The sequence below is a fragment of the Hippopotamus amphibius genome, chromosome 8 (genome assembly GCF_030028045.1).
Source record: "Hippopotamus amphibius kiboko isolate mHipAmp2 chromosome 8, mHipAmp2.hap2, whole genome shotgun sequence".
Taxonomy (NCBI): Eukaryota; Metazoa; Chordata; class Mammalia; order Artiodactyla; family Hippopotamidae; genus Hippopotamus; species Hippopotamus amphibius.
The window spans coordinates 30,269,629-30,337,791 of NC_080193.1; positions in this window are offsets into that span (position 1 = coordinate 30,269,629).

Consider the following 68,163-nt stretch of genomic DNA (forward strand, 5'->3'; position numbering starts at 1 on the left):
TTCTGCTTGAGGCAGAGAGAGCTGAGCTGGGCGATCCCTGGCTGAAGGCAAAGCAGAGAGTTTTTCGGTGGAGCGATGCCTCCATCTGCTGGCCAACCAGCGTGGAAGCAGAAGCCTGGCTCCCACTGAGCTCCTGAGCAGGCTTCCAAGCTGGAGACCCTCTGGCTCTACAAGCTCGAGAGTCCTGCCTAGGACTTGCCTCTGGCAACAGAGTGGGTGCCAAGGGCCTGTGGGTTGCAGGCTGCTCGGAAGCCGCAGGGGAGGCTTTGGGTCCCCAGTGCTCTGTGATGGAAAACGCTGCAGGCCTGAGCCTCCAGGAACTCCTGCAAGGCTTGGGAGTGGGAAAGCTGTCCTTAGCAGAAGGCTCCCTGCCAAGGGCTGCAGGCCTTTGTGGATGGCTAAGCAGCAGCTTCCTTGCAGGCTGCTGGTCCAGGGGCATGTGTGCCCTGGTCCAGAGTGCTGTAAGGAGGAGGTCCTAGCAAGGGGAGAGCAAGCACCTTGTTTCTTGGCCTCGACTGGCCTGTGCCCCCAGAGGCCTGCCGGCAGTGCAGACAGCACAGGCAGCCAGGGTGTGTGGCAGGCAGCTACGAGGCAGCAGGAGTCCTGCTTGAAAGTTGGCTTATGACTGTTTGGACCTCAGGCCCCAACGGCAACCTGCACACACAGCCTCTGAACCTGCAGCTTCCGAGCAGTGCAAGAGACACACGGGTACCTCCCTGGGGCCTTCTCGAATGAACTGTGCTCCATCGAGGTCCTGCTGGCTGGCAGTGGCCTAGGCCAGCACAGGCCTTAGGGAGGCCTGGCTGAGCCTGGGGTGGGCTCCGAGCTAGCCGTGCCCAGTTCAAGCCTGGGACTTGAGGCCAGGCTGCAGCCTCATTGCAGGCTGGGCCTGGTGCTGAGAGCCTTGAAGCGAGGCCTTCCAGGGGCAAGGCTCAGTGCAGTGGCTTTCCCCTGCAATCCTCGTTCCTCACTCGGGCCGCCCTGCCTGTCAGGCCCACACTCCCTAGAAATGTGTTCCTGAGGCAGTTGCACAGTTGGGGAAGTGGAGGCTCTCCCAGCATGGGAGGCCTGCCTAGCACATTGCTCTGGGTGCAAAGAGGAGTCCCTGCACCTCGGGCACCGGGGCTACATTTTCTGCACACAGGAGACACTTGGCACACACAGTGTTTCCCCATGGAAAGCGGTGTGCCAAAGGAGCACCCGCCTGGGATGTATGGCACTCTCCCATAGAAGCCCTCCATGCAGCAGGCTGTCATGGATTCGGCTGCAGGCCTCTGTGGCTGGAGAGACAGCAGCTCCTCTGGAGGCTCTGGGTCAATGTGCACTCCCGTTCGAGGAAACGAGGCCTGTGGGATGAGGTCCTTGCAAAGAATGGCAAGCAGCCTGCTCCTTTCGATGAGACGCACGTGTGGTGAGAGAGGCTTGGCAGCAGAGAAGAAGCAAGAGGGGCATCCAGGGAGGGGGATTGGCATGCAGCTCGGAGGCCCCAGATCTCCTGCTTCCCAAGCAGGGAAGGCCGGCTATGCCCATCAGGCCCCATTCCCAAGTGCACACCCAGCTTCTGGATCTGCCCTTTCCCAGCCATGGAAACACACATAGGCCGTCCCCTGAGCCCTGCCGAGGGGCACCTTTGCTCCCCGGGTGGGCTGAATGGCATGACTGTGTGAGGGGAGAGGAGGCCCCAGGAAGCCTTCAGGGAGCTGCCCCAGCATAGCAGTGCTCAGGCAAAGGCACTCTTCTTCCTGCAGGCTGGATGCACCCTCGAGTTTCTGCTTGAGGCAGAGAGAGCTGAGCTGGGCGATCCCTGGCTGAAGGCAAAGCAGAGAGTTTTTCGGTGGAGCGATGCCTCCATCTGCTGGCCAACCAGCGTGGAAGCAGAAGCCTGGCTCCCACTGAGCTCCTGAGCAGGCTTCCAAGCTGGAGACCCTCTGGCTCTACAAGCTCGAGAGTCCTGCCTAGGACTTGCCTCTGGCAACAGAGTGGGTGCCAAGGGCCTGTGGGTTGCAGGCTGCTCGGAAGCCGCAGGGGAGGCTTTGGGTCCCCAGTGCTCTGTGATGGAAAACGCTGCAGGCCTGAGCCTCCAGGAACTCCTGCAAGGCTTGGGAGTGGGAAAGCTGTCCTTAGCAGAAGGCTCCCTGCCAAGGGCTGCAGGCCTTTGTGGATGGCTAAGCAGCAGCTTCCTTGCAGGCTGCTGGTCCAGGGGCATGTGTGCCCTGGTCCAGAGTGCTGTAAGGAGGAGGTCCTAGCAAGGGGAGAGCAAGCACCTTGTTTCTTGGCCTCGACTGGCCTGTGCCCCCAGAGGCCTGCCGGCAGTGCAGACAGCACAGGCAGCCAGGGTGTGTGGCAGGCAGCTACGAGGCAGCAGGAGTCCCGCTTGAAAGTTGGCTTATGACTGTTTGGACCTCAGGCCCCAACGGCAACCTGCACACACAGCCTCTGAACCTGCAGCTTCCGAGCAGTGCAAGAGACACACGGGTACCTCCCTGGGGCCTTCTCGAATGAACTGTGCTCCATCGAGGTCCTGCTGGCTGGCAGTGGCCTAGGCCAGCACAGGCCTTAGGGAGGCCTGGCTGAGCCTGGGGTGGGCTCCGAGCTAGCCGTGCCCAGTTCAAGCCTGGGACTTGAGGCCAGGCTGCAGCCTCATTGCAGGCTGGGCCTGGTGCTGAGAGCCTTGAAGCGAGGCCTTCCAGGGGCAAGGCTCAGTGCAGTGGCTTTCCCCTGCAATCCTCGTTCCTCACTCGGGCCGCCCTGCCTGTCAGGCCCACACTCCCTAGAAATGTGTTCCTGAGGCAGTTGCACAGTTGGGGAAGTGGAGGCTCTCCCAGCATGGGAGGCCTGCCTAGCACATTGCTCTGGGTGCAAAGAGGAGTCCCTGCACCTCGGGCACCGGGGCTACATTTTCTGCACACAGGAGACACTTGGCACACACAGTGTTTCCCCATGGAAAGCGGTGTGCCAAAGGAGCACCCGCCTGGGATGTATGGCACTCTCCCATAGAAGCCCTCCATGCAGCAGGCTGTCATGGATTCGGCTGCAGGCCTCTGTGGCTGGAGAGACAGCAGCTCCTCTGGAGGCTCTGGGTCAATGTGCACTCCCGTTCGAGGAAACGAGGCCTGTGGGATGAGGTCCTTGCAAAGAATGGCAAGCAGCCTGCTCCTTTCGATGAGACGCACGTGTGGTGAGAGAGGCTTGGCAGCAGAGAAGAAGCAAGAGGGGCATCCAGGGAGGGGGATTGGCATGCAGCTCGGAGGCCCCAGATCTCCTGCTTCCCAAGCAGGGAAGGCCGGCTATGCCCATCAGGCCCCATTCCCAAGTGCACACCCAGCTTCTGGATCTGCCCTTTCCCAGCCATGGAAACACACATAGGCCGTCCCCTGAGCCCTGCCGAGGGGCACCTTTGCTCCCCGGGTGGGCTGAATGGCATGACTGTGTGAGGGGAGAGGAGGCCCCAGGAAGCCTTCAGGGAGCTGCCCCAGCATAGCAGTGCTCAGGCAAAGGCACTCTTCTTCCTGCAGGCTGGATGCACCCTCGAGTTTCTGCTTGAGGCAGAGAGAGCTGAGCTGGGCGATCCCTGGCTGAAGGCAAAGCAGAGAGTTTTTCGGTGGAGCGATGCCTCCATCTGCTGGCCAACCAGCGTGGAAGCAGAAGCCTGGCTCCCACTGAGCTCCTGAGCAGGCTTCCAAGCTGGAGACCCTCTGGCTCTACAAGCTCGAGAGTCCTGCCTAGGACTTGCCTCTGGCAACAGAGTGGGTGCCAAGGGCCTGTGGGTTGCAGGCTGCTCGGAAGCCGCAGGGGAGGCTTTGGGTCCCCAGTGCTCTGTGATGGAAAACGCTGCAGGCCTGAGCCTCCAGGAACTCCTGCAAGGCTTGGGAGTGGGAAAGCTGTCCTTAGCAGAAGGCTCCCTGCCAAGGGCTGCAGGCCTTTGTGGATGGCTAAGCAGCAGCTTCCTTGCAGGCTGCTGGTCCAGGGGCATGTGTGCCCTGGTCCAGAGTGCTGTAAGGAGGAGGTCCTAGCAAGGGGAGAGCAAGCACCTTGTTTCTTGGCCTCGACTGGCCTGTGCCCCCAGAGGCCTGCCGGCAGTGCAGACAGCACAGGCAGCCAGGGTGTGTGGCAGGCAGCTACGAGGCAGCAGGAGTCCCGCTTGAAAGTTGGCTTATGACTGTTTGGACCTCAGGCCCCAACGGCAACCTGCACACACAGCCTCTGAACCTGCAGCTTCCGAGCAGTGCAAGAGACACACGGGTACCTCCCTGGGGCCTTCTCGAATGAACTGTGCTCCATCGAGGTCCTGCTGGCTGGCAGTGGCCTAGGCCAGCACAGGCCTTAGGGAGGCCTGGCTGAGCCTGGGGTGGGCTCCGAGCTAGCTGTGCCCAGTTCAAGCCTGGGACTTGAGGCCAGGCTGCAGCCTCATTGCAGGCTGGGCCTGGTGCTGAGAGCCTTGAAGCGAGGCCTTCCAGGGGCAAGGCTCAGTGCAGTGGCTTTCCCCTGCAATCCTCGTTCCTCACTCGGGCCGCCCTGCCTGTCAGGCCCACACTCCCTAGAAATGTGTTCCTGAGGCAGTTGCACAGTTGGGGAAGTGGAGGCTCTCCCAGCATGGGAGGCCTGCCTAGCACATTGCTCTGGGTGCAAAGAGGAGTCCCTGCACCTCGGGCACCGGGGCTACATTTTCTGCACACAGGAGACACTTGGCACACACAGTGTTTCCCCATGGAAAGCGGTGTGCCAAAGGAGCACCCGCCTGGGATGTATGGCACTCTCCCATAGAAGCCCTCCATGCAGCAGGCTGCCATGGAGTCGGCTGCAGGCCTTTGTGGCTGGAGAGACAGCAGCTCCTCTGGAGGCTCTGGGTCAATGTGCACTCCCGTTCGAGGAAACGAGGCCTGTGGGGTGAGGTCCTTGCAAAGAATGGCAAGCAGCCTGCTCCTTTCGATGAGACGCACGTGTGGTGAGAGAGGCTTGGCAGCAGAGAAGAAGCAAGAGGGGCATCCAGGGAGGGGGATTGGCATGCAGCTCGGAGGCCCCAGATCTCCTGCTTCCCAAGCAGGGAAGGCCGGCTATGCCCATCAGGCCCCATTCCCAAGTGCACACCCAGCTTCTGGATCTGCCCTTTCCCAGCCATGGAAACACACATAGGCCGTCCCCTGAGCCCTGCCGAGGGGCACCTTTGCTCCCCGGGTGGGCTGAATGGCATGACTGTGTGAGGGGAGAGGAGGCCCCAGGAAGCCTTCAGGGAGCTGCCCCAGCATAGCAGTGCTCAGGCAAAGGCACTCTTCTTCCTGCAGGCTGGATGCACCCTCGAGTTTCTGCTTGAGGCAGAGAGAGCTGAGCTGGGCGATCCCTGGCTGAAGGCAAAGCAGAGAGTTTTTCGGTGGAGCGATGCCTCCATCTGCTGGCCAACCAGCGTGGAAGCAGAAGCCTGGCTCCCACTGAGCTCCTGAGCAGGCTTCCAAGCTGGAGACCCTCTGGCTCTACAAGCTCGAGAGTCCTGCCTAGGACTTGCCTCTGGCAACAGAGTGGGTGCCAAGGGCCTGTGGGTTGCAGGCTGCTCGGAAGCCGCAGGGGAGGCTTTGGGTCCCCAGTGCTCTGTGATGGAAAACGCTGCAGGCCTGAGCCTCCAGGAACTCCTGCAAGGCTTGGGAGTGGGAAAGCTGTCCTTAGCAGAAGGCTCCCTGCCAAGGGCTGCAGGCCTTTGTGGATGGCTAAGCAGCAGCTTCCTTGCAGGCTGCTGGTCCAGGGGCATGTGTGCCCTGGTCCAGAGTGCTGTAAGGAGGAGGTCCTAGCAAGGGGAGAGCAAGCACCTTGTTTCTTGGCCTCGACTGGCCTGTGCCCCCAGAGGCCTGCCGGCAGTGCAGACAGCACAGGCAGCCAGGGTGTGTGGCAGGCAGCTACGAGGCAGCAGGAGTCCCGCTTGAAAGTTGGCTTATGACTGTTTGGACCTCAGGCCCCAACGGCAACCTGCACACACAGCCTCTGAACCTGCAGCTTCCGAGCAGTGCAAGAGACACACGGGTACCTCCCTGGGGCCTTCTCGAATGAACTGTGCTCCATCGAGGTCCTGCTGGCTGGCAGTGGCCTAGGCCAGCACAGGCCTTAGGGAGGCCTGGCTGAGCCTGGGGTGGGCTCCGAGCTAGCCGTGCCCAGTTCAAGCCTGGGACTTGAGGCCAGGCTGCAGCCTCATTGCAGGCTGGGCCTGGTGCTGAGAGCCTTGAAGCGAGGCCTTCCAGGGGCAAGGCTCAGTGCAGTGGCTTTCCCCTGCAATCCTCGTTCCTCACTCGGGCCGCCCTGCCTGTCAGGCCCACACTCCCTAGAAATGTGTTCCTGAGGCAGTTGCACAGTTGGGGAAGTGGAGGCTCTCCCAGCATGGGAGGCCTGCCTAGCACATTGCTCTGGGTGCAAAGAGGAGTCCCTGCACCTCGGGCACCGGGGCTACATTTTCTGCACACAGGAGACACTTGGCACACACAGTGTTTCCCCATGGAAAGCGGTGTGCCAAAGGAGCACCCGCCTGGGATGTATGGCACTCTCCCATAGAAGCCCTCCATGCAGCAGGCTGTCATGGATTCGGCTGCAGGCCTCTGTGGCTGGAGAGACAGCAGCTCCTCTGGAGGCTCTGGGTCAATGTGCACTCCCGTTCGAGGAAACGAGGCCTGTGGGATGAGGTCCTTGCAAAGAATGGCAAGCAGCCTGCTCCTTTCGATGAGACGCACGTGTGGTGAGAGAGGCTTGGCAGCAGAGAAGAAGCAAGAGGGGCATCCAGGGAGGGGGATTGGCATGCAGCTCGGAGGCCCCAGATCTCCTGCTTCCCAAGCAGGGAAGGCCGGCTATGCCCATCAGGCCCCATTCCCAAGTGCACACCCAGCTTCTGGATCTGCCCTTTCCCAGCCATGGAAACACACATAGGCCGTCCCCTGAGCCCTGCCGAGGGGCACCTTTGCTCCCCGGGTGGGCTGAATGGCATGACTGTGTGAGGGGAGAGGAGGCCCCAGGAATCCTTCAGGGAGCTGCCCCAGCATAGCAGTGCTCAGGCAAAGGCACTCTTCTTCCTGCAGGCTGGATGCACCCTCGAGTTTCTGCTTGAGGCAGAGAGAGCTGAGCTGGGCGATCCCTGGCTGAAGGCAAAGCAGAGAGTTTTTCGGTGGAGCGATGCCTCCATCTGCTGGCCAACCAGCGTGGAAGCAGAAGCCTGGCTCCCACTGAGCTCCTGAGCAGGCTTCCAAGCTGGAGACCCTCTGGCTCTACAAGCTCGAGAGTCCTGCCTAGGACTTGCCTCTGGCAACAGAGTGGGTGCCAAGGGCCTGTGGGTTGCAGGCTGCTCGGAAGCCGCAGGGGAGGCTTTGGGTCCCCAGTGCTCTGTGATGGAAAACGCTGCAGGCCTGAGCCTCCAGGAACTCCTGCAAGGCTTGGGAGTGGGAAAGCTGTCCTTAGCAGAAGGCTCCCTGCCAAGGGCTGCAGGCCTTTGTGGATGGCTAAGCAGCAGCTTCCTTGCAGGCTGCTGGTCCAGGGGCATGTGTGCCCTGGTCCAGAGTGCTGTAAGGAGGAGGTCCTAGCAAGGGGAGAGCAAGCACCTTGTTTCTTGGCCTCGACTGGCCTGTGCCCCCAGAGGCCTGCCGGCAGTGCAGACAGCACAGGCAGCCAGGGTGTGTGGCAGGCAGCTACGAGGCAGCAGGAGTCCCGCTTGAAAGTTGGCTTATGACTGTTTGGACCTCAGGCCCCAACGGCAACCTGCACACACAGCCTCTGAACCTGCAGCTTCCGAGCAGTGCAAGAGACACACGGGTACCTCCCTGGGGCCTTCTCGAATGAACTGTGCTCCATCGAGGTCCTGCTGGCTGGCAGTGGCCTAGGCCAGCACAGGCCTTAGGGAGGCCTGGCTGAGCCTGGGGTGGGCTCCGAGCTAGCTGTGCCCAGTTCAAGCCTGGGACTTGAGGCCAGGCTGCAGCCTCATTGCAGGCTGGGCCTGGTGCTGAGAGCCTTGAAGCGAGGCCTTCCAGGGGCAAGGCTCAGTGCAGTGGCTTTCCCCTGCAATCCTCGTTCCTCACTCGGGCCGCCCTGCCTGTCAGGCCCACACTCCCTAGAAATGTGTTCCTGAGGCAGTTGCACAGTTGGGGAAGTGGAGGCTCTCCCAGCATGGGAGGCCTGCCTAGCACATTGCTCTGGGTGCAAAGAGGAGTCCCTGCACCTCGGGCACCGGGGCTACATTTTCTGCACACAGGAGACACTTGGCACACACAGTGTTTCCCCATGGAAAGCGGTGTGCCAAAGGAGCACCCGCCTGGGATGTATGGCACTCTCCCATAGAAGCCCTCCATGCAGCAGGCTGCCATGGAGTCGGCTGCAGGCCTTTGTGGCTGGAGAGACAGCAGCTCCTCTGGAGGCTCTGGGTCAATGTGCACTCCCGTTCGAGGAAACGAGGCCTGTGGGATGAGGTCCTTGCAAAGAATGGCAAGCAGCCTGCTCCTTTCGATGAGACGCACGTGTGGTGAGAGAGGCTTGGCAGCAGAGAAGAAGCAAGAGGGGCATCCAGGGAGGGGGATTTGCATGCAGCTCGGAGGCCCCAGATCTCCTGCTTCCCAAGCAGGGAAGGCCGGCTATGCCCATCAGGCCCCATTCCCAAGTGCACACCCAGCTTCTGGATCTGCCCTTTCCCAGCCATGGAAACACACATAGGCCGTCCCCTGAGCCCTGCCGAGGGGCACCTTTGCTCCCCGGGTGGGCTGAATGGCATGACTGTGTGAGGGGAGAGGAGGCCCCAGGAAGCCTTCAGGGAGCTGCCCCAGCATAGCAGTGCTCAGGCAAAGGCACTCTTCTTCCTGCAGGCTGGATGCACCCTCGAGTTTCTGCTTGAGGCAGAGAGAGCTGAGCTGGGCGATCCCTGGCTGAAGGCAAAGCAGAGAGTTTTTCGGTGGAGCGATGCCTCCATCTGCTGGCCAACCAGCGTGGAAGCAGAAGCCTGGCTCCCACTGAGCTCCTGAGCAGGCTTCCAAGCTGGAGACCCTCTGGCTCTACAAGCTCGAGAGTCCTGCCTAGGACTTGCCTCTGGCAACAGAGTGGGTGCCAAGGGCCTGTGGGTTGCAGGCTGCTCGGAAGCCGCAGGGGAGGCTTTGGGTCCCCAGTGCTCTGTGATGGAAAACGCTGCAGGCCTGAGCCTCCAGGAACTCCTGCAAGGCTTGGGAGTGGGAAAGCTGTCCTTAGCAGAAGGCTCCCTGCCAAGGGCTGCAGGCCTTTGTGGATGGCTAAGCAGCAGCTTCCTTGCAGGCTGCTGGTCCAGGGGCATGTGTGCCCTGGTGCAGAGTGCTGTAAGGAGGAGGTCCTAGCAAGGGGAGAGCAAGCACCTTGTTTCTTGGCCTCGACTGGCCTGTGCCCCCAGAGGCCTGCCGGCAGTGCAGACAGCACAGGCAGCCAGGGTGTGTGGCAGGCAGCTACGAGGCAGCAGGAGTCCCGCTTGAAAGTTGGCTTATGACTGTTTGGACCTCAGGCCCCAACGGCAACCTGTACACACAGCCTCTGAACCTGCAGCTTCCAAGCAGTGCAAGAGACACACGGGTACCTCCCTGGGGCCTTCTCGAATGAACTGTGCTCCATCGAGGTCCTGCTGGCTGGCAGTGGCCTAGGCCAGCACAGGCCTTAGGGAGGCCTGGCTGAGCCTGGGGTGGGCTCCGAGCTAGCCGTGCCCAGTTCAAGCCTGGGACTTGAGGCCAGGCTGCAGCCTCATTGCAGGCTGGGCCTGGTGCTGAGAGCCTTGAAGCGAGGCCTTCCAGGGGCAAGGCTCAGTGCAGTGGCTTTCCCCTGCAATCCTCGTTCCTCACTCGGGCCGCCCTGCCTGTCAGGCCCACACTCCCTAGAAATGTGTTCCTGAGGCAGTTGCACAGTTGGGGAAGTGGAGGCTCTCCCAGCATGGGAGGCCTGCCTAGCACATTGCTCTGGGTGCAAAGAGGAGTCCCTGCACCTCGGGCACCGGGGCTACATTTTCTGCACACAGGAGACACTTGGCACACACAGTGTTTCCCCATGGAAAGCGGTGTGCCAAAGGAGCACCCGCCTGGGATGTATGGCACTCTCCCATAGAAGCCCTCCATGCAGCAGGCTGTCATGGATTCGGCTGCAGGCCTCTGTGGCTGGAGAGACAGCAGCTCCTCTGGAGGCTCTGGGTCAATGTGCACTCCCGTTCGAGGAAACGAGGCCTGTGGGATGAGGTCCTTGCAAAGAATGGCAAGCAGCCTGCTCCTTTCGATGAGACGCACGTGTGGTGAGAGAGGCTTGGCAGCAGAGAAGAAGCAAGAGGGGCATCCAGGGAGGGGGATTTGCATGCAGCTCGGAGGCCCCAGATCTCCTGCTTCCCAAGCAGGGAAGGCCGGCTATGCCCATCAGGCCCCATTCCCAAGTGCACACCCAGCTTCTGGATCTGCCCTTTCCCAGCCATGGAAACACACATAGGCCGTCCCCTGAGCCCTGCCGAGGGGCACCTTTGCTCCCCGGGTGGGCTGAATGGCATGACTGTGTGAGGGGAGAGGAGGCCCCAGGAAGCCTTCAGGGAGCTGCCCCAGCATAGCAGTGCTCAGGCAAAGGCACTCTTCTTCCTGCAGGCTGGATGCACCCTCGAGTTTCTGCTTGAGGCAGAGAGAGCTGAGCTGGGCGATCCCTGGCTGAAGGCAAAGCAGAGAGTTTTTCGGTGGAGCGATGCCTCCATCTGCTGGCCAACCAGCGTGGAAGCAGAAGCCTGGCTCCCACTGAGCTCCTGAGCAGGCTTCCAAGCTGGAGACCCTCTGGCTCTACAAGCTCGAGAGTCCTGCCTAGGACTTGCCTCTGGCAACAGAGTGGGTGCCAAGGGCCTGTGGGTTGCAGGCTGCTCGGAAGCCGCAGGGGAGGCTTTGGGTCCCCAGTGCTCTGTGATGGAAAACGCTGCAGGCCTGAGCCTCCAGGAACTCCTGCAAGGCTTGGGAGTGGGAAAGCTGTCCTTAGCAGAAGGCTCCCTGCCAAGGGCTGCAGGCCTTTGTGGATGGCTAAGCAGCAGCTTCCTTGCAGGCTGCTGGTCCAGGGGCATGTGTGCCCTGGTCCAGAGTGCTGTAAGGAGGAGGTCCTAGCAAGGGGAGAGCAAGCACCTTGTTTCTTGGCCTCGACTGGCCTGTGCCCCCAGAGGCCTGCCGGCAGTGCAGACAGCACAGGCAGCCAGGGTGTGTGGCAGGCAGCTACGAGGCAGCAGGAGTCCCGCTTGAAAGTTGGCTTATGACTGTTTGGACCTCAGGCCCCAACGGCAACCTGCACACACAGCCTCTGAACCTGCAGCTTCCGAGCAGTGCAAGAGACACACGGGTACCTCCCTGGGGCCTTCTCGAATGAACTGTGCTCCATCGAGGTCCTGCTGGCTGGCAGTGGCCTAGGCCAGCACAGGCCTTAGGGAGGCCTGGCTGAGCCTGGGGTGGGCTCCGAGCTAGCTGTGCCCAGTTCAAGCCTGGGACTTGAGGCCAGGCTGCAGCCTCATTGCAGGCTGGGCCTGGTGCTGAGAGCCTTGAAGCGAGGCCTTCCAGGGGCAAGGCTCAGTGCAGTGGCTTTCCCCTGCAATCCTCGTTCCTCACTCGGGCCGCCCTGCCTGTCAGGCCCACACTCCCTAGAAATGTGTTCCTGAGGCAGTTGCACAGTTGGGGAAGTGGAGGCTCTCCCAGCATGGGAGGCCTGCCTAGCACATTGCTCTGGGTGCAAAGAGGAGTCCCTGCACCTCGGGCACCGGGGCTACATTTTCTGCACACAGGAGACACTTGGCACACACAGTGTTTCCCCATGGAAAGCGGTGTGCCAAAGGAGCACCCGCCTGGGATGTATGGCACTCTCCCATAGAAGCCCTCCATGCAGCAGGCTGCCATGGAGTCGGCTGCAGGCCTTTGTGGCTGGAGAGACAGCAGCTCCTCTGGAGGCTCTGGGTCAATGTGCACTCCCGTTCGAGGAAACGAGGCCTGTGGGGTGAGGTCCTTGCAAAGAATGGCAAGCAGCCTGCTCCTTTCGATGAGACGCACGTGTGGTGAGAGAGGCTTGGCAGCAGAGAAGAAGCAAGAGGGGCATCCAGGGAGGGGGATTTGCATGCAGCTCGGAGGCCCCAGATCTCCTGCTTCCCAAGCAGGGAAGGCCGGCTATGCCCATCAGGCCCCATTCCCAAGTGCACACCCAGCTTCTGGATCTGCCCTTTCCCAGCCATGGAAACACACATAGGCCGTCCCCTGAGCCCTGCCGAGGGGCACCTTTGCTCCCCGGGTGGGCTGAATGGCATGACTGTGTGAGGGGAGAGGAGGCCCCAGGAAGCCTTCAGGGAGCTGCCCCAGCATAGCAGTGCTCAGGCAAAGGCACTCTTCTTCCTGCAGGCTGGATGCACCCTCGAGTTTCTGCTTGAGGCAGAGAGAGCTGAGCTGGGCGATCCCTGGCTGAAGGCAAAGCAGAGAGTTTTTCGGTGGAGCGATGCCTCCATCTGCTGGCCAACCAGCGTGGAAGCAGAAGCCTGGCTCCCACTGAGCTCCTGAGCAGGCTTCCAAGCTGGAGACCCTCTGGCTCTACAAGCTCGAGAGTCCTGCCTAGGACTTGCCTCTGGCAACAGAGTGGGTGCCAAGGGCCTGTGGGTTGCAGGCTGCTCGGAAGCCGCAGGGGAGGCTTTGGGTCCCCAGTGCTCTGTGATGGAAAACGCTGCAGGCCTGAGCCTCCAGGAACTCCTGCAAGGCTTGGGAGTGGGAAAGCTGTCCTTAGCAGAAGGCTCCCTGCCAAGGGCTGCAGGCCTTTGTGGATGGCTAAGCAGCAGCTTCCTTGCAGGCTGCTGGTCCAGGGGCATGTGTGCCCTGGTCCAGAGTGCTGTAAGGAGGAGGTCCTAGCAAGGGGAGAGCAAGCACCTTGTTTCTTGGCCTCGACTGGCCTGTGCCCCCAGAGGCCTGCCGGCAGTGCAGACAGCACAGGCAGCCAGGGTGTGTGGCAGGCAGCTACGAGGCAGCAGGAGTCCCGCTTGAAAGTTGGCTTATGACTGTTTGGACCTCAGGCCCCAACGGCAACCTGCACACACAGCCTCTGAACCTGCAGCTTCCGAGCAGTGCAAGAGACACACGGGTACCTCCCTGGGGCCTTCTCGAATGAACTGTGCTCCATCGAGGTCCTGCTGGCTGGCAGTGGCCTAGGCCAGCACAGGCCTTAGGGAGGCCTGGCTGAGCCTGGGGTGGGCTCCGAGCTAGCCGTGCCCAGTTCAAGCCTGGGACTTGAGGCCAGGCTGCAGCCTCATTGCAGGCTGGGCCTGGTGCTGAGAGCCTTGAAGCGAGGCCTTCCAGGGGCAAGGCTCAGTGCAGTGGCTTTCCCCTGCAATCCTCGTTCCTCACTCGGGCCGCCCTGCCTGTCAGGCCCACACTCCCTAGAAATGTGTTCCTGAGGCAGTTGCACAGTTGGGGAAGTGGAGGCTCTCCCAGCATGGGAGGCCTGCCTAGCACATTGCTCTGGGTGCAAAGAGGAGTCCCTGCACCTCGGGCACCGGGGCTACATTTTCTGCACACAGGAGACACTTGGCACACACAGTGTTTCCCCATGGAAAGCGGTGTGCCAAAGGAGCACCCGCCTGGGATGTATGGCACTCTCCCATAGAAGCCCTCCATGCAGCAGGCTGTCATGGATTCGGCTGCAGGCCTCTGTGGCTGGAGAGACAGCAGCTCCTCTGGAGGCTCTGGGTCAATGTGCACTCCCGTTCGAGGAAACGAGGCCTGTGGGATGAGGTCCTTGCAAAGAATGGCAAGCAGCCTGCTCCTTTCGATGAGACGCACGTGTGGTGAGAGAGGCTTGGCAGCAGAGAAGAAGCAAGAGGGGCATCCAGGGAGGGGGATTGGCATGCAGCTCGGAGGCCCCAGATCTCCTGCTTCCCAAGCAGGGAAGGCCGGCTATGCCCATCAGGCCCCATTCCCAAGTGCACACCCAGCTTCTGGATCTGCCCTTTCCCAGCCATGGAAACACACATAGGCCGTCCCCTGAGCCCTGCCGAGGGGCACCTTTGCTCCCCGGGTGGGCTGAATGGCATGACTGTGTGAGGGGAGAGGAGGCCCCAGGAAGCCTTCAGGGAGCTGCCCCAGCATAGCAGTGCTCAGGCAAAGGCACTCTTCTTCCTGCAGGCTGGATGCACCCTCGAGTTTCTGCTTGAGGCAGAGAGAGCTGAGCTGGGCGATCCCTGGCTGAAGGCAAAGCAGAGAGTTTTTCGGTGGAGCGATGCCTCCATCTGCTGGCCAACCAGCGTGGAAGCAGAAGCCTGGCTCCCACTGAGCTCCTGAGCAGGCTTCCAAGCTGGAGACCCTCTGGCTCTACAAGCTCGAGAGTCCTGCCTAGGACTTGCCTCTGGCAACAGAGTGGGTGCCAAGGGCCTGTGGGTTGCAGGCTGCTCGGAAGCCGCAGGGGAGGCTTTGGGTCCCCAGTGCTCTGTGATGGAAAACGCTGCAGGCCTGAGCCTCCAGGAACTCCTGCAAGGCTTGGGAGTGGGAAAGCTGTCCTTAGCAGAAGGCTCCCTGCCAAGGGCTGCAGGCCTTTGTGGATGGCTAAGCAGCAGCTTCCTTGCAGGCTGCTGGTCCAGGGGCATGTGTGCCCTGGTCCAGAGTGCTGTAAGGAGGAGGTCCTAGCAAGGGGAGAGCAAGCACCTTGTTTCTTGGCCTCGACTGGCCTGTGCCCCCAGAGGCCTGCCGGCAGTGCAGACAGCACAGGCAGCCAGGGTGTGTGGCAGGCAGCTACGAGGCAGCAGGAGTCCCGCTTGAAAGTTGGCTTATGACTGTTTGGACCTCAGGCCCCAACGGCAACCTGCACACACAGCCTCTGAACCTGCAGCTTCCGAGCAGTGCAAGAGACACACGGGTACCTCCCTGGGGCCTTCTCGAATGAACTGTGCTCCATCGAGGTCCTGCTGGCTGGCAGTGGCCTAGGCCAGCACAGGCCTTAGGGAGGCCTGGCTGAGCCTGGGGTGGGCTCCGAGCTAGCCGTGCCCAGTTCAAGCCTGGGACTTGAGGCCAGGCTGCAGCCTCATTGCAGGCTGGGCCTGGTGCTGAGAGCCTTGAAGCGAGGCCTTCCAGGGGCAAGGCTCAGTGCAGTGGCTTTCCCCTGCAATCCTCGTTCCTCACTCGGGCCGCCCTGCCTGTCAGGCCCACACTCCCTAGAAATGTGTTCCTGAGGCAGTTGCACAGTTGGGGAAGTGGAGGCTCTCCCAGCATGGGAGGCCTGCCTAGCACATTGCTCTGGGTGCAAAGAGGAGTCCCTGCACCTCGGGCACCGGGGCTACATTTTCTGCACACAGGAGACACTTGGCACACACAGTGTTTCCCCATGGAAAGCGGTGTGCCAAAGGAGCACCCGCCTGGGATGTATGGCACTCTCCCATAGAAGCCCTCCATGCAGCAGGCTGTCATGGATTCGGCTGCAGGCCTCTGTGGCTGGAGAGACAGCAGCTCCTCTGGAGGCTCTGGGTCAATGTGCACTCCCGTTCGAGGAAACGAGGCCTGTGGGATGAGGTCCTTGCAAAGAATGGCAAGCAGCCTGCTCCTTTCGATGAGACGCACGTGTGGTGAGAGAGGCTTGGCAGCAGAGAAGAAGCAAGAGGGGCATCCAGGGAGGGGGATTGGCATGCAGCTCGGAGGCCCCAGATCTCCTGCTTCCCAAGCAGGGAAGGCCGGCTATGCCCATCAGGCCCCATTCCCAAGTGCACACCCAGCTTCTGGATCTGCCCTTTCCCAGCCATGGAAACACACATAGGCCGTCCCCTGAGCCCTGCCGAGGGGCACCTTTGCTCCCCGGGTGGGCTGAATGGCATGACTGTGTGAGGGGAGAGGAGGCCCCAGGAAGCCTTCAGGGAGCTGCCCCAGCATAGCAGTGCTCAGGCAAAGGCACTCTTCTTCCTGCAGGCTGGATGCACCCTCGAGTTTCTGCTTGAGGCAGAGAGAGCTGAGCTGGGCGATCCCTGGCTGAAGGCAAAGCAGAGAGTTTTTCGGTGGAGCGATGCCTCCATCTGCTGGCCAACCAGCGTGGAAGCAGAAGCCTGGCTCCCACTGAGCTCCTGAGCAGGCTTCCAAGCTGGAGACCCTCTGGCTCTACAAGCTCGAGAGTCCTGCCTAGGACTTGCCTCTGGCAACAGAGTGGGTGCCAAGGGCCTGTGGGTTGCAGGCTGCTCGGAAGCCGCAGGGGAGGCTTTGGGTCCCCAGTGCTCTGTGATGGAAAACGCTGCAGGCCTGAGCCTCCAGGAACTCCTGCAAGGCTTGGGAGTGGGAAAGCTGTCCTTAGCAGAAGGCTCCCTGCCAAGGGCTGCAGGCCTTTGTGGATGGCTAAGCAGCAGCTTCCTTGCAGGCTGCTGGTCCAGGGGCATGTGTGCCCTGGTCCAGAGTGCTGTAAGGAGGAGGTCCTAGCAAGGGGAGAGCAAGCACCTTGTTTCTTGGCCTCGACTGGCCTGTGCCCCCAGAGGCCTGCCGGCAGTGCAGACAGCACAGGCAGCCAGGGTGTGTGGCAGGCAGCTACGAGGCAGCAGGAGTCCCGCTTGAAAGTTGGCTTATGACTGTTTGGACCTCAGGCCCCAACGGCAACCTGCACACACAGCCTCTGAACCTGCAGCTTCCGAGCAGTGCAAGAGACACACGGGTACCTCCCTGGGGCCTTCTCGAATGAACTGTGCTCCATCGAGGTCCTGCTGGCTGGCAGTGGCCTAGGCCAGCACAGGCCTTAGGGAGGCCTGGCTGAGCCTGGGGTGGGCTCCGAGCTAGCTGTGCCCAGTTCAAGCCTGGGACTTGAGGCCAGGCTGCAGCCTCATTGCAGGCTGGGCCTGGTGCTGAGAGCCTTGAAGCGAGGCCTTCCAGGGGCAAGGCTCAGTGCAGTGGCTTTCCCCTGCAATCCTCGTTCCTCACTCGGGCCGCCCTGCCTGTCAGGCCCACACTCCCTAGAAATGTGTTCCTGAGGCAGTTGCACAGTTGGGGAAGTGGAGGCTCTCCCAGCATGGGAGGCCTGCCTAGCACATTGCTCTGGGTGCAAAGAGGAGTCCCTGCACCTCGGGCACCGGGGCTACATTTTCTGCACACAGGAGACACTTGGCACACACAGTGTTTCCCCATGGAAAGCGGTGTGCCAAAGGAGCACCCGCCTGGGATGTATGGCACTCTCCCATAGAAGCCCTCCATGCAGCAGGCTGCCATGGAGTCGGCTGCAGGCCTTTGTGGCTGGAGAGACAGCAGCTCCTCTGGAGGCTCTGGGTCAATGTGCACTCCCGTTCGAGGAAACGAGGCCTGTGGGGTGAGGTCCTTGCAAAGAATGGCAAGCAGCCTGCTCCTTTCGATGAGACGCACGTGTGGTGAGAGAGGCTTGGCAGCAGAGAAGAAGCAAGAGGGGCATCCAGGGAGGGGGATTTGCATGCAGCTCGGAGGCCCCAGATCTCCTGCTTCCCAAGCAGGGAAGGCCGGCTATGCCCATCAGGCCCCATTCCCAAGTGCACACCCAGCTTCTGGATCTGCCCTTTCCCAGCCATGGAAACACACATAGGCCGTCCCCTGAGCCCTGCCGAGGGGCACCTTTGCTCCCCGGGTGGGCTGAATGGCATGACTGTGTGAGGGGAGAGGAGGCCCCAGGAAGCCTTCAGGGAGCTGCCCCAGCATAGCAGTGCTCAGGCAAAGGCACTCTTCTTCCTGCAGGCTGGATGCACCCTCGAGTTTCTGCTTGAGGCAGAGAGAGCTGAGCTGGGCGATCCCTGGCTGAAGGCAAAGCAGAGAGTTTTTCGGTGGAGCGATGCCTCCATCTGCTGGCCAACCAGCGTGGAAGCAGAAGCCTGGCTCCCACTGAGCTCCTGAGCAGGCTTCCAAGCTGGAGACCCTCTGGCTCTACAAGCTCGAGAGTCCTGCCTAGGACTTGCCTCTGGCAACAGAGTGGGTGCCAAGGGCCTGTGGGTTGCAGGCTGCTCGGAAGCCGCAGGGGAGGCTTTGGGTCCCCAGTGCTCTGTGATGGAAAACGCTGCAGGCCTGAGCCTCCAGGAACTCCTGCAAGGCTTGGGAGTGGGAAAGCTGTCCTTAGCAGAAGGCTCCCTGCCAAGGGCTGCAGGCCTTTGTGGATGGCTAAGCAGCAGCTTCCTTGCAGGCTGCTGGTCCAGGGGCATGTGTGCCCTGGTCCAGAGTGCTGTAAGGAGGAGGTCCTAGCAAGGGGAGAGCAAGCACCTTGTTTCTTGGCCTCGACTGGCCTGTGCCCCCAGAGGCCTGCCGGCAGTGCAGACAGCACAGGCAGCCAGGGTGTGTGGCAGGCAGCTACGAGGCAGCAGGAGTCCCGCTTGAAAGTTGGCTTATGACTGTTTGGACCTCAGGCCCCAACGGCAACCTGCACACACAGCCTCTGAACCTGCAGCTTCCGAGCAGTGCAAGAGACACACGGGTACCTCCCTGGGGCCTTCTCGAATGAACTGTGCTCCATCGAGGTCCTGCTGGCTGGCAGTGGCCTAGGCCAGCACAGGCCTTAGGGAGGCCTGGCTGAGCCTGGGGTGGGCTCCGAGCTAGCCGTGCCCAGTTCAAGCCTGGGACTTGAGGCCAGGCTGCAGCCTCATTGCAGGCTGGGCCTGGTGCTGAGAGCCTTGAAGCGAGGCCTTCCAGGGGCAAGGCTCAGTGCAGTGGCTTTCCCCTGCAATCCTCGTTCCTCACTCGGGCCGCCCTGCCTGTCAGGCCCACACTCCCTAGAAATGTGTTCCTGAGGCAGTTGCACAGTTGGGGAAGTGGAGGCTCTCCCAGCATGGGAGGCCTGCCTAGCACATTGCTCTGGGTGCAAAGAGGAGTCCCTGCACCTCGGGCACCGGGGCTACATTTTCTGCACACAGGAGACACTTGGCACACACAGTGTTTCCCCATGGAAAGCGGTGTGCCAAAGGAGCACCCGCCTGGGATGTATGGCACTCTCCCATAGAAGCCCTCCATGCAGCAGGCTGCCATGGAGTCGGCTGCAGGCCTTTGTGGCTGGAGAGACAGCAGCTCCTCTGGAGGCTCTGGGTCAATGTGCACTCCCGTTCGAGGAAACGAGGCCTGTGGGGTGAGGTCCTTGCAAAGAATGGCAAGCAGCCTGCTCCTTTCGATGAGACGCACGTGTGGTGAGAGAGGCTTGGCAGCAGAGAAGAAGCAAGAGGGGCATCCAGGGAGGGGGATTTGCATGCAGCTCGGAGGCCCCAGATCTCCTGCTTCCCAAGCAGGGAAGGCCGGCTATGCCCATCAGGCCCCATTCCCAAGTGCACACCCAGCTTCTGGATCTGCCCTTTCCCAGCCATGGAAACACACATAGGCCGTCCCCTGAGCCCTGCCGAGGGGCACCTTTGCTCCCCGGGTGGGCTGAATGGCATGACTGTGTGAGGGGAGAGGAGGCCCCAGGAAGCCTTCAGGGAGCTGCCCCAGCATAGCAGTGCTCAGGCAAAGGCACTCTTCTTCCTGCAGGCTGGATGCACCCTCGAGTTTCTGCTTGAGGCAGAGAGAGCTGAGCTGGGCGATCCCTGGCTGAAGGCAAAGCAGAGAGTTTTTCGGTGGAGCGATGCCTCCATCTGCTGGCCAACCAGCGTGGAAGCAGAAGCCTGGCTCCCACTGAGCTCCTGAGCAGGCTTCCAAGCTGGAGACCCTCTGGCTCTACAAGCTCGAGAGTCCTGCCTAGGACTTGCCTCTGGCAACAGAGTGGGTGCCAAGGGCCTGTGGGTTGCAGGCTGCTCGGAAGCCGCAGGGGAGGCTTTGGGTCCCCAGTGCTCTGTGATGGAAAACGCTGCAGGCCTGAGCCTCCAGGAACTCCTGCAAGGCTTGGGAGTGGGAAAGCTGTCCTTAGCAGAAGGCTCCCTGCCAAGGGCTGCAGGCCTTTGTGGATGGCTAAGCAGCAGCTTCCTTGCAGGCTGCTGGTCCAGGGGCATGTGTGCCCTGGTCCAGAGTGCTGTAAGGAGGAGGTCCTAGCAAGGGGAGAGCAAGCACCTTGTTTCTTGGCCTCGACTGGCCTGTGCCCCCAGAGGCCTGCCGGCAGTGCAGACAGCACAGGCAGCCAGGGTGTGTGGCAGGCAGCTACGAGGCAGCAGGAGTCCCGCTTGAAAGTTGGCTTATGACTGTTTGGACCTCAGGCCCCAACGGCAACCTGCACACACAGCCTCTGAACCTGCAGCTTCCGAGCAGTGCAAGAGACACACGGGTACCTCCCTGGGGCCTTCTCGAATGAACTGTGCTCCATCGAGGTCCTGCTGGCTGGCAGTGGCCTAGGCCAGCACAGGCCTTAGGGAGGCCTGGCTGAGCCTGGGGTGGGCTCCGAGCTAGCCGTGCCCAGTTCAAGCCTGGGACTTGAGGCCAGGCTGCAGCCTCATTGCAGGCTGGGCCTGGTGCTGAGAGCCTTGAAGCGAGGCCTTCCAGGGGCAAGGCTCAGTGCAGTGGCTTTCCCCTGCAATCCTCGTTCCTCACTCGGGCCGCCCTGCCTGTCAGGCCCACACTCCCTAGAAATGTGTTCCTGAGGCAGTTGCACAGTTGGGGAAGTGGAGGCTCTCCCAGCATGGGAGGCCTGCCTAGCACATTGCTCTGGGTGCAAAGAGGAGTCCCTGCACCTCGGGCACCGGGGCTACATTTTCTGCACACAGGAGACACTTGGCACACACAGTGTTTCCCCATGGAAAGCGGTGTGCCAAAGGAGCACCCGCCTGGGATGTATGGCACTCTCCCATAGAAGCCCTCCATGCAGCAGGCTGTCATGGATTCGGCTGCAGGCCTCTGTGGCTGGAGAGACAGCAGCTCCTCTGGAGGCTCTGGGTCAATGTGCACTCCCGTTCGAGGAAACGAGGCCTGTGGGATGAGGTCCTTGCAAAGAATGGCAAGCAGCCTGCTCCTTTCGATGAGACGCACGTGTGGTGAGAGAGGCTTGGCAGCAGAGAAGAAGCAAGAGGGGCATCCAGGGAGGGGGATTGGCATGCAGCTCGGAGGCCCCAGATCTCCTGCTTCCCAAGCAGGGAAGGCCGGCTATGCCCATCAGGCCCCATTCCCAAGTGCACACCCAGCTTCTGGATCTGCCCTTTCCCAGCCATGGAAACACACATAGGCCGTCCCCTGAGCCCTGCCGAGGGGCACCTTTGCTCCCCGGGTGGGCTGAATGGCATGACTGTGTGAGGGGAGAGGAGGCCCCAGGAAGCCTTCAGGGAGCTGCCCCAGCATAGCAGTGCTCAGGCAAAGGCACTCTTCTTCCTGCAGGCTGGATGCACCCTCGAGTTTCTGCTTGAGGCAGAGAGAGCTGAGCTGGGCGATCCCTGGCTGAAGGCAAAGCAGAGAGTTTTTCGGTGGAGCGATGCCTCCATCTGCTGGCCAACCAGCGTGGAAGCAGAAGCCTGGCTCCCACTGAGCTCCTGAGCAGGCTTCCAAGCTGGAGACCCTCTGGCTCTACAAGCTCGAGAGTCCTGCCTAGGACTTGCCTCTGGCAACAGAGTGGGTGCCAAGGGCCTGTGGGTTGCAGGCTGCTCGGAAGCCGCAGGGGAGGCTTTGGGTCCCCAGTGCTCTGTGATGGAAAACGCTGCAGGCCTGAGCCTCCAGGAACTCCTGCAAGGCTTGGGAGTGGGAAAGCTGTCCTTAGCAGAAGGCTCCCTGCCAAGGGCTGCAGGCCTTTGTGGATGGCTAAGCAGCAGCTTCCTTGCAGGCTGCTGGTCCAGGGGCATGTGTGCCCTGGTCCAGAGTGCTGTAAGGAGGAGGTCCTAGCAAGGGGAGAGCAAGCACCTTGTTTCTTGGCCTCGACTGGCCTGTGCCCCCAGAGGCCTGCCGGCAGTGCAGACAGCACAGGCAGCCAGGGTGTGTGGCAGGCAGCTACGAGGCAGCAGGAGTCCCGCTTGAAAGTTGGCTTATGACTGTTTGGACCTCAGGCCCCAACGGCAACCTGCACACACAGCCTCTGAACCTGCAGCTTCCGAGCAGTGCAAGAGACACACGGGTACCTCCCTGGGGCCTTCTCGAATGAACTGTGCTCCATCGAGGTCCTGCTGGCTGGCAGTGGCCTAGGCCAGCACAGGCCTTAGGGAGGCCTGGCTGAGCCTGGGGTGGGCTCCGAGCTAGCTGTGCCCAGTTCAAGCCTGGGACTTGAGGCCAGGCTGCAGCCTCATTGCAGGCTGGGCCTGGTGCTGAGAGCCTTGAAGCGAGGCCTTCCAGGGGCAAGGCTCAGTGCAGTGGCTTTCCCCTGCAATCCTCGTTCCTCACTCGGGCCGCCCTGCCTGTCAGGCCCACACTCCCTAGAAATGTGTTCCTGAGGCAGTTGCACAGTTGGGGAAGTGGAGGCTCTCCCAGCATGGGAGGCCTGCCTAGCACATTGCTCTGGGTGCAAAGAGGAGTCCCTGCACCTCGGGCACCGGGGCTACATTTTCTGCACACAGGAGACACTTGGCACACACAGTGTTTCCCCATGGAAAGCGGTGTGCCAAAGGAGCACCCGCCTGGGATGTATGGCACTCTCCCATAGAAGCCCTCCATGCAGCAGGCTGCCATGGAGTCGGCTGCAGGCCTTTGTGGCTGGAGAGACAGCAGCTCCTCTGGAGGCTCTGGGTCAATGTGCACTCCCGTTCGAGGAAACGAGGCCTGTGGGGTGAGGTCCTTGCAAAGAATGGCAAGCAGCCTGCTCCTTTCGATGAGACGCACGTGTGGTGAGAGAGGCTTGGCAGCAGAGAAGAAGCAAGAGGGGCATCCAGGGAGGGGGATTTGCATGCAGCTCGGAGGCCCCAGATCTCCTGCTTCCCAAGCAGGGAAGGCCGGCTATGCCCATCAGGCCCCATTCCCAAGTGCACACCCAGCTTCTGGATCTGCCCTTTCCCAGCCATGGAAACACACATAGGCCGTCCCCTGAGCCCTGCCGAGGGGCACCTTTGCTCCCCGGGTGGGCTGAATGGCATGACTGTGTGAGGGGAGAGGAGGCCCCAGGAAGCCTTCAGGGAGCTGCCCCAGCATAGCAGTGCTCAGGCAAAGGCACTCTTCTTCCTGCAGGCTGGATGCACCCTCGAGTTTCTGCTTGAGGCAGAGAGAGCTGAGCTGGGCGATCCCTGGCTGAAGGCAAAGCAGAGAGTTTTTCGGTGGAGCGATGCCTCCATCTGCTGGCCAACCAGCGTGGAAGCAGAAGCCTGGCTCCCACTGAGCTCCTGAGCAGGCTTCCAAGCTGGAGACCCTCTGGCTCTACAAGCTCGAGAGTCCTGCCTAGGACTTGCCTCTGGCAACAGAGTGGGTGCCAAGGGCCTGTGGGTTGCAGGCTGCTCGGAAGCCGCAGGGGAGGCTTTGGGTCCCCAGTGCTCTGTGATGGAAAACGCTGCAGGCCTGAGCCTCCAGGAACTCCTGCAAGGCTTGGGAGTGGGAAAGCTGTCCTTAGCAGAAGGCTCCCTGCCAAGGGCTGCAGGCCTTTGTGGATGGCTAAGCAGCAGCTTCCTTGCAGGCTGCTGGTCCAGGGGCATGTGTGCCCTGGTCCAGAGTGCTGTAAGGAGGAGGTCCTAGCAAGGGGAGAGCAAGCACCTTGTTTCTTGGCCTCGACTGGCCTGTGCCCCCAGAGGCCTGCCGGCAGTGCAGACAGCACAGGCAGCCAGGGTGTGTGGCAGGCAGCTACGAGGCAGCAGGAGTCCCGCTTGAAAGTTGGCTTATGACTGTTTGGACCTCAGGCCCCAACGGCAACCTGCACACACAGCCTCTGAACCTGCAGCTTCCGAGCAGTGCAAGAGACACACGGGTACCTCCCTGGGGCCTTCTCGAATGAACTGTGCTCCATCGAGGTCCTGCTGGCTGGCAGTGGCCTAGGCCAGCACAGGCCTTAGGGAGGCCTGGCTGAGCCTGGGGTGGGCTCCGAGCTAGCCGTGCCCAGTTCAAGCCTGGGACTTGAGGCCAGGCTGCAGCCTCATTGCAGGCTGGGCCTGGTGCTGAGAGCCTTGAAGCGAGGCCTTCCAGGGGCAAGGCTCAGTGCAGTGGCTTTCCCCTGCAATCCTCGTTCCTCACTCGGGCCGCCCTGCCTGTCAGGCCCACACTCCCTAGAAATGTGTTCCTGAGGCAGTTGCACAGTTGGGGAAGTGGAGGCTCTCCCAGCATGGGAGGCCTGCCTAGCACATTGCTCTGGGTGCAAAGAGGAGTCCCTGCACCTCGGGCACCGGGGCTACATTTTCTGCACACAGGAGACACTTGGCACACACAGTGTTTCCCCATGGAAAGCGGTGTGCCAAAGGAGCACCCGCCTGGGATGTATGGCACTCTCCCATAGAAGCCCTCCATGCAGCAGGCTGTCATGGATTCGGCTGCAGGCCTCTGTGGCTGGAGAGACAGCAGCTCCTCTGGAGGCTCTGGGTCAATGTGCACTCCCGTTCGAGGAAACGAGGCCTGTGGGATGAGGTCCTTGCAAAGAATGGCAAGCAGCCTGCTCCTTTCGATGAGACGCACGTGTGGTGAGAGAGGCTTGGCAGCAGAGAAGAAGCAAGAGGGGCATCCAGGGAGGGGGATTGGCATGCAGCTCGGAGGCCCCAGATCTCCTGCTTCCCAAGCAGGGAAGGCCGGCTATGCCCATCAGGCCCCATTCCCAAGTGCACACCCAGCTTCTGGATCTGCCCTTTCCCAGCCATGGAAACACACATAGGCCGTCCCCTGAGCCCTGCCGAGGGGCACCTTTGCTCCCCGGGTGGGCTGAATGGCATGACTGTGTGAGGGGAGAGGAGGCCCCAGGAAGCCTTCAGGGAGCTGCCCCAGCATAGCAGTGCTCAGGCAAAGGCACTCTTCTTCCTGCAGGCTGGATGCACCCTCGAGTTTCTGCTTGAGGCAGAGAGAGCTGAGCTGGGCGATCCCTGGCTGAAGGCAAAGCAGAGAGTTTTTCGGTGGAGCGATGCCTCCATCTGCTGGCCAACCAGCGTGGAAGCAGAAGCCTGGCTCCCACTGAGCTCCTGAGCAGGCTTCCAAGCTGGAGACCCTCTGGCTCTACAAGCTCGAGAGTCCTGCCTAGGACTTGCCTCTGGCAACAGAGTGGGTGCCAAGGGCCTGTGGGTTGCAGGCTGCTCGGAAGCCGCAGGGGAGGCTTTGGGTCCCCAGTGCTCTGTGATGGAAAACGCTGCAGGCCTGAGCCTCCAGGAACTCCTGCAAGGCTTGGGAGTGGGAAAGCTGTCCTTAGCAGAAGGCTCCCTGCCAAGGGCTGCAGGCCTTTGTGGATGGCTAAGCAGCAGCTTCCTTGCAGGCTGCTGGTCCAGGGGCATGTGTGCCCTGGTCCAGAGTGCTGTAAGGAGGAGGTCCTAGCAAGGGGAGAGCAAGCACCTTGTTTCTTGGCCTCGACTGGCCTGTGCCCCCAGAGGCCTGCCGGCAGTGCAGACAGCACAGGCAGCCAGGGTGTGTGGCAGGCAGCTACGAGGCAGCAGGAGTCCCGCTTGAAAGTTGGCTTATGACTGTTTGGACCTCAGGCCCCAACGGCAACCTGCACACACAGCCTCTGAACCTGCAGCTTCCGAGCAGTGCAAGAGACACACGGGTACCTCCCTGGGGCCTTCTCGAATGAACTGTGCTCCATCGAGGTCCTGCTGGCTGGCAGTGGCCTAGGCCAGCACAGGCCTTAGGGAGGCCTGGCTGAGCCTGGGGTGGGCTCCGAGCTAGCCGTGCCCAGTTCAAGCCTGGGACTTGAGGCCAGGCTGCAGCCTCATTGCAGGCTGGGCCTGGTGCTGAGAGCCTTGAAGCGAGGCCTTCCAGGGGCAAGGCTCAGTGCAGTGGCTTTCCCCTGCAATCCTCGTTCCTCACTCGGGCCGCCCTGCCTGTCAGGCCCACACTCCCTAGAAATGTGTTCCTGAGGCAGTTGCACAGTTGGGGAAGTGGAGGCTCTCCCAGCATGGGAGGCCTGCCTAGCACATTGCTCTGGGTGCAAAGAGGAGTCCCTGCACCTCGGGCACCGGGGCTACATTTTCTGCACACAGGAGACACTTGGCACACACAGTGTTTCCCCATGGAAAGCGGTGTGCCAAAGGAGCACCCGCCTGGGATGTATGGCACTCTCCCATAGAAGCCCTCCATGCAGCAGGCTGTCATGGATTCGGCTGCAGGCCTCTGTGGCTGGAGAGACAGCAGCTCCTCTGGAGGCTCTGGGTCAATGTGCACTCCCGTTCGAGGAAACGAGGCCTGTGGGATGAGGTCCTTGCAAAGAATGGCAAGCAGCCTGCTCCTTTCGATGAGACGCACGTGTGGTGAGAGAGGCTTGGCAGCAGAGAAGAAGCAAGAGGGGCATCCAGGGAGGGGGATTGGCATGCAGCTCGGAGGCCCCAGATCTCCTGCTTCCCAAGCAGGGAAGGCCGGCTATGCCCATCAGGCCCCATTCCCAAGTGCACACCCAGCTTCTGGATCTGCCCTTTCCCAGCCATGGAAACACACATAGGCCGTCCCCTGAGCCCTGCCGAGGGGCACCTTTGCTCCCCGGGTGGGCTGAATGGCATGACTGTGTGAGGGGAGAGGAGGCCCCAGGAAGCCTTCAGGGAGCTGCCCCAGCATAGCAGTGCTCAGGCAAAGGCACTCTTCTTCCTGCAGGCTGGATGCACCCTCGAGTTTCTGCTTGAGGCAGAGAGAGCTGAGCTGGGCGATCCCTGGCTGAAGGCAAAGCAGAGAGTTTTTCGGTGGAGCGATGCCTCCATCTGCTGGCCAACCAGCGTGGAAGCAGAAGCCTGGCTCCCACTGAGCTCCTGAGCAGGCTTCCAAGCTGGAGACCCTCTGGCTCTACAAGCTCGAGAGTCCTGCCTAGGACTTGCCTCTGGCAACAGAGTGGGTGCCAAGGGCCTGTGGGTTGCAGGCTGCTCGGAAGCCGCAGGGGAGGCTTTGGGTCCCCAGTGCTCTGTGATGGAAAACGCTGCAGGCCTGAGCCTCCAGGAACTCCTGCAAGGCTTGGGAGTGGGAAAGCTGTCCTTAGCAGAAGGCTCCCTGCCAAGGGCTGCAGGCCTTTGTGGATGGCTAAGCAGCAGCTTCCTTGCAGGCTGCTGGTCCAGGGGCATGTGTGCCCTGGTCCAGAGTGCTGTAAGGAGGAGGTCCTAGCAAGGGGAGAGCAAGCACCTTGTTTCTTGGCCTCGACTGGCCTGTGCCCCCAGAGGCCTGCCGGCAGTGCAGACAGCACAGGCAGCCAGGGTGTGTGGCAGGCAGCTACGAGGCAGCAGGAGTCCCGCTTGAAAGTTGGCTTATGACTGTTTGGACCTCAGGCCCCAACGGCAACCTGCACACACAGCCTCTGAACCTGCAGCTTCCGAGCAGTGCAAGAGACACACGGGTACCTCCCTGGGGCCTTCTCGAATGAACTGTGCTCCATCGAGGTCCTGCTGGCTGGCAGTGGCCTAGGCCAGCACAGGCCTTAGGGAGGCCTGGCTGAGCCTGGGGTGGGCTCCGAGCTAGCCGTGCCCAGTTCAAGCCTGGGACTTGAGGCCAGGCTGCAGCCTCATTGCAGGCTGGGCCTGGTGCTGAGAGCCTTGAAGCGAGGCCTTCCAGGGGCAAGGCTCAGTGCAGTGGCTTTCCCCTGCAATCCTCGTTCCTCACTCGGGCCGCCCTGCCTGTCAGGCCCACACTCCCTAGAAATGTGTTCCTGAGGCAGTTGCACAGTTGGGGAAGTGGAGGCTCTCCCAGCATGGGAGGCCTGCCTAGCACATTGCTCTGGGTGCAAAGAGGAGTCCCTGCACCTCGGGCACCGGGGCTACATTTTCTGCACACAGGAGACACTTGGCACACACAGTGTTTCCCCATGGAAAGCGGTGTGCCAAAGGAGCACCCGCCTGGGATGTATGGCACTCTCCCATAGAAGCCCTCCATGCAGCAGGCTGTCATGGATTCGGCTGCAGGCCTCTGTGGCTGGAGAGACAGCAGCTCCTCTGGAGGCTCTGGGTCAATGTGCACTCCCGTTCGAGGAAACGAGGCCTGTGGGATGAGGTCCTTGCAAAGAATGGCAAGCAGCCTGCTCCTTTCGATGAGACGCACGTGTGGTGAGAGAGGCTTGGCAGCAGAGAAGAAGCAAGAGGGGCATCCAGGGAGGGGGATTGGCATGCAGCTCGGAGGCCCCAGATCTCCTGCTTCCCAAGCAGGGAAGGCCGGCTATGCCCATCAGGCCCCATTCCCAAGTGCACACCCAGCTTCTGGATCTGCCCTTTCCCAGCCATGGAAACACACATAGGCCGTCCCCTGAGCCCTGCCGAGGGGCACCTTTGCTCCCCGGGTGGGCTGAATGGCATGACTGTGTGAGGGGAGAGGAGGCCCCAGGAAGCCTTCAGGGAGCTGCCCCAGCATAGCAGTGCTCAGGCAAAGGCACTCTTCTTCCTGCAGGCTGGATGCACCCTCGAGTTTCTGCTTGAGGCAGAGAGAGCTGAGCTGGGCGATCCCTGGCTGAAGGCAAAGCAGAGAGTTTTTCGGTGGAGCGATGCCTCCATCTGCTGGCCAACCAGCGTGGAAGCAGAAGCCTGGCTCCCACTGAGCTCCTGAGCAGGCTTCCAAGCTGGAGACCCTCTGGCTCTACAAGCTCGAGAGTCCTGCCTAGGACTTGCCTCTGGCAACAGAGTGGGTGCCAAGGGCCTGTGGGTTGCAGGCTGCTCGGAAGCCGCAGGGGAGGCTTTGGGTCCCCAGTGCTCTGTGATGGAAAACGCTGCAGGCCTGAGCCTCCAGGAACTCCTGCAAGGCTTGGGAGTGGGAAAGCTGTCCTTAGCAGAAGGCTCCCTGCCAAGGGCTGTAGGCCTTTGTGGATGGCTAAGCAGCAGCTTCCTTGCAGGCTGCTGGTCCAGGGGCATGTGTGCCCTGGTCCAGAGTGCTGTAAGGAGGAGGTCCTAGCAAGGGGAGAGCAAGCACCTTGTTTCTTGGCCTCGACTGGCCTGTGCCCCCAGAGGCCTGCCGGCAGTGCAGACAGCACAGGCAGCCAGGGTGTGTGGCAGGCAGCTACGAGGCAGCAGGAGTCCCGCTTGAAAGTTGGCTTATGACTGTTTGGACCTCAGGCCCCAACGGCAACCTGCACACACAGCCTCTGAACCTGCAGCTTCCGAGCAGTGCAAGAGACACACGGGTACCTCCCTGGGGCCTTCTCGAATGAACTGTGCTCCATCGAGGTCCTGCTGGCTGGCAGTGGCCTAGGCCAGCACAGGCCTTAGGGAGGCCTGGCTGAGCCTGGGGTGGGCTCCGAGCTAGCCGTGCCCAGTTCAAGCCTGGGACTTGAGGCCAGGCTGCAGCCTCATTGCAGGCTGGGCCTGGTGCTGAGAGCCTTGAAGCGAGGCCTTCCAGGGGCAAGGCTCAGTGCAGTGGCTTTCCCCTGCAATCCTCGTTCCTCACTCGGGCCGCCCTGCCTGTCAGGCCCACACTCCCTAGAAATGTGTTCCTGAGGCAGTTGCACAGTTGGGGAAGTGGAGGCTCTCCCAGCATGGGAGGCCTGCCTAGCACATTGCTCTGGGTGCAAAGAGGAGTCCCTGCACCTCGGGCACTGGGGCTACATTTTCTGCACACAGGAGACACTTGGCACACACAGTGTTTCCCCATGGAAAGCGGTGTGCCAAAGGAGCACCCGCCTGGGATGTATGGCACTCTCCCATAGAAGCCCTCCATGCAGCAGGCTGTCATGGATTCGGCTGCAGGCCTCTGTGGCTGGAGAGACAGCAGCTCCTCTGGAGGCTCTGGGTCAATGTGCACTCCCGTTCGAGGAAACGAGGCCTGTGGGATGAGGTCCTTGCAAAGAATGGCAAGCAGCCTGCTCCTTTCGATGAGACGCACGTGTGGTGAGAGAGGCTTGGCAGCAGAGAAGAAGCAAGAGGGGCATCCAGGGAGGGGGATTGGCATGCAGCTCGGAGGCCCCAGATCTCCTGCTTCCCAAGCAGGGAAGGCCGGCTATGCCCATCAGGCCCCATTCCCAAGTGCACACCCAGCTTCTGGATCTGCCCTTTCCCAGCCATGGAAACACACATAGGCCGTCCCCTGAGCCCTGCCGAGGGGCACCTTTGCTCCCCGGGTGGGCTGAATGGCATGACTGTGTGAGGGGAGAGGAGGCCCCAGGAAGCCTTCAGGGAGCTGCCCCAGCATAGCAGTGCTCAGGCAAAGGCACTCTTCTTCCTGCAGGCTGGATGCACCCTCGAGTTTCTGCTTGAGGCAGAGAGAGCTGAGCTGGGCGATCCCTGGCTGAAGGCAAAGCAGAGAGTTTTTCGGTGGAGCGATGCCTCCATCTGCTGGCCAACCAGCGTGGAAGCAGAAGCCTGGCTCCCACTGAGCTCCTGAGCAGGCTTCCAAGCTGGAGACCCTCTGGCTCTACAAGCTCGAGAGTCCTGCCTAGGACTTGCCTCTGGCAACAGAGTGGGTGCCAAGGGCCTGTGGGTTGCAGGCTGCTCGGAAGCCGCAGGGGAGGCTTTGGGTCCCCAGTGCTCTGTGATGGAAAACGCTGCAGGCCTGAGCCTCCAGGAACTCCTGCAAGGCTTGGGAGTGGGAAAGCTGTCCTTAGCAGAAGGCTCCCTGCCAAGGGCTGCAGGCCTTTGTGGATGGCTAAGCAGCAGCTTCCTTGCAGGCTGCTGGTCCAGGGGCATGTGTGCCCTGGTCCAGAGTGCTGTAAGGAGGAGGTCCTAGCAAGGGGAGAGCAAGCACCTTGTTTCTTGGCCTCGACTGGCCTGTGCCCCCAGAGGCCTGCCAGCAGTGCAGACAGCACAGGCAGCCAGGGTGTGTGGCAGGCAGCTACGAGGCAGCAGGAGTCCTGCTTGAAAGTTGGCTTATGACTGTTTGGACCTCAGGCCCCAACGGCAACCTGCACACACAGCCTCTGAACCTGCAGCTTCCGAGCAGTGCAAGAGACACACGGGTACCTCCCTGGGGCCTTCTCGAATGAACTGTGCTCCATCGAGGTCCTGCTGGCTGGCAGTGGCCTAGGCCAGCACAGGCCTTAGGGAGGCCTGGCTGAGCCTGGGGTGGGCTCCGAGCTAGCCGTGCCCAGTTCAAGCCTGGGACTTGAGGCCAGGCTGCAGCCTCATTGCAGGCTGGGCCTGGTGCTGAGAGCCTTGAAGCGAGGCCTTCCAGGGGCAAGGCTCAGTGCAGTGGCTTTCCCCTGCAATCCTCGTTCCTCACTCGGGCCGCCCTGCCTGTCAGGCCCACACTCCCTAGAAATGTGTTCCTGAGGCAGTTGCACAGTTGGGGAAGTGGAGGCTCTCCCAGCATGGGAGGCCTGCCTAGCACATTGCTCTGGGTGCAAAGAGGAGTCCCTGCACCTCGGGCACCGGGGCTACATTTTCTGCACACAGGAGACACTTGGCACACACAGTGTTTCCCCATGGAAAGCGGTGTGCCAAAGGAGCACCCGCCTGGGATGTATGGCACTCTCCCATAGAAGCCCTCCATGCAGCAGGCTGTCATGGATTCGGCTGCAGGCCTCTGTGGCTGGAGAGACAGCAGCTCCTCTGGAGGCTCTGGGTCAATGTGCACTCCCGTTCGAGGAAACGAGGCCTGTGGGGTGAGGTCCTTGCAAAGAATGGCAAGCAGCCTGCTCCTTTCGATGAGACGCACGTGTGGTGAGAGAGGCTTGGCAGCAGAGAAGAAGCAAGAGGGGCATCCAGGGAGGGGGATTGGCATGCAGCTCGGAGGCCCCAGATCTCCTGCTTCCCAAGCAGGGAAGGCCGGCTATGCCCATCAGGCCCCATTCCCAAGTGCACACCCAGCTTCTGGATCTGCCCTTTCCCAGCCATGGAAACACACATAGGCCGTCCCCTGAGCCCTGCCGAGGGGCACCTTTGCTCCCCGGGTGGGCTGAATGGCATGACTGTGTGAGGGGAGAGGAGGCCCCAGGAAGCCTTCAGGGAGCTGCCCCAGCATAGCAGTGCTCAGGCAAAGGCACTCTTCTTCCTGCAGGCTGGATGCACCCTCGAGTTTCTGCTTGAGGCAGAGAGAGCTGAGCTGGGCGATCCCTGGCTGAAGGCAAAGCAGAGAGTTTTTCGGTGGAGCGATGCCTCCATCTGCTGGCCAACCAGCGTGGAAGCAGAAGCCTGGCTCCCACTGAGCTCCTGAGCAGGCTTCCAAGCTGGAGACCCTCTGGCTCTACAAGCTCGAGAGTCCTGCCTAGGACTTGCCTCTGGCAACAGAGTGGGTGCCAAGGGCCTGTGGGTTGCAGGCTGCTCGGAAGCCGCAGGGGAGGCTTTGGGTCCCCAGTGCTCTGTGATGGAAAACGCTGCAGGCCTGAGCCTCCAGGAACTCCTGCAAGGCTTGGGAGTGGGAAAGCTGTCCTTAGCAGAAGGCTCCCTGCCAAGGGCTGCAGGCCTTTGTGGATGGCTAAGCAGCAGCTTCCTTGCAGGCTGCTGGTCCAGGGGCATGTGTGCCCTGGTCCAGAGTGCTGTAAGGAGGAGGTCCTAGCAAGGGGAGAGCAAGCACCTTGTTTCTTGGCCTCGACTGGCCTGTGCCCCCAGAGGCCTGCCGGCAGTGCAGACAGCACAGGCAGCCAGGGTGTGTGGCAGGCAGCTACGAGGCAGCAGGAGTCCCGCTTGAAAGTTGGCTTATGACTGTTTGGACCTCAGGCCCCAACGGCAACCTGCACACACAGCCTCTGAACCTGCAGCTTCCGAGCAGTGCAAGAGACACACGGGTACCTCCCTGGGGCCTTCTCGAATGAACTGTGCTCCATCGAGGTCCTGCTGGCTGGCAGTGGCCTAGGCCAGCACAGGCCTTAGGGAGGCCTGGCTGAGCCTGGGGTGGGCTCCGAGCTAGCCGTGCCCAGTTCAAGCCTGGGACTTGAGGCCAGGCTGCAGCCTCATTGCAGGCTGGGCCTGGTGCTGAGAGCCTTGAAGCGAGGCCTTCCAGGGGCAAGGCTCAGTGCAGTGGCTTTCCCCTGCAATCCTCGTTCCTCACTCGGGCCGCCCTGCCTGTCAGGCCCACACTCCCTAGAAATGTGTTCCTGAGGCAGTTGCACAGTTGGGGAAGTGGAGGCTCTCCCAGCATGGGAGGCCTGCCTAGCACATTGCTCTGGGTGCAAAGAGGAGTCCCTGCACCTCGGGCACCGGGGCTACATTTTCTGCACACAGGAGACACTTGGCACACACAGTGTTTCCCCATGGAAAGCGGTGTGCCAAAGGAGCACCCGCCTGGGATGTATGGCACTCTCCCATAGAAGCCCTCCATGCAGCAGGCTGTCATGGATTCGGCTGCAGGCCTCTGTGGCTGGAGAGACAGCAGCTCCTCTGGAGGCTCTGGGTCAATGTGCACTCCCGTTCGAGGAAACGAGGCCTGTGGGGTGAGGTCCTTGCAAAGAATGGCAAGCAGCCTGCTCCTTTCGATGAGACGCACGTGTGGTGAGAGAGGCTTGGCAGCAGAGAAGAAGCAAGAGGGGCATCCAGGGAGGGGGATTGGCATGCAGCTCGGAGGCCCCAGATCTCCTGCTTCCCAAGCAGGGAAGGCCGGCTATGCCCATCAGGCCCCATTCCCAAGTGCACACCCAGCTTCTGGATCTGCCCTTTCCCAGCCATCTAAACACACATAGGCCGTCCCCTGAGCCCTGCCGAGGGGCACCTTTGCTCCCCGGGTGGGCTGAATGGCATGACTGTGTGAGGGGAGAGGAGGCCCCAGGAAGCCTTCAGGGAGCTGCCCCAGCATAGCAGTGCTCAGGCAAAGGCACTCTTCTTCCTGCAGGCTGGATGCACCCTCGAGTTTCTGCTTGAGGCAGAGAGAGCTGAGCTGGGCGATCCCTGGCTGAAGGCAAAGCAGAGAGTTTTTCGGTGGAGCGATGCCTCCATCTGCTGGCCAACCAGCGTGGAAGCAGAAGCCTGGCTCCCACTGAGCTCCTGAGCAGGCTTCCAAGCTGGAGACCCTCTGGCTCTACAAGCTCGAGAGTCCTGCCTAGGACTTGCCTCTGGCAACAGAGTGGGTGCCAAGGGCCTGTGGGTTGCAGGCTGCTCGGAAGCCGCAGGGGAGGCTTTGGGTCCCCAGTGCTCTGTGATGGAAAACGCTGCAGGCCTGAGCCTCCAGGAACTCCTGCAAGGCTTGGGAGTGGGAAAGCTGTCCTTAGCAGAAGGCTCCCTGCCAAGGGCTGTAGGCCTTTGTGGATGGCTAAGCAGCAGCTTCCTTGCAGGCTGCTGGTCCAGGGGCATGTGTGCCCTGGTCCAGAGTGCTGTAAGGAGGAGGTCCTAGCAAGGGGAGAGCAAGCACCTTGTTTCTTGGCCTCGACTGGCCTGTGCCCCCAGAGGCCTGCCGGCAGTGCAGACAGCACAGGCAGCCAGGGTGTGTGGCAGGCAGCTACGAGGCAGCAGGAGTCCCGCTTGAAAGTTGGCTTATGACTGTTTGGACCTCAGGCCCCAACGGCAACCTGCACACACAGCCTCTGAACCTGCAGCTTCCGAGCAGTGCAAGAGACACACGGGTACCTCCCTGGGGCCTTCTCGAATGAACTGTGCTCCATCGAGGTCCTGCTGGCTGGCAGTGGCCTAGGCCAGCACAGGCCTTAGGGAGGCCTGGCTGAGCCTGGGGTGGGCTCCGAGCTAGCCGTGCCCAGTTCAAGCCTGGGACTTGAGGCCAGGCTGCAGCCTCATTGCAGGCTGGGCCTGGTGCTGAGAGCCTTGAAGCGAGGCCTTCCAGGGGCAAGGCTCAGTGCAGTGGCTTTCCCCTGCAATCCTCGTTCCTCACTCGGGCCGCCCTGCCTGTCAGGCCCACACTCCCTAGAAATGTGTTCCTGAGGCAGTTGCACAGTTGGGGAAGTGGAGGCTCTCCCAGCATGGGAGGCCTGCCTAGCACATTGCTCTGGGTGCAAAGAGGAGTCCCTGCACCTCGGGCACCGGGGCTACATTTTCTGCTCACAGGAGACACTTGGCACACACAGTGTTTCCCCATGGAAAGTGGTGTGCCAAAGGAGCACCCGCCTGGGATGTATGGCACTCTCCCATAGAAGCCCTCCATGCAGCAGGCTGTCATGGATTCGGCTGCAGGCCTCTGTGGCTGGAGAGACAGCAGCTCCTCTGGAGGCTCTGGGTCAATGTGCACTCCCGTTCGAGGAAACGAGGCCTGTGGGATGAGGTCCTTGCAAAGAATGGCAAGCAGCCTGCTCCTTTCGATGAGACGCACGTGTGGTGAGAGAGGCTTGGCAGCAGAGAAGAAGCAAGAGGGGCATCCAGGGAGGGGGATTGGCATGCAGCTCGGAGGCCCCAGATCTCCTGCTTCCCAAGCAGGGAAGGCCGGCTATGCCCATCAGGCCCCATTCCCAAGTGCACACCCAGCTTCTGGATCTGCCCTTTCCCAGCCATGGAAACACACATAGGCCGTCCCCTGAGCCCTGCCGAGGGGCACCTTTGCTCCCCGGGTGGGCTGAATGGCATGACTGTGTGAGGGGAGAGGAGGCCCCAGGAAGCCTTCAGGGAGCTGCCCCAGCATAGCAGTGCTCAGGCAAAGGCACTCTTCTTCCTGCAGGCTGGATGCACCCTCGAGTTTCTGCTTGAGGCAGAGAGAGCTGAGCTGGGCGATCCCTGGCTGAAGGCAAAGCAGAGAGTTTTTCGGTGGAGCGATGCCTCCATCTGCTGGCCAACCAGCGTGGAAGCAGAAGCCTGGCTCCCACTGAGCTCCTGAGCAGGCTTCCAAGCTGGAGACCCTCTGGCTCTACAAGCTCGAGAGTCCTGCCTAGGACTTGCCTCTGGCAACAGAGTGGGTGCCAAGGGCCTGTGGGTTGCAGGCTGCTCGGAAGCCGCAGGGGAGGCTTTGGGTCCCCAGTGCTCTGTGATGGAAAACGCTGCAGGCCTGAGCCTCCAGGAACTCCTGCAAGGCTTGGGAGTGGGAAAGCTGTCCTTAGCAGAAGGCTCCCTGCCAAGGGCTGCAGGCCTTTGTGGATGGCTAAGCAGCAGCTTCCTTGCAGGCTGCTGGTCCAGGGCCATGTGTGCCCTGGTCCAGAGTGCTGTAAGGAGGAGGTCCTAGCAAGGGGAGAGCAAGCACCTTGTTTCTTGGCCTCGACTGGCCTGTGCCCCCAGAGGCCTGCCGGCAGTGCAGACAGCACAGGCAGCCAGGGTGTGTGGCAGGCAGCTACGAGGCAGCAGGAGTCCCGCTTGAAAGTTGGCTTATGACTGTTTGGACCTCAGGCCCCAACGGCAACCTGCACACACAGCCTCTGAACCTGCAGCTTCCGAGCAGTGCAAGAGACACACGGGTACCTCCCTGGGGCCTTCTCTAATGAACTGTGCTCCATCGAGGTCCTGCTGGCTGGCAGTGGCCTAGGCCAGCACAGGCCTTAGGGAGGCCTGGCTGAGCCTGGGGTGGGCTCCGAGCTAGCCGTGCCCAGTTCAAGCCTGGGACTTGAGGCCAGGCTGCAGCCTCATTGCAGGCTGGGCCTGGTGCTGAGAGCCTTGAAGCGAGGCCTTCCAGGGGCAAGGCTCAGTGCAGTGGCTTTCCCCTGCAATCCTCGTTCCTCACTCGGGCCGCCCTGCCTGTCAGGCCCACACTCCCTAGAAATGTGTTCCTGAGGCAGTTGCACAGTTGGGGAAGTGGAGGCTCTCCCAGCATGGGAGGCCTGCCTAGCACATTGCTCTGGGTGCAAAGAGGAGTCCCTGCACCTCGGGCACCGGGGCTACATTTTCTGCACACAGGAGACACTTGGCACACACAGTGTTTCCCCATGGAAAGCGGTGTGCCAAAGGAGCACCCGCCTGGGATGTATGGCACTCTCCCATAGAAGCCCTCCATGCAGCAGGCTGTCATGGATTCGGCTGCAGGCCTCTGTGGCTGGAGAGACAGCAGCTCCTCTGGAGGCTCTGGGTCAATGTGCACTCCCGTTCGAGGAAACGAGGCCTGTGGGATGAGGTCCTTGCAAAGAATGGCAAGCAGCCTGCTCCTTTCGATGAGACGCACGTGTGGTGAGAGAGGCTTGGCAGCAGAGAAGAAGCAAGAGGGGCATCCAGGGAGGGGGATTGGCATGCAGCTCGGAGGCCCCAGATCTCCTGCTTCCCAAGCAGGGAAGGCCGGCTATGCCCATCAGGCCCCATTCCCAAGTGCACACCCAGCTTCTGGATCTGCCCTTTCCCAGCCATGGAAACACACATAGGCCGTCCCCTGAGCCCTGCCGAGGGGCACCTTTGCTCCCCGGGTGGGCTGAATGGCATGACTGTGTGAGGGGAGAGGAGGCCCCAGGAAGCCTTCAGGGAGCTGCCCCAGCATAGCAGTGCTCAGGCAAAGGCACTCTTCTTCCTGCAGGCTGGATGCACCCTCGAGTTTCTGCTTGAGGCAGAGAGAGCTGAGCTGGGCGATCCCTGGCTGAAGGCAAAGCAGAGAGTTTTTCGGTGGAGCGATGCCTCCATCTGCTGGCCAACCAGCGTGGAAGCAGAAGCCTGGCTCCCACTGAGCTCCTGAGCAGGCTTCCAAGCTGGAGACCCTCTGGCTCTACAAGCTCGAGAGTCCTGCCTAGGACTTGCCTCTGGCAACAGAGTGGGTGCCAAGGGCCTGTGGGTTGCAGGCTGCTCGGAAGCCGCAGGGGAGGCTTTGGGTCCCCAGTGCTCTGTGATGGAAAACGCTGCAGGCCTGAGCCTCCAGGAACTCCTGCAAGGCTTGGGAGTGGGAAAGCTGTCCTTAGCAGAAGGCTCCCTGCCAAGGGCTGCAGGCCTTTGTGGATGGCTAAGCAGCAGCTTCCTTGCAGGCTGCTGGTCCAGGGGCATGTGTGCCCTGGTCCAGAGTGCTGTAAGGAGGAGGTCCTAGCAAGGGGAGAGCAAGCACCTTGTTTCTTGGCCTCGACTGGCCTGTGCCCCCAGAGGCCTGCCGGCAGTGCAGACAGCACAGGCAGCCAGGGTGTGTGGCAGGCAGCTACGAGGCAGCAGGAGTCCCGCTTGAAAGTTGACTTATGACTGTTTGGACCTCAGGCCCCAACGGCAACCTGCACACACAGCCTCTGAACCTGCAGCTTCCGAGCAGTGCAAGAGACACACGGGTACCTCCCTGGGGCCTTCTCGAATGAACTGTGCTCCATCGAGGTCCTGCTGGCTGGCAGTGGCCTAGGCCAGCACAGGCCTTAGGGAGGCCTGGCTGAGCCTGGGGTGGGCTCCGAGCTAGCCGTGCCCAGTTCAAGCCTGGGACTTGAGGCCAGGCTGCAGCCTCATTGCAGGCTGGGCCTGGTGCTGAGAGCCTTGAAGCGAGGCCTTCCAGGGGCAAGGCTCAGTGCAGTGGCTTTCCCCTGCAATCCTCGTTCCTCACTCGGGCCGCCCTGCCTGTCAGGCCCACACTCCCTAGAAATGTGTTCCTGAGGCAGTTGCACAGTTGGGGAAGTGGAGGCTCTCCCAGCATGGGAGGCCTGCCTAGCACATTGCTCTGGGTGCAAAGAGGAGTCCCTGCACCTCGGGCACCGGGGCTACATTTTCTGCACACAGGAGACACTTGGCACACACAGTGTTTCCCCATGGAAAGCGGTGTGCCAAAGGAGCACCCGCCTGGGATGTATGGCACTCTCCCATAGAAGCCCTCCATGCAGCAGGCTGTCATGGATTCGGCTGCAGGCCTCTGTGGCTGGAGAGACAGCAGCTCCTCTGGAGGCTCTGGGTCAATGTGCACTCCCGTTCGAGGAAACGAGGCCTGTGGGATGAGGTCCTTGCAAAGAATGGCAAGCAGCCTGCTCCTTTCGATGAGACGCACGTGTGGTGAGAGAGGCTTGGCAGCAGAGAAGAAGCAAGAGGGGCATCCAGGGAGGGGGATTGGCATGCAGCTCGGAGGCCCCAGATCTCCTGCTTCCCAAGCAGGGAAGGCCGGCTATGCCCATCAGGCCCCATTCCCAAGTGCACACCCAGCTTCTGGATCTGCCCTTTCCCAGCCATGGAAACACACATAGGCCGTCCCCTGAGCCCTGCCGAGGGGCACCTTTGCTCCCCGGGTGGGCTGAATGGCATGACTGTGTGAGGGGAGAGGAGGCCCCAGGAAGCCTTCAGGGAGCTGCCCCAGCATAGCAGTGCTCAGGCAAAGGCACTCTTCTTCCTGCAGGCTGGATGCACCCTCGAGTTTCTGCTTGAGGCAGAGAGAGCTGAGCTGGGCGATCCCTGGCTGAAGGCAAAGCAGAGAGTTTTTCGGTGGAGCGATGCCTCCATCTGCTGGCCAACCAGCGTGGAAGCAGAAGCCTGGCTCCCACTGAGCTCCTGAGCAGGCTTCCAAGCTGGAGACCCTCTGGCTCTACAAGCTCGAGAGTCCTGCCTAGGACTTGCCTCTGGCAACAGAGTGGGTGCCAAGGGCCTGTGGGTTGCAGGCTGCTCGGAAGCCGCAGGGGAGGCTTTGGGTCCCCAGTGCTCTGTGATGGAAAACGCTGCAGGCCTGAGCCTCCAGGAACTCCTGCAAGGCTTGGGAGTGGGAAAGCTGTCCTTAGCAGAAGGCTCCCTGCCAAGGGCTGCAGGCCTTTGTGGATGGCTAAGCAGCAGCTTCCTTGCAGGCTGCTGGTCCAGGGGCATGTGTGCCCTGGTCCAGAGTGCTGTAAGGAGGAGGTCCTAGCAAGGGGAGAGCAAGCACCTTGTTTCTTGGCCTCGACTGGCCTGTGCCCCCAGAGGCCTGCCGGCAGTGCAGACAGCACAGGCAGCCAGGGTGTGTGGCAGGCAGCTACGAGGCAGCAGGAGTCCCGCTTGAAAGTTGGCTTATGACTGTTTGGACCTCAGGCCCCAACGGCAACCTGCACACACAGCCTCTGAACCTGCAGCTTCCGAGCAGTGCAAGAGACACACGGGTACCTCCCTGGGGCCTTCTCGAATGAACTGTGCTCCATCGAGGTCCTGCTGGCTGGCAGTGGCCTAGGCCAGCACAGGCCTTAGGGAGGCCTGGCTGAGCCTGGGGTGGGCTCCGAGCTAGCCGTGCCCAGTTCAAGCCTGGGACTTGAGGCCAGGCTGCAGCCTCATTGCAGGCTGGGCCTGGTGCTGAGAGCCTTGAAGCGAGGCCTTCCAGGGGCAAGGCTCAGTGCAGTGGCTTTCCCCTGCAATCCTCGTTCCTCACTCGGGCCGCCCTGCCTGTCAGGCCCACACTCCCTAGAAATGTGTTCCTGAGGCAGTTGCACAGTTGGGGAAGTGGAGGCTCTCCCAGCATGGGAGGCCTGCCTAGCACATTGCTCTGGGTGCAAAGAGGAGTCCCTGCACCTCGGGCACCGGGGCTACATTTTCTGCACACAGGAGACACTTGGCACACACAGTGTTTCCCCATGGAAAGCGGTGTGCCAAAGGAGCACCCGCCTGGGATGTATGGCACTCTCCCATAGAAGCCCTCCATGCAGCAGGCTGTCATGGATTCGGCTGCAGGCCTCTGTGGCTGGAGAGACAGCAGCTCCTCTGGAGGCTCTGGGTCAATGTGCACTCCCGTTCGAGGAAACGAGGCCTGTGGGGTGAGGTCCTTGCAAAGAATGGCAAGCAGCCTGCTCCTTTCGATGAGACGCACGTGTGGTGAGAGAGGCTTGGCAGCAGAGAAGAAGCAAGAGGGGCATCCAGGGAGGGGGATTGGCATGCAGCTCGGAGGCCCCAGATCTCCTGCTTCCCAAGCAGGGAAGGCCGGCTATGCCCATCAGGCCCCATTCCCAAGTGCACACCCAGCTTCTGGATCTGCCCTTTCCCAGCCATGGAAACACACATAGGCCGTCCCCTGAGCCCTGCCGAGGGGCACCTTTGCTCCCCGGGTGGGCTGAATGGCATGACTGTGTGAGGGGAGAGGAGGCCCCAGGAAGCCTTCAGGGAGCTGCCCCAGCATAGCAGTGCTCAGGCAAAGGCACTCTTCTTCCTGCAGGCTGGATGCACCCTCGAGTTTCTGCTTGAGGCAGAGAGAGCTGAGCTGGGCGATCCCTGGCTGAAGGCAAAGCAGAGAGTTTTTCGGTGGAGCGATGCCTCCATCTGCTGGCCAACCAGCGTGGAAGCAGAAGCCTGGCTCCCACTGAGCTCCTGAGCAGGCTTCCAAGCTGGAGACCCTCTGGCTCTACAAGCTCGAGAGTCCTGCCTAGGACTTGCCTCTGGCAACAGAGTGGGTGCCAAGGGCCTGTGGGTTGCAGGCTGCTCGGAAGCCGCAGGGGAGGCTTTGGGTCCCCAGTGCTCTGTGATGGAAAACGCTGCAGGCCTGAGCCTCCAGGAACTCCTGCAAGGCTTGGGAGTGGGAAAGCTGTCCTTAGCAGAAGGCTCCCTGCCAAGGGCTGCAGGCCTTTGTGGATGGCTAAGCAGCAGCTTCCTTGCAGGCTGCTGGTCCAGGGGCATGTGTGCCCTGGTCCAGAGTGCTGTAAGGAGGAGGTCCTAGCAAGGGGAGAGCAAGCACCTTGTTTCTTGGCCTCGACTGGCCTGTGCCCCCAGAGGCCTGCCGGCAGTGCAGACAGCACAGGCAGCCAGGGTGTGTGGCAGGCAGCTACGAGGCAGCAGGAGTCCCGCTTGAAAGTTGGCTTATGACTGTTTGGACCTCAGGCCCCAACGGCAACCTGCACACACAGCCTCTGAACCTGCAGCTTCCGAGCAGTGCAAGAGACACACGGGTACCTCCCTGGGGCCTTCTCGAATGAACTGTGCTCCATCGAGGTCCTGCTGGCTGGCAGTGGCCTAGGCCAGCACAGGCCTTAGGGAGGCCTGGCTGAGCCTGGGGTGGGCTCCGAGCTAGCCGTGCCCAGTTCAAGCCTGGGACTTGAGGCCAGGCTGCAGCCTCATTGCAGGCTGGGCCTGGTGCTGAGAGCCTTGAAGCGAGGCCTTCCAGGGGCAAGGCTCAGTGCAGTGGCTTTCCCCTGCAATCCTCGTTCCTCACGCGGGCCGCCCTGCCTGTCAGGCCCACACTCCCTAGAAATGTGTTCCTGAGGCAGTTGCACAGTTGGGGAAGTGGAGGCTCTCCCAGCATGGGAGGCCTGCCTAGCACATTGCTCTGGGTGCAAAGAGGAGTCCCTGCACCTCGGGCACCGGGGCTACATTTTCTGCACACAGGAGACACTTGGCACACACAGTGTTTCCCCATGGAAAGCGGTGTGCCAAAGGAGCACCCGCCTGGGATGTATGGCACTCTCCCATAGAAGCCCTCCATGCAGCAGGCTGTCATGGATTCGGCTGCAGGCCTCTGTGGCTGGAGAGACAGCAGCTCCTCTGGAGGCTCTGGGTCAATGTGCACTCCCGTTCGAGGAAACGAGGCCTGTGGGATGAGGTCCTTGCAAAGAATGGCAAGCAGCCTGCTCCTTTCGATGAGACGCACGTGTGGTGAGAGAGGCTTGGCAGCAGAGAAGAAGCAAGAGGGGCATCCAGGGAGGGGGATTGGCATGCAGCTCGGAGGCCCCAGATCTCCTGCTTCCCAAGCAGGGAAGGCCGGCTATGCCCATCAGGCCCCATTCCCAAGTGCACACCCAGCTTCTGGATCTGCCCTTTCCCAGCCATGGAAACACACATAGGCCGTCCCCTGAGCCCTGCCGAGGGGCACCTTTGCTCCCCGGGTGGGCTGAATGGCATGACTGTGTGAGGGGAGAGGAGGCCCCAGGAAGCCTTCAGGGAGCTGCCCCAGCATAGCAGTGCTCAGGCAAAGGCACTCTTCTTCCTGCAGGCTGGATGCACCCTCGAGTTTCTGCTTGAGGCAGAGAGAGCTGAGCTGGGCGATCCCTGGCTGAAGGCAAAGCAGAGAGTTTTTCGGTGGAGCGATGCCTCCATCTGCTGGCCAACCAGCGTGGAAGCAGAAGCCTGGCTCCCACTGAGCTCCTGAGCAGGCTTCCAAGCTGGAGACCCTCTGGCTCTACAAGCTCGAGAGTCCTGCCTAGGACTTGCCTCTGGCAACAGAGTGGGTGCCAAGGGCCTGTGGGTTGCAGGCTGCTCGGAAGCCGCAGGGGAGGCTTTGGGTCCCCAGTGCTCTGTGATGGAAAACGCTGCAGGCCTGAGCCTCCAGGAACTCCTGCAAGGCTTGGGAGTGGGAAAGCTGTCCTTAGCAGAAGGCTCCCTGCCAAGGGCTGCAGGCCTTTGTGGATGGCTAAGCAGCAGCTTCCTTGCAGGCTGCTGGTCCAGGGGCATGTGTGCCCTGGTCCAGAGTGCTGTAAGGAGGAGGTCCTAGCAAGGGGAGAGCAAGCACCTTGTTTCTTGGCCTCGACTGGCCTGTGCCCCCAGAGGCCTGCCGGCAGTGCAGACAGCACAGGCAGCCAGGGTGTGTGGCAGGCAGCTACGAGGCAGCAGGAGTCCCGCTTGAAAGTTGGCTTATGACTGTTTGGACCTCAGGCCCCAACGGCAACCTGCACACACAGCCTCTGAACCTGCAGCTTCCGAGCAGTGCAAGAGACACACGGGTACCTCCCTGGGGCCTTCTCGAATGAACTGTGCTCCATCGAGGTCCTGCTGGCTGGCAGTGGCCTAGGCCAGCACAGGCCTTAGGGAGGCCTGGCTGAGCCTGGGGTGGGCTCCGAGCTAGCTGTGCCCAGTTCAAGCCTGGGACTTGAGGCCAGGCTGCAGCCTCATTGCAGGCTGGGCCTGGTGCTGAGAGCCTTGAAGCGAGGCCTTCCAGGGGCAAGGCTCAGTGCAGTGGCTTTCCCCTGCAATCCTCGTTCCTCACTCGGGCCGCCCTGCCTGTCAGGCCCACACTCCCTAGAAATGTGTTCCTGAGGCAGTTGCACAGTTGGGGAAGTGGAGGCTCTCCCAGCATGGGAGGCCTGCCTAGCACAGTGCTCTGGGTGCAAAGAGGAGTCCCTGCACCTCGGTCACCGGGACTACATTTTCTGCACACAGGAGACACTTGGCACACACAGTGTTTCCCCATGGAAAGCGGTGTGCCAAAGGAGCACCCGCCTGGGATGTATGGCACTCTCCCATAGAAGCCCTCCATGCAGCAGGCTGCCATGGATTCGGCTGCAGGCCTCTGTGGCTGGAGAGACAGCAGCTCCTCTGGAGGCTCTGGGTCAATGTGCACTCCCGTTCGAGGAAACGAGGCCTGTGGGGTGAGGTCCTTGCAAAGAATGGCAAGCAGCCTGCTCCTTTCGATGAGACGCACGTGTGGTGAGAGAGGCTTGGCAGCAGAGAAGAAGCAAGAGGGGCATCCAGGGAGGGGGATTGGCATGCAGCTCGGAGGCCCCAGATCTCCTGCTTCCCAAGCAGGGAAGGCCGGCTATGCCCATCAGGCCCCATTCCCAAGTGCACACCCAGCTTCTGGATCTGCCCTTTCCCAGCCATGGAAACACACATAGGCCGTCCCCTGAGCCCTGCCGAGGGGCACCTTTGCTCCCCGGGTGGGCTGAATGGCATGACTGTGTGAGGGGAGAGGAGGCCCCAGGAAGCCTTCAGGGAGCTGCCCCAGCATAGCAGTGCTCAGGCAAAGGCACTCTTCTTCCTGCAGGCTGGATGCACCCTCGAGTTTCTGCTTGAGGCAGAGAGAGCTGAGCTGGGCGATCCCTGGCTGAAGGCAAAGCAGAGAGTTTTTCGGTGGAGCGATGCCTCCATCTGCTGGCCAACCAGCGTGGAAGCAGAAGCCTGGCTCCCACTGAGCTCCTGAGCAGGCTTCCAAGCTGGAGACCCTCTGGCTCTACAAGCTCGAGAGTCCTGCCTAGGACTTGCCTCTGGCAACAGAGTGGGTGCCAAGGGCCTGTGGGTTGCAGGCTGCTCGGAAGCCGCAGGGGAGGCTTTGGGTCCCCAGTGCTCTGTGATGGAAAACGCTGCAGGCCTGAGCCTCCAGGAACTCCTGCAAGGCTTGGGAGTGGGAAAGCTGTCCTTAGCAGAAGGCTCCCTGCCAAGGGCTGCAGGCCTTTGTGGATGGCTAAGCAGCAGCTTCCTTGCAGGCTGCTGGTCCAGGGGCATGTGTGCCCTGGTCCAGAGTGCTGTAAGGAGGAGGTCCTAGCAAGGGGAGAGCAAGCACCTTGTTTCTTGGCCTCGACTGGCCTGTGCCCCCAGAGGCCTGCCGGCAGTGCAGACAGCACAGGCAGCCAGGGTGTGTGGCAGGCAGCTACGAGGCAGCAGGAGTCCCGCTTGAAAGTTGGCTTATGACTGTTTGGACCTCAGGCCCCAACGGCAACCTGCACACACAGCCTCTGAACCTGCAGCTTCCGAGCAGTGCAAGAGACACACGGGTACCTCCCTGGGGCCTTCTCGAATGAACTGTGCTCCATCGAGGTCCTGCTGGCTGGCAGTGGCCTAGGCCAGCACAGGCCTTAGGGAGGCCTGGCTGAGCCTGGGGTGGGCTCCGAGCTAGCCGTGCCCAGTTCAAGCCTGGGACTTGAGGCCAGGCTGCAGCCTCATTGCAGGCTGGGCCTGGTGCTGAGAGCCTTGAAGCGAGGCCTTCCAGGGGCAAGGCTCAGTGCAGTGGCTTTCCCCTGCAATCCTCGTTCCTCACTCGGGCCGCCCTGCCTGTCAGGCCCACACTCCCTAGAAATGTGTTCCTGAGGCAGTTGCACAGTTGGGGAAGTGGAGGCTCTCCCAGCATGGGAGGCCTGCCTAGCACATTGCTCTGGGTGCAAAGAGGAGTCCCTGCACCTCGGGCACCGGGGCTACATTTTCTGCACACAGGAGACACTTGGCACACACAGTGTTTCCCCATGGAAAGCGGTGTGCCAAAGGAGCACCCGCCTGGGATGTATGGCACTCTCCCATAGAAGCCCTCCATGCAGCAGGCTGTCATGGATTCGGCTGCAGGCCTCTGTGGCTGGAGAGACAGCAGCTCCTCTGGAGGCTCTGGGTCAATGTGCACTCCCGTTCGAGGAAACGAGGCCTGTGGGATGAGGTCCTTGCAAAGAATGGCAAGCAGCCTGCTCCTTTCGATGAGACGCACGTGTGGTGAGAGAGGCTTGGCAGCAGAGAAGAAGCAAGAGGGGCATCCAGGGAGGGGGATTGGCATGCAGCTCGGAGGCCCCAGATCTCCTGCTTCCCAAGCAGGGAAGGCCGGCTATGCCCATCAGGCCCCATTCCCAAGTGCACACCCAGCTTCTGGATCTGCCCTTTCCCAGCCATGGAAACACACATAGGCCGTCCCCTGAGCCCTGCCGAGGGGCACCTTTGCTCCCCGGGTGGGCTGAATGGCATGACTGTGTGAGGGGAGAGGAGGCCCCAGGAAGCCTTCAGGGAGCTGCCCCAGCATAGCAGTGCTCAGGCAAAGGCACTCTTCTTCCTGCAGGCTGGATGCACCCTCGAGTTTCTGCTTGAGGCAGAGAGAGCTGAGCTGGGCGATCCCTGGCTGAAGGCAAAGCAGAGAGTTTTTCGGTGGAGCGATGCCTCCATCTGCTGGCCAACCAGCGTGGAAGCAGAAGCCTGGCTCCCACTGAGCTCCTGAGCAGGCTTCCAAGCTGGAGACCCTCTGGCTCTACAAGCTCGAGAGTCCTGCCTAGGACTTGCCTCTGGCAACAGAGTGGGTGCCAAGGGCCTGTGGGTTGCAGGCTGCTCGGAAGCCGCAGGGGAGGCTTTGGGTCCCCAGTGCTCTGTGATGGAAAACGCTGCAGGCCTGAGCCTCCAGGAACTCCTGCAAGGCTTGGGAGTGGGAAAGCTGTCCTTAGCAGAAGGCTCCCTGCCAAGGGCTGCAGGCCTTTGTGGATGGCTAAGCAGCAGCTTCCTTGCAGGCTGCTGGTCCAGGGGCATGTGTGCCCTGGTCCAGAGTGCTGTAAGGAGGAGGTCCTAGCAAGGGGAGAGCAAGCACCTTGTTTCTTGGCCTCGACTGGCCTGTGCCCCCAGAGGCCTGCCGGCAGTGCAGACAGCACAGGCAGCCAGGGTGTGTGGCAGGCAGCTACGAGGCAGCAGGAGTCCCGCTTGAAAGTTGGCTTATGACTGTTTGGACCTCAGGCCCCAACGGCAACCTGCACACACAGCCTCTGAACCTGCAGCTTCCGAGCAGTGCAAGAGACACACGGGTACCTCCCTGGGGCCTTCTCGAATGAACTGTGCTCCATCGAGGTCCTGCTGGCTGGCAGTGGCCTAGGCCAGCACAGGCCTTAGGGAGGCCTGGCTGAGCCTGGGGTGGGCTCCGAGCTAGCCGTGCCCAGTTCAAGCCTGGGACTTGAGGCCAGGCTGCAGCCTCATTGCAGGCTGGGCCTGGTGCTGAGAGCCTTGAAGCGAGGCCTTCCAGGGGCAAGGCTCAGTGCAGTGGCTTTCCCCTGCAATCCTCGTTCCTCACTCGGGCCGCCCTGCCTGTCAGGCCCACACTCCCTAGAAATGTGTTCCTGAGGCAGTTGCACAGTTGGGGAAGTGGAGGCTCTCCCAGCATGGGAGGCCTGCCTAGCACATTGCTCTGGGTGCAAAGAGGAGTCCCTGCACCTCGGGCACCGGGGCTACATTTTCTGCACACAGGAGACACTTGGCACACACAGTGTTTCCCCATGGAAAGCGGTGTGCCAAAGGAGCACCCGCCTGGGATGTATGGCACTCTCCCATAGAAGCCCTCCATGCAGCAGGCTGTCATGGATTCGGCTGCAGGCCTCTGTGGCTGGAGAGACAGCAGCTCCTCTGGAGGCTCTGGGTCAATGTGCACTCCCGTTCGAGGAAACGAGGCCTGTGGGATGAGGTCCTTGCAAAGAATGGCAAGCAGCCTGCTCCTTTCGATGAGACGCACGTGTGGTGAGAGAGGCTTGGCAGCAGAGAAGAAGCAAGAGGGGCATCCAGGGAGGGGGATTGGCATGCAGCTCGGAGGCCCCAGATCTCCTGCTTCCCAAGCAGGGAAGGCCGGCTATGCCCATCAGGCCCCATTCCCAAGTGCACACCCAGCTTCTGGATCTGCCCTTTCCCAGCCATGGAAACACACATAGGCCGTCCCCTGAGCCCTGCCGAGGGGCACCTTTGCTCCCCGGGTGGGCTGAATGGCATGACTGTGTGAGGGGAGAGGAGGCCCCAGGAAGCCTTCAGGGAGCTGCCCCAGCATAGCAGTGCTCAGGCAAAGGCACTCTTCTTCCTGCAGGCTGGATGCACCCTCGAGTTTCTGCTTGAGGCAGAGAGAGCTGAGCTGGGCGATCCCTGGCTGAAGGCAAAGCAGAGAGTTTTTCGGTGGAGCGATGCCTCCATCTGCTGGCCAACCAGCGTGGAAGCAGAAGCCTGGCTCCCACTGAGCTCCTGAGCAGGCTTCCAAGCTGGAGACCCTCTGGCTCTACAAGCTCGAGAGTCCTGCCTAGGACTTGCCTCTGGCAACAGAGTGGGTGCCAAGGGCCTGTGGGTTGCAGGCTGCTCGGAAGCCGCAGGGGAGGCTTTGGGTCCCCAGTGCTCTGTGATGGAAAACGCTGCAGGCCTGAGCCTCCAGGAACTCCTGCAAGGCTTGGGAGTGGGAAAGCTGTCCTTAGCAGAAGTCTCCCTGCCAAGGGCTGCAGGCCTTTGTGGATGGCTAAGCAGCAGCTTCCTTGCAGGCTGCTGGTCCAGGGGCATGTGTGCCCTGGTCCAGAGTGCTGTAAGGAGGAGGTCCTAGCAAGGGGAGAGCAAGCACCTTGTTTCTTGGCCTCGACTGGCCTGTGCCCCCAGAGGCCTGCCGGCAGTGCAGACAGCACAGGCAGCCAGGGTGTGTGGCAGGCAGCTACGAGGCAGCAGGAGTCCCGCTTGAAAGTTGGCTTATGACTGTTTGGACCTCAGGCCCCAACGGCAACCTGCACACACAGCCTCTGAACCTGCAGCTTCCGAGCAGTGCAAGAGACACACGGGTTCCTCCCTGGGGCCTTCTCGAATGAACTGTGCTCCATCGAGGTCCTGCTGGCTGGCAGTGGCCTAGGCCAGCACAGGCCTTAGGGAGGCCTGGCTGAGCCTGGGGTGGGCTCCGAGCTAGCCGTGCCCAGTTCAAGCCTGGGACTTGAGGCCAGGCTGCAGCCTCATTGCAGGCTGGGCCTGGTGCTGAGAGCCTTGAAGCGAGGCCTTCCAGGGGCAAGGCTCAGTGCAGTGGCTTTCCCCTGCAATCCTCGTTCCTCACTCGGGCCGCCCTGCCTGTCAGGCCCACACTCCCTAGAAATGTGTTCCTGAGGCAGTTGCACAGTTGGGGAAGTGGAGGCTCTCCCAGCATGGGAGGCCTGCCTAGCACATTGCTCTGGGTGCAAAGAGGAGTCCCTGCACCTCGGGCACCGGGGCTACATTTTCTGCACACAGGAGACACTTGGCACACACAGTGTTTCCCCATGGAAAGCGGTGTGCCAAAGGAGCACCCGCCTGGGATGTATGGCACTCTCCCATAGAAGCCCTCCATGCAGCAGGCTGCCATGGATTCGGCTGCAGGCCTCTGTGGCTGGAGAGACAGCAGCTCCTCTGGAGGCTCTGGGTCAATGTGCACTCCCGTTCGAGGAAACGAGGCCTGTGGGGTGAGGTCCTTGCAAAGAATGGCAAGCAGCCTGCTCCTTTCGATGAGACGCACGTGTGGTGAGAGAGGCTTGGCAGCAGAGAAGAAGCAAGAGGGGCATCCAGGGAGGGGGATTGGCATGCAGCTCGGAGGCCCCAGATCTCCTGCTTCCCAAGCAGGGAAGGCCGGCTATGCCCATCAGGCCCCATTCCCAAGTGCACACCCAGCTTCTGGATCTGCCCTTTCCCAGCCATGGAAACACACATAGGCCGTCCCCTGAGCCCTGCCGAGGGGCATCTTTGCTCCCCGGGTGGGCTGAATGGCATGACTGTGTGAGGGGAGAGGAGGCCCCAGGAAGCCTTCAGGGAGCTGCCCCAGCATAGCAGTGCTCAGGCAAAGGCACTCTTCTTCCTGCAGGCTGGATGCACCCTCGAGTTTCTGCTTGAGGCAGAGAGAGCTGAGCTGGGCGATCCCTGGCTGAAGGCAAAGCAGAGAGTTTTTCGGTGGAGCGATGCCTCCATCTGCTGGCCAACCAGCGTGGAAGCAGAAGCCTGGCTCCCACTGAGCTCCTGAGCAGGCTTCCAAGCTGGAGACCCTCTGGCTCTACAAGCTCGAGAGTCCTGCCTAGGACTTGCCTCTGGCAACAGAGTGGGTGCCAAGGGCCTGTGGGTTGCAGGCTGCTCGGAAGCCGCAGGGGAGGCTTTGGGTCCCCAGTGCTCTGTGATGGAAAACGCTGCAGGCCTGAGCCTCCAGGAACTCCTGCAAGGCTTGGGAGTGGGAAAGCTGTCCTTAGCAGAAGGCTCCCTGCCAAGGGCTGCAGGCCTTTGTGGATGGCTAAGCAGCAGCTTCCTTGCAGGCTGCTGGTCCAGGGGCATGTGTGCCCTGGTCCAGAGTGCTGTAAGGAGGAGGTCCTAGCAAGGGGAGAGCAAGCACCTTGTTTCTTGGCCTCGACTGGCCTGTGCCCCCAGAGGCCTGCCGGCAGTGCAGACAGCACAGGCAGCCAGGGTGTGTGGCAGGCAGCTACGAGGCAGCAGGAGTCCCGCTTGAAAGTTGGCTTATGACTGTTTGGACCTCAGGCCCCAACGGCAACCTGCACACACAGCCTCTGAACCTGCAGCTTCCGAGCAGTGCAAGAGACACACGGGTACCTCCCTGGGGCCTTCTCGAATGAACTGTGCTCCATCGAGGTCCTGCTGGCTGGCAGTGGCCTAGGCCAGCACAGGCCTTAGGGAGGCCTGGCTGAGCCTGGGGTGGGCTCCGAGCTAGCCGTGCCCAGTTCAAGCCTGGGACTTGAGGCCAGGCTGCAGCCTCATTGCAGGCTGGGCCTGGTGCTGAGAGCCTTGAAGCGAGGCCTTCCAGGGGCAAGGCTCAGTGCAGTGGCTTTCCCCTGCAATCCTCGTTCCTCACTCGGGCCGCCCTGCCTGTCAGGCCCACACTCCCTAGAAATGTGTTCCTGAGGCAGTTGCACAGTTGGGGAAGTGGAGGCTCTCCCAGCATGGGAGGCCTGCCTAGCACATTGCTCTGGGTGCAAAGAGGAGTCCCTGCACCTCGGGCACCGGGGCTACATTTTCTGCACACAGGAGACACTTGGCACACACAGTGTTTCCCCATGGAAAGCGGTGTGCCAAAGGAGCACCCGCCTGGGATGTATGGCACTCTCCCATAGAAGCCCTCCATGCAGCAGGCTGTCATGGATTCGGCTGCAGGCCTCTGTGGCTGGAGAGACAGCAGCTCCTCTGGAGGCTCTGGGTCAATGTGCACTCCCGTTCGAGGAAACGAGGCCTGTGGGATGAGGTCCTTGCAAAGAATGGCAAGCAGCCTGCTCCTTTCGATGAGACGCACGTGTGGTGAGAGAGGCTTGGCAGCAGAGAAGAAGCAAGAGGGGCATCCAGGGAGGGGGATTGGCATGCAGCTCGGAGGCCCCAGATCTCCTGCTTCCCAAGCAGGGAAGGCCGGCTATGCCCATCAGGCCCCATTCCCAAGTGCACACCCAGCTTCTGGATCTGCCCTTTCCCAGCCATGGAAACACACATAGGCCGTCCCCTGAGCCCTGCCGAGGGGCACCTTTGCTCCCCGGGTGGGCTGAATGGCATGACTGTGTGAGGGGAGAGGAGGCCCCAGGAAGCCTTCAGGGAGCTGCCCCAGCATAGCAGTGCTCAGGCAAAGGCACTCTTCTTCCTGCAGGCTGGATGCACCCTCGAGTTTCTGCTTGAGGCAGAGAGAGCTGAGCTGGGCGATCCCTGGCTGAAGGCAAAGCAGAGAGTTTTTCGGTGGAGCGATGCCTCCATCTGCTGGCCAACCAGCGTGGAAGCAGAAGCCTGGCTCCCACTGAGCTCCTGAGCAGGCTTCCAAGCTGGAGACCCTCTGGCTCTACAAGCTCGAGAGTCCTGCCTAGGACTTGCCTCTGGCAACAGAGTGGGTGCCAAGGGCCTGTGGGTTGCAGGCTGCTCGGAAGCCGCAGGGGAGGCTTTGGGTCCCCAGTGCTCTGTGATGGAAAACGCTGCAGGCCTGAGCCTCCAGGAACTCCTGCAAGGCTTGGGAGTGGGAAAGCTGTCCTTAGCAGAAGGCTCCCTGCCAAGGGCTGCAGGCCTTTGTGGATGGCTAAGCAGCAGCTTCCTTGCAGGCTGCTGGTCCAGGGGCATGTGTGCCCTGGTCCAGAGTGCTGTAAGGAGGAGGTCCTAGCAAGGGGAGAGCAAGCACCTTGTTTCTTGGCCTCGACTGGCCTGTGCCCCCAGAGGCCTGCCAGCAGTGCAGACAGCACAGGCAGCCAGGGTGTGTGGCAGGCAGCTACGAGGCAGCAGGAGTCCCGCTTGAAAGTTGGCTTATGACTGTTTGGACCTCAGGCCCCAACCTGCACACACAGCCTCTGAACCTGCAGCTTCCGAGCAGTGCAAGAGACACACGGGTACCTCCCTGGGGCCTTCTCGAATGAACTGTGCTCCATCGAGGTCCTGCTGGCTGGCAGTGGCCTAGGCCAGCACAGGCCTTAGGGAGGCCTGGCTGAGCCTGGGGTGGGCTCCGAGCTAGCTGTGCGCAGTTCAAGCCTGGGACTTGAGGCCAGGCTGCAGCCTCATTGCAGGCTGGGCCTGGTGCTGAGAGCCTTGAAGCGAGGCCTTCCAGGGGCAAGGCTCAGTGCAGTGGCTTTCCCCTGCAATCCTCGTTCCTCACTCGGGCCGCCCTGCCTGTCAGGCCCACACTCCCTAGAAATGTGTTCCTGAGGCAGTTGCACAGTTGGGGAAGTGGAGGCTCTCCCAGCATGGGAGGCCTGCCTAGCACATTGCTCTGGGTGCAAAGAGGAGTCCCTGCACCTCGGGCACCGGGGCTACATTTTCTGCACACAGGAGACACTTGGCACACACAGTGTTTCCCCATGGAAAGCGGTGTGCCAAAGGAGCACCCGCCTGGGATGTATGGCACTCTCCCATAGAAGCCCTCCATGCAGCAGGCTGTCATGGATTCGGCTGCAGGCCTCTGTGGCTGGAGAGACAGCAGCTCCTCTGGAGGCTCTGGGTCAATGTGCACTCCCGTTCGAGGAAACGAGGCCTGTGGGATGAGGTCCTTGCAAAGAATGGCAAGCAGCCTGCTCCTTTCGATGAGACGCACGTGTGGTGAGAGAGGCTTGGCAGCAGAGAAGAAGCAAGAGGGGCATCCAGGGAGGGGGATTGGCATGCAGCTCGGAGGCCCCAGATCTCCTGCTTCCCAAGCAGGGAAGGCCGGCTATGCCCATCAGGCCCCATTCCCAAGTGCACACCCAGCTTCTGGATCTGCCCTTTCCCAGCCATGGAAACACACATAGGCCGTCCCCTGAGCCCTGCCGAGGGGCATCTTTGCTCCCCGGGTGGGCTGAATGGCATGACTGTGTGAGGGGAGAGGAGGCCCCAGGAAGCCTTCAGGGAGCTGCCCCAGCATAGCAGTGCTCAGGCAAAGGCACTCTTCTTCCTGCAGGCTGGATGCACCCTCGAGTTTCTGCTTGAGGCAGAGAGAGCTGAGCTGGGCGATCCCTGGCTGAAGGCAAAGCAGAGAGTTTTTCGGTGGAGCGATGCCTCCATCTGCTGGCCAACCAGCGTGGAAGCAGAAGCCTGGCTCCCACTGAGCTCCTGAGCAGGCTTCCAAGCTGGAGACCCTCTGGCTCTACAAGCTCGAGAGTCCTGCCTAGGACTTGCCTCTGGCAACAGAGTGGGTGCCAAGGGCCTGTGGGTTGCAGGCTGCTCGGAAGCCGCAGGGGAGGCTTTGGGTCCCCAGTGCTCTGTGATGGAAAACGCTGCAGGCCTGAGCCTCCAGGAACTCCTGCAAGGCTTGGGAGTGGGAAAGCTGTCCTTAGCAGAAGGCTCCCTGCCAAGGGCTGCAGGCCTTTGTGGATGGCTAAGCAGCAGCTTCCTTGCAGGCTGCTGGTCCAGGGGCATGTGTGCCCTGGTCCAGAGTGCTGTAAGGAGGAGGTCCTAGCAAGGGGAGAGCAAGCACCTTGTTTCTTGGCCTCGACTGGCCTGTGCCCCCAGAGGCCTGCCGGCAGTGCAGACAGCACAGGCAGCCAGGGTGTGTGGCAGGCAGCTACGAGGCAGCAGGAGTCCCGCTTGAAAGTTGGCTTATGACTGTTTGGACCTCAGGCCCCAACGGCAACCTGCACACACAGCCTCTGAACCTGCAGCTTCCGAGCAGTGCAAGAGACACACGGGTTCCTCCCTGGGGCCTTCTCGAATGAACTGTGCTCCATCGAGGTCCTGCTGGCTGGCAGTGGCCTAGGCCAGCACAGGCCTTAGGGAGGCCTGGCTGAGCCTGGGGTGGGCTCCGAGCTAGCCGTGCCCAGTTCAAGCCTGGGACTTGAGGCCAGGCTGCAGCCTCATTGCAGGCTGGGCCTGGTGCTGAGAGCCTTGAAGCGAGGCCTTCCAGGGGCAAGGCTCAGTGCAGTGGCTTTCCCCTGCAATCCTCGTTCCTCACTCGGGCCGCCCTGCCTGTCAGGCCCACACTCCCTAGAAATGTGTTCCTGAGGCAGTTGCACAGTTGGGGAAGTGGAGGCTCTCCCAGCATGGGAGGCCTGCCTAGCACATTGCTCTGGGTGCAAAGAGGAGTCCCTGCACCTCGGGCACCGGGGCTACATTTTCTGCACACAGGAGACACTTGGCACACACAGTGTTTCCCCATGGAAAGCGGTGTGCCAAAGGAGCACCCGCCTGGGATGTATGGCACTCTCCCATAGAAGCCCTCCATGCAGCAGGCTGTCATGGATTCGGCTGCAGGCCTTTGTGGCTGGAGAGACAGCAGCTCCTCTGGAGGCTCTGGGTCAATGTGCACTCCCGTTCGAGGAAACGAGGCCTGTGGGATGAGGTCCTTGCAAAGAATGGCAAGCAGCCTGCTCCTTTCGATGAGACGCACGTGTGGTGAGAGAGGCTTGGCAGCAGAGAAGAAGCAAGAGGGGCATCCAGGGAGGGGGATTGGCATGCAGCTCGGAGGCCCCAGATCTCCTGCTTCCCAAGCAGGGAAGGCCGGCTATGCCCATCAGGCCCCATTCCCAAGTGCACACCCAGCTTCTGGATCTGCCCTTTCCCAGCCATGGAAACACACATAGGCCATCCCCTGAGCCCTGCCGAGGGGCACCTTTCCTCCCCGGGTGGGCTGAATGGCATGACTGTGTGAGGGGAGAGGAGGCCCCAGGAAGCCTTCAGGGAGCTGCCCCAGCATAGCAGTGCTCAGGCAAAGGCACTCTTCTTCCTGCAGGCTGGATGAACCCTCGAGTTTCTGCTTGAGGCAGAGAGAGCTGAGCTGGGCGATCCCTGGCTGAAGGCAAAGCAGAGAGTTTTTCGGTGGAGCGATGCCTCCATCTGCTGGCCAACCAGCGTGGAAGCAGAAGCCTGGCTCCCACTGAGCTCCTGAGCAGGCTTCCAAGCTGGAGACCCTCTGGCTCTACAAGCTCGAGAGTCCTGCCTAGGACTTGCCTCTGGCAACAGAGTGGGTGCCAAGGGCCTGTGGGTTGCAGGGTGCTCGGAAGCCGCAGGGGAGGCTTTGGGTCCCCAGTGCTCTGTGATGGAAAACGCTGCAGGCCTGAGCCTCCAGGAACTCCTGCAAGGCTTGGGAGTGGGAAAGCTGTCCTTAGCAGAAGGCTCCCTGCCAAGGGCTGCAGGCCTTTGTGGATGGCTAAGCAGCAGCTTCCTTGCAGGCTGCTGGTCCAGGGGCATGTGTGCCCTGGTCCAGAGTGCTGTAAGGAGGAGGTCCTAGCAAGGGGAGAGCAAGCACCTTGTTTCTTGGCCTCGACTGGCCTGTGCCCCCAGAGGCCTGCCGGCAGTGCAGACAGCACAGGCAGCCAGGGTGTGTGGCAGGCAGCTACGAGGCAGCAGGAGTCCCGCTTGAAAGTTGGCTTATGACTGTTTGGACCTCAGGCCCCAACGGCAACCTGCACACACAGCCTCTGAACCTGCAGCTTCCGAGCAGTGCAAGAGACACACGGGTACCTCCCTGGGGCCTTCTCGAATGAACTGTGCTCCATCGAGGTCCTGCTGGCTGGCAGTGGCCTAGGCCAGCACAGGCCTTAGGGAGGCCTGGCTGAGCCTGGGGTGGGCTCCGAGCTAGCCGTGCCCAGTTCAAGCCTGGGACTTGAGGCCAGGCTGCAGCCTCATTGCAGGCTGGGCCTGGTGCTGAGAGCCTTGAAGCGAGGCCTTCCAGGGGCAAGGCTCAGTGCAGTGGCTTTCCCCTGCAATCCTCGTTCCTCACTCGGGCCGCCCTGCCTGTCAGGCCCACACTCCCTAGAAATGTGTTCCTGAGGCAGTTGCACAGTTGGGGAAGTGGAGGCTCTCCCAGCATGGGAGGCCTGCCTAGCACATTGCTCTGGGTGCAAAGAGGAGTCCCTGCACCTCGGGCACCGGGGCTACATTTTCTGCACACAGGAGACACTTGGCACACACAGTGTTTCCCCATGGAAAGCGGTGTGCCAAAGGAGCACCCGCCTGGGATGTATGGCACTCTCCCATAGAAGCCCTCCATGCAGCAGGCTGTCATGGATTCGGCTGCAGGCCTCTGTGGCTGGAGAGACAGCAGCTCCTCTGGAGGCTCTGGGTCAATGTGCACTCCCGTTCGAGGAAACGAGGCCTGTGGGATGAGGTCCTTGCAAAGAATGGCAAGCAGCCTGCTCCTTTCGATGAGACGCACGTGTGGTGAGAGAGGCTTGGCAGCAGAGAAGAAGCAAGAGGGGCATCCAGGGAGGGGGATTGGCATGCAGCTCGGAGGCCCCAGATCTCCTGCTTCCCAAGCAGGGAAGGCCGGCTATGCCCATCAGGCCCCATTCCCAAGTGCACACCCAGCTTCTGGATCTGCCCTTTCCCAGCCATGGAAACACACATAGGCCGTCCCCTGAGCCCTGCCGAGGGGCATCTTTGCTCCCCGGGTGGGCTGAATGGCATGACTGTGTGAGGGGAGAGGAGGCCCCAGGAAGCCTTCAGGGAGCTGCCCCAGCATAGCAGTGCTCAGGCAAAGGCACTCTTCTTCCTGCAGGCTGGATGCACCCTCGAGTTTCTGCTTGAGGCAGAGAGAGCTGAGCTGGGCGATCCCTGGCTGAAGGCAAAGCAGAGAGTTTTTCGGTGGAGCGATGCCTCCATCTGCTGGCCAACCAGCGTGGAAGCAGAAGCCTGGCTCCCACTGAGCTCCTGAGCAGGCTTCCAAGCTGGAGACCCTCTGGCTCTACAAGCTCGAGAGTCCTGCCTAGGACTTGCCTCTGGCAACAGAGTGGGTGCCAAGGGCCTGTGGGTTGCAGGGTGCTCGGAAGCCGCAGGGGAGGCTTTGGGTCCCCAGTGCTCTGTGATGGAAAACGCTGCAGGCCTGAGCCTCCAGGAACTCCTGCAAGGCTTGGGAGTGGGAAAGCTGTCCTTAGCAGAAGGCTCCCTGCCAAGGGCTGCAGGCCTTTGTGGATGGCTAAGCAGCAGCTTCCTTGCAGGCTGCTGGTCCAGGGGCATGTGTGCCCTGGTCCAGAGTGCTGTAAGGAGGAGGTCCTAGCAAGGGGAGAGCAAGCACCTTGTTTCTTGGCCTCGACTGGCCTGTGCCCCCAGAGGCCTGCCGGCAGTGCAGACAGCACAGGCAGCCAGGGTGTGTGGCAGGCAGCTACGAGGCAGCAGGAGTCCCGCTTGAAAGTTGGCTTATGACTGTTTGGACCTCAGGCCCCAACGGCAACCTGCACACACAGCCTCTGAACCTGCAGCTTCCGAGCAGTGCAAGAGACACACGGGTACCTCCCTGGGGCCTTCTCGAATGAACTGTGCTCCATCGAGGTCCTGCTGGCTGGCAGTGGCCTAGGCCAGCACAGGCCTTAGGGAGGCCTGGCTGAGCCTGGGGTGGGCTCCGAGCTAGCCGTGCCCAGTTCAAGCCTGGGACTTGAGGCCAGGCTGCAGCCTCATTGCAGGCTGGGCCTGGTGCTGAGAGCCTTGAAGCGAGGCCTTCCAGGGGCAAGGCTCAGTGCAGTGGCTTTCCCCTGCAATCCTCGTTCCTCACTCGGGCCGCCCTGCCTGTCAGGCCCACACTCCCTAGAAATGTGTTCCTGAGGCAGTTGCACAGTTGGGGAAGTGGAGGCTCTCCCAGCATGGGAGGCCTGCCTAGCACATTGCTCTGGGTGCAAAGAGGAGTCCCTGCACCTCGGGCACCGGGGCTACATTTTCTGCACACAGGAGACACTTGGCACACACAGTGTTTCCCCATGGAAAGCGGTGTGCCAAAGGAGCACCCGCCTGGGATGTATGGCACTCTCCCATAGAAGCCCTCCATGCAGCAGGCTGTCATGGATTCGGCTGCAGGCCTCTGTGGCTGGAGAGACAGCAGCTCCTCTGGAGGCTCTGGGTCAATGTGCACTCCCGTTCGAGGAAACGAGGCCTGTGGGATGAGGTCCTTGCAAAGAATGGCAAGCAGCCTGCTCCTTTCGATGAGACGCACGTGTGGTGAGAGAGGCTTGGCAGCAGAGAAGAAGCAAGAGGGGCATCCAGGGAGGGGGATTGGCATGCAGCTCGGAGGCCCCAGATCTCCTGCTTCCCAAGCAGGGAAGGCCGGCTATGCCCATCAAGCCCCATTCCCAAGTGCACACCCAGCTTCTGGATCTGCCCTTTCCCAGCCATGGAAACACACATAGGCCGTCCCCTGAGCCCTGCCGAGGGGCACCTTTGCTCCCCGGGTGGGCTGAATGGCATGACTGTGTGAGGGGAGAGGAGGCCCCAGGAAGCCTTCAGGGAGCTGCCCCAGCATAGCAGTGCTCAGGCAAAGGCACTCTTCTTCCTGCAGGCTGGATGCACCCTCGAGTTTCTGCTTGAGGCAGAGAGAGCTGAGCTGGGCGATCCCTGGCTGAAGGCAAAGCAGAGAGTTTTTCGGTGGAGCGATGCCTCCATCTGCTGGCCAACCAGCGTGGAAGCAGAAGCCTGGCTCCCACTGAGCTCCTGAGCAGGCTTCCAAGCTGGAGACCCTCTGGCTCTACAAGCTCGAGAGTCCTGCCTAGGACTTGCCTCTGGCAACAGAGTGGGTGCCAAGGGCCTGTGGGTTGCAGGCTGCTCGGAAGCCGCAGGGGAGGCTTTGGGTCCCCAGTGCTCTGTGATGGAAAACGCTGCAGGCCTGAGCCTCCAGGAACTCCTGCAAGGCTTGGGAGTGGGAAAGCTGTCCTTAGCAGAAGGCTCCCTGCCAAGGGCTGCAGGCCTTTGTGGATGGCTAAGCAGCAGCTTCCTTGCAGGCTGCTGGTCCAGGGGCATGTGTGCCCTGGTCCAGAGTGCTGTAAGGAGGAGGTCCTAGCAAGGGGAGAGCAAGCACCTTGTTTCTTGGCCTCGACTGGCCTGTGCCCCCAGAGGCCTGCCGGCAGTGCAGACAGCACAGGCAGCCAGGGTGTGTGGCAGGCAGCTACGAGGCAGCAGGAGTCCCGCTTGAAAGTTGGCTTATGACTGTTTGGACCTCAGGCCCCAACGGCAACCTGCACACACAGCCTCTGAACCTGCAGCTTCCGAGCAGTGCAAGAGACACACGGGTACCTCCCTGGGGCCTTCTCGAATGAACTGTGCTCCATCGAGGTCCTGCTGGCTGGCAGTGGCCTAGGCCAGCACAGGCCTTAGGGAGGCCTGGCTGAGCCTGGGGTGGGCTCCGAGCTAGCCGTGCCCAGTTCAAGCCTGGGACTTGAGGCCAGGCTGCAGCCTCATTGCAGGCTGGGCCTGGTGCTGAGAGCCTTGAAGCGAGGCCTTCCAGGGGCAAGGCTCAGTGCAGTGGCTTTCCCCTGCAATCCTCGTTCCTCACTCGGGCCGCCCTGCCTGTCAGGCCCACACTCCCTAGAAATGTGTTCCTGAGGCAGTTGCACAGTTGGGGAAGTGGAGGCTCTCCCAGCATGGGAGGCCTGCCTAGCACATTGCTCTGGGTGCAAAGAGGAGTCCCTGCACCTCGGGCACCGGGGCTACATTTTCTGCACACAGGAGACACTTGGCACACACAGTGTTTCCCCATGGAAAGCGGTGTGCCAAAGGAGCACCCGCCTGGGATGTATGGCACTCTCCCATAGAAGCCCTCCATGCAGCAGGCTGTCATGGATTCGGCTGCAGGCCTCTGTGGCTGGAGAGACAGCAGCTCCTCTGGAGGCTCTGGGTCAATGTGCACTCCCGTTCGAGGAAACGAGGCCTGTGGGATGAGGTCCTTGCAAAGAATGGCAAGCAGCCTGCTCCTTTCGATGAGACGCACGTGTGGTGAGAGAGGCTTGGCAGCAGAGAAGAAGCAAGAGGGGCATCCAGGGAGGGGGATTGGCATGCAGCTCGGAGGCCCCAGATCTCCTGCTTCCCAAGCAGGGAAGGCCGGCTATGCCCATCAGGCCCCATTCCCAAGTGCACACCCAGCTTCTGGATCTGCCCTTTCCCAGCCATGGAAACACACATAGGCCGTCCCCTGAGCCCTGCCGAGGGGCACCTTTGCTCCCCGGGTGGGCTGAATGGCATGACTGTGTGAGGGGAGAGGAGGCCCCAGGAAGCCTTCAGGGAGCTGCCCCAGCATAGCAGTGCTCAGGCAAAGGCACTCTTCTTCCTGCAGGCTGGATGCACCCTCGAGTTTCTGCTTGAGGCAGAGAGAGCTGAGCTGGGCGATCCCTGGCTGAAGGCAAAGCAGAGAGTTTTTCGGTGGAGCGATGCCTCCATCTGCTGGCCAACCAGCGTGGAAGCAGAAGCCTGGCTCCCACTGAGCTCCTGAGCAGGCTTCCAAGCTGGAGACCCTCTGGCTCTACAAGCTCGAGAGTCCTGCCTAGGACTTGCCTCTGGCAACAGAGTGGGTGCCAAGGGCCTGTGGGTTGCAGGCTGCTCGGAAGCCGCAGGGGAGGCTTTGGGTCCCCAGTGCTCTGTGATGGAAAACGCTGCAGGCCTGAGCCTCCAGGAACTCCTGCAAGGCTTGGGAGTGGGAAAGCTGTCCTTAGCAGAAGGCTCCCTGCCAAGGGCTGCAGGCCTTTGTGGATGGCTAAGCAGCAGCTTCCTTGCAGGCTGCTGGTCCAGGGGCATGTGTGCCCTGGTCCAGAGTGCTGTAAGGAGGAGGTCCTAGCAAGGGGAGAGCAAGCACCTTGTTTCTTGGCCTCGACTGGCCTGTGCCCCCAGAGGCCTGCCGGCAGTGCAGACAGCACAGGCAGCCAGGGTGTGTGGCAGGCAGCTACGAGGCAGCAGGAGTCCCGCTTGAAAGTTGGCTTATGACTGTTTGGACCTCAGGCCCCAACGGCAACCTGCACACACAGCCTCTGAACCTGCAGCTTCCGAGCAGTGCAAGAGACACACGGGTTCCTCCCTGGGGCCTTCTCGAATGAACTGTGCTCCATCGAGGTCCTGCTGGCTGGCAGTGGCCTAGGCCAGCACAGGCCTTAGGGAGGCCTGGCTGAGCCTGGGGTGGGCTCCGAGCTAGCCGTGCCCAGTTCAAGCCTGGGACTTGAGGCCAGGCTGCAGCCTCATTGCAGGCTGGGCCTGGTGCTGAGAGCCTTGAAGCGAGGCCTTCCAGGGGCAAGGCTCAGTGCAGTGGCTTTCCCCTGCAATCCTCGTTCCTCACTCGGGCCGCCCTGCCTGTCAGGCCCACACTCCCTAGAAATGTGTTCCTGAGGCAGTTGCACAGTTGGGGAAGTGGAGGCTCTCCCAGCATGGGAGGCCTGCCTAGCACATTGCTCTGGGTGCAAAGAGGAGTCCCTGCACCTCGGGCACCGGGGCTACATTTTCTGCACACAGGAGACACTTGGCACACACAGTGTTTCCCCATGGAAAGCGGTGTGCCAAAGGAGCACCCGCCTGGGATGTATGGCACTCTCCCATAGAAGCCCTCCATGCAGCAGGCTGTCATGGATTCGGCTGCAGGCCTCTGTGGCTGGAGAGACAGCAGCTCCTCTGGAGGCTCTGGGTCAATGTGCACTCCCGTTCGAGGAAACGAGGCCTGTGGGATGAGGTCCTTGCAAAGAATGGCAAGCAGCCTGCTCCTTTCGATGAGACGCACGTGTGGTGAGAGAGGCTTGGCAGCAGAGAAGAAGCAAGAGGGGCATCCAGGGAGGGGGATTGGCATGCAGCTCGGAGGCCCCAGATCTCCTGCTTCCCAAGCAGGGAAGGCCGGCTATGCCCATCAGGCCCCATTCCCAAGTGCACACCCAGCTTCTGGATCTGCCCTTTCCCAGCCATGGAAACACACATAGGCCGTCCCCTGAGCCCTGCCGAGGGGCACCTTTGCTCCCCGGGTGGGCTGAATGGCATGACTGTGTGAGGGGAGAGGAGGCCCCAGGAAGCCTTCAGGGAGCTGCCCCAGCATAGCAGTGCTCAGGCAAAGGCACTCTTCTTCCTGCAGGCTGGATGCACCCTCGAGTTTCTGCTTGAGGCAGAGAGAGCTGAGCTGGGCGATCCCTGGCTGAAGGCAAAGCAGAGAGTTTTTCGGTGGAGCGATGCCTCCATCTGCTGGCCAACCAGCGTGGAAGCAGAAGCCTGGCTCCCACTGAGCTCCTGAGCAGGCTTCCAAGCTGGAGACCCTCTGGCTCTACAAGCTCGAGAGTCCTGCCTAGGACTTGCCTCTGGCAACAGAGTGGGTGCCAAGGGCCTGTGGGTTGCAGGCTGCTCGGAAGCCGCAGGGGAGGCTTTGGGTCCCCAGTGCTCTGTGATGGAAAACGCTGCAGGCCTGAGCCTCCAGGAACTCCTGCAAGGCTTGGGAGTGGGAAAGCTGTCCTTAGCAGAAGGCTCCCTGCCAAGGGCTGCAGGCCTTTGTGGATGGCTAAGCAGCAGCTTCCTTGCAGGCTGCTGGTCCAGGGGCATGTGTGCCCTGGTCCAGAGTGCTGTAAGGAGGAGGTCCTAGCAAGGGGAGAGCAAGCACCTTGTTTCTTGGCCTCGACTGGCCTGTGCCCCCAGAGGCCTGCCGGCAGTGCAGACAGCACAGGCAGCCAGGGTGTGTGGCAGGCAGCTACGAGGCAGCAGGAGTCCCGCTTGAAAGTTGGCTTATGACTGTTTGGACCTCAGGCCCCAACGGCAACCTGCACACACAGCCTCTGAACCTGCAGCTTCCGAGCAGTGCAAGAGACACACGGGTACCTCCCTGGGGCCTTCTCGAATGAACTGTGCTCCATCGAGGTCCTGCTGGCTGGCAGTGGCCTAGGCCAGCACAGGCCTTAGGGAGGCCTGGCTGAGCCTGGGGTGGGCTCCGAGCTAGCCGTGCCCAGTTCAAGCCTGGGACTTGAGGCCAGGCTGCAGCCTCATTGCAGGCTGGGCCTGGTGCTGAGAGCCTTGAAGCGAGGCCTTCCAGGGGCAAGGCTCAGTGCAGTGGCTTTCCCCTGCAATCCTCGTTCCTCACTCGGGCCGCCCTGCCTGTCAGGCCCACACTCCCTAGAAATGTGTTCCTGAGGCAGTTGCACAGTTGGGGAAGTGGAGGCTCTCCCAGCATGGGAGGCCTGCCTAGCACATTGCTCTGGGTGCAAAGAGGAGTCCCTGCACCTCGGGCACCGGGGCTACATTTTCTGCACACAGGAGACACTTGGCACACACAGTGTTTCCCCATGGAAAGCGGTGTGCCAAAGGAGCACCCGCCTGGGATGTATGGCACTCTCCCATAGAAGCCCTCCATGCAGCAGGCTGTCATGGATTCGGCTGCAGGCCTCTGTGGCTGGAGAGACAGCAGCTCCTCTGGAGGCTCTGGGTCAATGTGCACTCCCGTTCGAGGAAACGAGGCCTGTGGGATGAGGTCCTTGCAAAGAATGGCAAGCAGCCTGCTCCTTTCGATGAGACGCACGTGTGGTGAGAGAGGCTTGGCAGCAGAGAAGAAGCAAGAGGGGCATCCAGGGAGGGGGATTGGCATGCAGCTCGGAGGCCCCAGATCTCCTGCTTCCCAAGCAGGGAAGGCCGGCTATGCCCATCAGGCCCCATTCCCAAGTGCACACCCAGCTTCTGGATCTGCCCTTTCCCAGCCATGGAAACACACATAGGCCGTCCCCTGAGCCCTGCCGAGGGGCACCTTTGCTCCCCGGGTGGGCTGAATGGCATGACTGTGTGAGGGGAGAGGAGGCCCCAGGAAGCCTTCAGGGAGCTGCCCCAGCATAGCAGTGCTCAGGCAAAGGCACTCTTCTTCCTGCAGGCTGGATGCACCCTCGAGTTTCTGCTTGAGGCAGAGAGAGCTGAGCTGGGCGATCCCTGGCTGAAGGCAAAGCAGAGAGTTTTTCGGTGGAGCGATGCCTCCATCTGCTGGCCAACCAGCGTGGAAGCAGAAGCCTGGCTCCCACTGAGCTCCTGAGCAGGCTTCCAAGCTGGAGACCCTCTGGCTCTACAAGCTCGAGAGTCCTGCCTAGGACTTGCCTCTGGCAACAGAGTGGGTGCCAAGGGCCTGTGGGTTGCAGGCTGCTCGGAAGCCGCAGGGGAGGCTTTGGGTCCCCAGTGCTCTGTGATGGAAAACGCTGCAGGCCTGAGCCTCCAGGAACTCCTGCAAGGCTTGGGAGTGGGAAAGCTGTCCTTAGCAGAAGGCTCCCTGCCAAGGGCTGCAGGCCTTTGTGGATGGCTAAGCAGCAGCTTCCTTGCAGGCTGCTGGTCCAGGGGCATGTGTGCCCTGGTCCAGAGTGCTGTAAGGAGGAGGTCCTAGCAAGGGGAGAGCAAGCACCTTGTTTCTTGGCCTCGACTGGCCTGTGCCCCCAGAGGCCTGCCGGCAGTGCAGACAGCACAGGCAGCCAGGGTGTGTGGCAGGCAGCTACGAGGCAGCAGGAGTCCCGCTTGAAAGTTGGCTTATGACTGTTTGGACCTCAGGCCCCAACGGCAACCTGCACACACAGCCTCTGAACCTGCAGCTTCCGAGCAGTGCAAGAGACACACGGGTTCCTCCCTGGGGCCTTCTCGAATGAACTGTGCTCCATCGAGGTCCTGCTGGCTGGCAGTGGCCTAGGCCAGCACAGGCCTTAGGGAGGCCTGGCTGAGCCTGGGGTGGGCTCCGAGCTAGCCGTGCCCAGTTCAAGCCTGGGACTTGAGGCCAGGCTGCAGCCTCATTGCAGGCTGGGCCTGGTGCTGAGAGCCTTGAAGCGAGGCCTTCCAGGGGCAAGGCTCAGTGCAGTGGCTTTCCCCTGCAATCCTCGTTCCTCACTCGGGCCACCCTGCCTGTCAGGCCCACACTCCCTAGAAATGTGTTCCTGAGGCAGTTGCACAGTTGGGGAAGTGGAGGCTCTCCCAGCATGGGAGGCCTGCCTAGCACATTGCTCTGGGTGCAAAGAGGAGTCCCTGCACCTCGGGCACCGGGGCTACATTTTCTGCACACAGGAGACACTTGGCACACACAGTGTTTCCCCATGGAAAGCGGTGTGCCAAAGGAGCACCCGCCTGGGATGTATGGCACTCTCCCATAGAAGCCCTCCATGCAGCAGGCTGTCATGGATTCGGCTGCAGGCCTCTGTGGCTGGAGAGACAGCAGCTCCTCTGGAGGCTCTGGGTCAATGTGCACTCCCGTTCGAGGAAACGAGGCCTGTGGGATGAGGTCCTTGCAAAGAATGGCAAGCAGCCTGCTCCTTTCGATGAGACGCACGTGTGGTGAGAGAGGCTTGGCAGCAGAGAAGAAGCAAGAGGGGCATCCAGGGAGGGGGATTGGCATGCAGCTCGGAGGCCCCAGATCTCCTGCTTCCCAAGCAGGGAAGGCCGGCTATGCCCATCAGGCCCCATTCCCAAGTGCACACCCAGCTTCTGGATCTGCCCTTTCCCAGCCATGGAAACACACATAGGCCGTCCCCTGAGCCCTGCCGAGGGGCACCTTTGCTCCCCGGGTGGGCTGAATGGCATGACTGTGTGAGGGGAGAGGAGGCCCCAGGAAGCCTTCAGGGAGCTGCCCCAGCATAGCAGTGCTCAGGCAAAGGCACTCTTCTTCCTGCAGGCTGGATGCACCCTCGAGTTTCTGCTTGAGGCAGAGAGAGCTGAGCTGGGCGATCCCTGGCTGAAGGCAAAGCAGAGAGTTTTTCGGTGGAGCGATGCCTCCATCTGCTGGCCAACCAGCGTGGAAGCAGAAGCCTGGCTCCCACTGAGCTCCTGAGCAGGCTTCCAAGCTGGAGACCCTCTGGCTCTACAAGCTCGAGAGTCCTGCCTAGGACTTGCCTCTGGCAACAGAGTGGGTGCCAAGGGCCTGTGGGTTGCAGGCTGCTCGGAAGCCGCAGGGGAGGCTTTGGGTCCCCAGTGCTCTGTGATGGAAAACGCTGCAGGCCTGAGCCTCCAGGAACTCCTGCAAGGCTTGGGAGTGGGAAAGCTGTCCTTAGCAGAAGGCTCCCTGCCAAGGGCTGCAGGCCTTTGTGGATGGCTAAGCAGCAGCTTCCTTGCAGGCTGCTGGTCCAGGGGCATGTGTGCCCTGGTCCAGAGTGCTGTAAGGAGGAGGTCCTAGCAAGGGGAGAGCAAGCACCTTGTTTCTTGGCCTCGACTGGCCTGTGCCCCCAGAGGCCTGCCGGCAGTGCAGACAGCACAGGCAGCCAGGGTGTGTGGCAGGCAGCTACGAGGCAGCAGGAGTCCCGCTTGAAAGTTGGCTTATGACTGTTTGGACCTCAGGCCCCAACGGCAACCTGCACACACAGCCTCTGAACCTGCAGCTTCCGAGCAGTGCAAGAGACACACGGGTTCCTCCCTGGGGCCTTCTCGAATGAACTGTGCTCCATCGAGGTCCTGCTGGCTGGCAGTGGCCTAGGCCAGCACAGGCCTTAGGGAGGCCTGGCTGAGCCTGGGGTGGGCTCCGAGCTAGCCGTGCCCAGTTCAAGCCTGGGACTTGAGGCCAGGCTGCAGCCTCATTGCAGGCTGGGCCTGGTGCTGAGAGCCTTGAAGCGAGGCCTTCCAGGGGCAAGGCTCAGTGCAGTGGCTTTCCCCTGCAATCCTCGTTCCTCACTCGGGCCGCCCTGCCTGTCAGGCCCACACTCCCTAGAAATGTGTTCCTGAGGCAGTTGCACAGTTGGGGAAGTGGAGGCTCTCCCAGCATGGGAGGCCTGCCTAGCACATTGCTCTGGGTGCAAAGAGGAGTCCCTGCACCTCGGGCACCGGGGCTACATATTCTGCACACAGGAGACACTTGGCACACACAGTGTTTCCCCATGGAAAGCGGTGTGCCAAAGGAGCACCCGCCTGGGATGTATGGCACTCTCCCATAGAAGCCCTCCATGCAGCAGGCTGTCATGGATTCGGCTGCAGGCCTCTGTGGCTGGAGAGACAGCAGCTCCTCTGGAGGCTCTGGGTCAATGTGCACTCCCGTTCGAGGAAACGAGGCCTGTGGGATGAGGTCCTTGCAAAGAATGGCAAGCAGCCTGCTCCTTTCGATGAGACGCACGTGTGGTGAGAGAGGCTTGGCAGCAGAGAAGAAGCAAGAGGGGCATCCAGGGAGGGGGATTGGCATGCAGCTCGGAGGCCCCAGATCTCCTGCTTCCCAAGCAGGGAAGGCCGGCTATGCCCATCAGGCCCCATTCCCAAGTGCACACCCAGCTTCTGGATCTGCCCTTTCCCAGCCATGGAAACACACATAGGCCGTCCCCTGAGCCCTGCCGAGGGGCACCTTTGCTCCCCGGGTGGGCTGAATGGCATGACTGTGTGAGGGGAGAGGAGGCCCCAGGAAGCCTTCAGGGAGCTGCCCCAGCATAGCAGTGCTCAGGCAAAGGCACTCTTCTTCCTGCAGGCTGGATGCACCCTCGAGTTTCTGCTTGAGGCAGAGAGAGCTGAGCTGGGCGATCCCTGGCTGAAGGCAAAGCAGAGAGTTTTTCGGTGGAGCGATGCCTCCATCTGCTGGCCAACCAGCGTGGAAGCAGAAGCCTGGCTCCCACTGAGCTCCTGAGCAGGCTTCCAAGCTGGAGACCCTCTGGCTCTACAAGCTCGAGAGTCCTGCCTAGGACTTGCCTCTGGCAACAGAGTGGGTGCCAAGGGCCTGTGGGTTGCAGGCTGCTCGGAAGCCGCAGGGGAGGCTTTGGGTCCCCAGTGCTCTGTGATGGAAAACGCTGCAGGCCTGAGCCTCCAGGAACTCCTGCAAGGCTTGGGAGTGGGAAAGCTGTCCTTAGCAGAAGGCTCCCTGCCAAGGGCTGCAGGCCTTTGTGGATGGCTAAGCAGCAGCTTCCTTGCAGGCTGCTGGTCCAGGGGCATGTGTGCCCTGGTCCAGAGTGCTGTAAGGAGGAGGTCCTAGCAAGGGGAGAGCAAGCACCTTGTTTCTTGGCCTCGACTGGCCTGTGCCCCCAGAGGCCTGCCGGCAGTGCAGACAGCACAGGCAGCCAGGGTGTGTGGCAGGCAGCTACGAGGCAGCAGGAGTCCCGCTTGAAAGTTGGCTTATGACTGTTTGGACCTCAGGCCCCAACGGCAACCTGCACACACAGCCTCTGAACCTGCAGCTTCCGAGCAGTGCAAGAGACACACGGGTACCTCCCTGGGGCCTTCTCGAATGAACTGTGCTCCATCGAGGTCCTGCTGGCTGGCAGTGGCCTAGGCCAGCACAGGCCTTAGGGAGGCCTGGCTGAGCCTGGGGTGGGCTCCGAGCTAGCCGTGCCCAGTTCAAGCCTGGGACTTGAGGCCAGGCTGCAGCCTCATTGCAGGCTGGGCCTGGTGCTGAGAGCCTTGAAGCGAGGCCTTCCAGGGGCAAGGCTCAGTGCAGTGGCTTTCCCCTGCAATCCTCGTTCCTCACTCGGGCCGCCCTGCCTGTCAGGCCCACACTCCCTAGAAATGTGTTCCTGAGG